At 39.1% G+C, this 58,340-nt stretch overlaps 1 protein-coding gene across 3 annotated transcripts; it reads left to right on the forward strand.

Annotated features, from left to right (window-relative positions):
* The first annotated feature begins 17,343 nt into the window (after positions 1–17,343).
* On the forward strand, positions 17,344–46,132 carry LOC121036239 (cell surface glycoprotein CD200 receptor 1-like). Of its 3 annotated transcripts, none has more exons than XM_040484512.1 (7): positions 17,344–17,441; positions 29,674–29,757; positions 34,600–34,659; positions 37,632–37,952; positions 38,071–38,319; positions 42,923–43,046; positions 43,906–46,132. In XM_040484512.1, the coding sequence occupies exons 1-7, from the start codon at positions 17,396–17,398 to the stop codon at positions 43,910–43,912; spliced, it is 891 nt and encodes a 296-aa protein (XP_040340446.1). In that variant the 5' UTR covers positions 17,344–17,395; the 3' UTR covers positions 43,913–46,132. The 3 variants fall into 3 exon arrangements, with proteins under 3 accessions (XP_040340446.1, XP_040340443.1, XP_040340445.1); XM_040484509.1 differs by lacking the exon at positions 43,906–46,132 and adding an exon at positions 43,172–43,343; XM_040484511.1 differs by lacking the exons at positions 17,344–17,441; positions 43,906–46,132 and adding exons at positions 20,600–20,933; positions 43,172–43,343.
* The last annotated feature ends 12,208 nt before the right edge of the window (positions 46,133–58,340 follow it).

Here is a 58,340-nt window from a genome sequence, read left to right on the forward strand (position 1 = left end):
CAGAATTCTGTTAGTAATTTCAGTTTTTGTATGAGGTTTTCATTATATCAGAGAAGCTATGGAAGAATGAAAAAGGAGTGTATGGAGAATTTCACTCAAGGATAATCTCCCCAGCCTCTCTTTTATGTCCTTCTCCACCATTATGAATTATGTCCAGAAGACTAATGCAGAATTTGGTTTAAGAAGCCATATTTTAAATGATGTTTACTTTTTAATAATTATAATAAACATGATTTAATAATTTAAGTGTACACTTCTATACAAGCAGTAAGCTGGCTTGAGTAGTGTACTTTTAAATTAATTCTTATGGTTTTAGGAGAAGGATAAAGTATATATATATATATATATATATATTAATTTTTTCATGTTTATTTTTGAGAGAGAGAGAAAGACAGAGTGCAAGCAGGGGAGGGGCAGAGAGAGAGAGAGAGAGAGAGAGAGACAGAATCCAAAGCAGCTCCCAGGCTCTGACCTGTCACCACAGAACCTGATGCGGGGCTCGAACTCACTAACTGTGAGATCATGACCTGAGATGAAGTCAGATGCTTAACCGACTGAGCCACCCAGGTGCCCCAAGAAATGTTTAAAATAAAGTCACAGAAGTGAATTTCATGAGCTATGAGATATCCTTAAACCACACACACACACACACACACACACACACACACACACACACATATACACACACACACACAGATACATGATTTTATACTTTTATGTATATATCTATACTTATTTTCAATAAAGTTTAGTTTTTAGAGCAGTTTAGGTTTACAGCAAAATGAGTAGAAATTCCAGAATTCCCAACAACCCCTGCCCTACTACAGACACCCCCTCCTCCCCTGCCTCCATCACTTATGCCACCCAGGTACACCTGGGATAGTCGATGAGCCAATGGTAATACAACATTATCACTCAAAGTACATAGTTTAATTAAGGGTCATTCTAGGTGTACATTCTGTGAGTTTTGGTAACTGTGCAGATGGCAGGGATCTCCCATTGCAGTTTCGCACAGAGTAGTTTCATTGTCCCGAAAGTCCTCCAGGCTTCACCTATTCCTCCCTCCCTCCACCCTAACCTCTAACAACCCCTGATCTTTTCACTGTCCCCATAGTTTTACCTTTTGTGGAATGTCATGTACTTGGAATCAGATAGAACTTGGCATTCTTGGAGCGCCTGGGTGGCTCAGTTAGTTAAGTGTCTGAATTTGGCTCAGGTCATGATCTCACGACTCATGAGTTTGAGCCCCATGTCGGGCTCTGTACTGACATCTTGGAGCCTGGAGCCTCCTTCAGATACTGTATCTCTGTCTCTCTCTGCCTCTCCCCTGCTCAAGTTTCGTCTCTCTTAAATCTCTCTCACAAAAATAAACACTAAGAAAAAATAATGTAGCATTTTTAGACTGGCTTCTTTCACTTAGTAATATCCATTTAATTTCTTCTGTGTCTTTTCATGGCTTGGCAGCTCATTTCTTATTAGTGCTAAATAATATTCCACTGTCCAGATGGACTATAGTTAAACCATATGTTTTTTGTGTCTATATTTACAGACCAGTCACCACTAAACTTAAATATTGTGTATATCACCTTCTCTGTTTTTATTATCTTGGTCATTGTGGGATCCATTTGCCTTTTGAAAATTTGCAGGTATTGACTGTTTTTTTTCTCCCTCACCTTTATTGGGCCAGAAGGAGTCAGAAAAGGGGAACTGACAGATGAAATTAATATGCTAACATCAACTTCCCATAATCAAGAAGCACATCCTAAATGTGTTAGATTTAGACTACTCCAAATGACAAGAGGGACTTGCTTGGTTACTTAGGCATGCAAGCACAGTGAATTATGCCACTTAGGACAGGATCTTGGGAGAGATTGTGTATGCTAAATTTCTATACCCGGAAAGAAGTACAATAATTTATTTTGTGTTACATGTGTAACATATATTAGGCTTCTGTTTCATAATTCCACTTCCTTTTCCAAAATCTGGAATTATCTTGTCTATGTGTATTAACCACAAGCATCATTCTTATTTCTGGTAGTTCAGTTCTGATTTACTATGGATTCTATAAAAAATGAACCACACTTGTCAATGGTATACTATTTTGTTTTCCCATTTTTACCTAAATACTGATGTTTCCTTCATTCACTCCAGCTTATTTTTATATTTTGCAGAAAATGCTAGTTAAAAAAAAAGAAGCAACTTTAGTTGTTGAGGAGGTAAGATAACATTAAAAAGAATACTTGCAAAAATTTAAGCTGTAAAGTCAAAATATAGCTATATTTTTAATTTGCCTCATATTAGTATTTTAATTAGAAAGTAAAAATTCTAATTTTATAATGCTAATATTCAGGTGTACTTATTTTGTTAATTATCGACCATGTACTCTTTATACATACCCTAAACCATATTTTCATTTTAAGAACTATATCTTACAAAACACAGAATGTTTGCCTCATTTAGACTATAATCTTTAGAGAAACTGAATTGGTCTTTCCTTCCTCATGAAACCATCTCTAATTCTTGACTTTCCTTTTTTAATACCATCATCATTTTCCTCTTATGTGGTCTTTATTTATATTTATAATTATTTATTTATTTCTTCTTATTTATTTCTTCTTTATTTATTTGTATGTTTATAATACTGTATTTATATTTATCCTGATTTTTCTGTGCTTATATTCCGCCCCCCCCATCTTTTTAGATGTTAGGGAGCTTTGAAAGTTCCATTTTTATTGTACTAGAAATTATACACTACATTTCTATTCTTTTGAGATTTCACTCCAAAGTTTATGCTTTGGACCATCACCTGCAAAGAATGAAATTTGATCTTTACCTGACACCATATTAAAAAACTAACCCCAACTGTATCAAAGTCTTAAGTATGATTGCTAAAATGATCAAAATCTAAGAAGTGTAAGGTATTAACTCTATCTTTAGATTTGACAATGATTTTTAGATATGGCATCAAAAGTCCAAGGATCCGAAGAAAACATAGAGAAATTACAGTTTATTGAAATTAACAGTTCTTGTCTACAAAGTTTTGTGTATCAGAATACATATCAAGAATGAAAAACAGCCCATAGAATGTGAAAAAATAATTGCAAATAATAAATCTGATAAGATTTAAGCATTCCAGAATATATCAAAAAAATTTTACTGCTCAAATCAAACAACCTAATTAAACACTGGCTGAAGACCTTTAATAGGCTTTTTTCCAAGGAACATTTACAAATAGTCAGTGATAGTTGGCTAATAACACATGATAACATCGTCAGTGTTATTCATTACTAGGGAAAGGCAAATGAAAACTACAGTGAGATCACTTCACACCAAATAGGATGGCTAATCATTCTGAAAATAACAAGTGTAGGCAAGGATTGGAGGAATTGGAATTCTCATGTATTGTTAGTAGAAAAGTTCCATGGTGTTACTATGATGAACAACAATTTGGTGAGTGTGTAATAACTGAAACATAGAATTACACATGGTTTAGCAATTCCACTTGTAGGTACATAGCCAAGAGAGTTGAAAACAGGTGTTCAAACAAAAACTTGTATGCTAATGTTCATAGGAGCACCGTTCACAATAGTCAAAGTAGGAATCAATCCAAATCTCATCAGTTGTTGGATGTATACACAAAGGTGGTATATCCATAGAAGGGAATGTTATTAAGTTATGGAAAGAAAAGAAGTACTGATACATGCCACAACATGGATAAACCTTTAAAATACTATGCTACATGAAAGAAGCCAGACATAAAATACCAAATATCGTATGATGCCATTTATCTGAAATATCTAGAATAGGCAAATCCATTGAGACAGAAAGCAGATTAATGATTGCCAGGGTGTGTGGGGTGAATATTTATGACAGCAGAGTTTCTTTTTAGGATGATGAAAATCCTCTGGAACTTTGTAGTGGTGATGATTTCTTTAAATTGGGAATTACTAAATAGCACTGAATTGTACACTTTCAAATGGATAAAATGGTAAAATTTGAGTTATGCATAATTGCCACAATAAAAAAAAGTTTGTTTTAGTTACTTGTAACACTCAAGGGGAAATTATTTAGGCATAATTATGAAAGAGAGAATGGAATTTTCTTTTAATTTTTATTTTTTAAATTCAATTTTTATTTTGAGATGATTGCAGATTCACAAGTAGTTGTAAGAAATAATCTAGAGGAATCCTGTGTGCCTTTAACCCAGTTTCCTCCAGTAGTAGCATTTTGCAAACTATAGTACAAAAACAACTAGGATTTTGACATTGATCAAGATACAAAACAGTTCCATCACATCATCTTCAAATAGGAACAGATTTCTTTTTTTTTCTCATCTGTATGCCCTGTATTTAGTTTTACTGCTTTATTACACTAGCTAGAACTTTCAAAATTATATTGAATAAGAATTATAAGAGCAGGCATCCTTGCCTCATTCTCTCTTTTAGGTGGAAAACATTCAATTTTCCACAATTAATTAATATGTGAGCTGTAGGTTTTTATAGATGCTCTTCATCAAAATGGGGAAGTTTCCTTTATTCCTTTTTCTTTGAGAGGTTTTATCATCAATTTGTGTTATGGTAATAGATATGTTGAAGCCCTAATGCCCAGTGTGAGGGTATTAGGATGTAGGGCCTTTAATGAGGTCATCAGGGTGGGGCCCTAATCTAATGTAACTATTAGTTTTCAAGAAAGAAGAGACACCAGAGGTGTCTCTCATGAAGCACCTAGGCAGGAGAAAGCCATCTGAAAACAATACAAGAAAGAAGCTGTCTCTTAGAAAGAGAAAACTTACCAGAATCTTGCTGGTACCTTGATTTTAGACATCTATCTTCCAGAGCCGTGAGATAATAAATTTCTCTGAAGTCACTAAGTTTGTGATATTTCGCCACAGCATCCAGAGTGGACTTATACAACTGGTTGTGGAATTTTGTTAAGTGCTTTTTCCGTGATTGATAAATGGGCTTTAGTTACCTGTCACATGGAAGAGAAAAAAAAAAGAAACTTTAAGGAAACTTACAGAGAATGGAATTTTCTTTTTTCGTTTTTTGGTTTTGTTCTTGTTCTTGTTCTCCTTCCTCTTCCCCTTCTTCCCCTTCTCCTTATTTTCCTCTTCCTCCTCCTCCCCTCCCCCTTCTTTTCCTTCTTCCCTTTCTTCCCTTTTTCCTCTTCTTCTTCCTCTTCTTCTTCTTGTTCCTATGTTGTTACCCAAATCATGCATTTAAATTCTACTGCAAAATTTGAGTAAACAATTCCAGAAGAATTCAAAGTTTATGTATATTTTGATGGCTGTATTATAAACTGTATCTCTACCATTTAAAATTGTATGTTGAAGAATAGTTCAGAATAATTTTTGACAATATTCTCACATTCTGTGAAAGGATTAAATATATTTGTTCTTTTAAGAAATAATGTTATCCAGAAAAGTTTTGAGCATCATAAGGACCATAAAAACAAATAATGCTCTAGAATATCACATTCAATATCTTATTTGTCAGCCACAAGGGCTGGTGACTACTTGAAATGTGACCGATCTCAGTTGAAATGTAAGATGCGACAAGCTGTCTTGGGAGATGTGCTAAGGACATGTGCAACTGGCCATCTGCAATGGTAGGAATGAAAAATGGCACTATTAGTTTGGAAGAGTATTAGTTTTCTAGGGCTGCCTCAATCAATTACCACAAACAAAGTGGCTGAAACATCAGAAATGATCATGTCATAGCTCTGAAGGCTAGAATTCCAAGATCACGGTGTCAGCAGGGTGGGTTTTTTCTAAGCGCTATTTGAGAGTTTTCCCAGTGCTGTTTTTGTTCATTTTTGAGGCCCTGGCTAGAGGCAGTTAGTTCCCCTTGTTGAGCACTTAAGTCCACATCTCAACCACCTCCTTATGGTGGCTCCTACTCTGGGTCAACATGTACCTACCCTGATTGCCCCAGGACCCAACACCAGATAACTAGAGATAGCACTTGTGCCCTGGATCCCATGAAATCATTCAAATTAGCTAATGCATGGGAAATCAGGAAACCTAGTAAACTCTGCTCTACGTAAGCTTCTCCCTACAGTTCTCACTGTCACCCTGAACCTGGTTCATCCCTGCATGGCCAAGCATGGCAGGTGTCTTTCATTTGGAATTATCATAGACAGTTTGCCTTTCATCTATCTGAGTGTCATTGTGTTGTGTCCCATCATCAAAAAAAATCTTTGATCTTATAAAACATTGGCACTGTGAGCAAGATTGCATGGCCACAACTGCTTACTCCTGCATAACTTCTTAGGGGTCTGCTTTTGCCTTACTGATTTATTCCAAACCACCAGGAGAACAGCTTGGGAAGGAAGTGTTGTCTGTTGGTAAAGCTTGTGCTTTGCAGCTTGCTGCTGTGTCTGCTGGTGGTTTCCATGTGTCTCCTTAGCCATATTTTCTTGGTGTTGGAAGATTAAGAAAAAACAAACAACAGTCCTAAATGGCTAGACTCCACTTCCTGGATACTGTCACCTAAGGGCAATGGGACCAATAGGAAACACGGGCCACACTTTCCAGGGTGCAGCCATAAGTTGTGTTTTCAGTCTGCTATAGACTGCATATTTGTGTCTCCCTCACCCTGATTTTTGTATTGAAACCTATTTTTCTGATGTGATGGCATTTGGAAGCAGGGACTTTGGGAGCTAATTAGGTCATAAGGACATAGCCTTCATGAGTGGGATGAGTGCCCAGAGAGACCGCAGAGAGCTAGCTCATCCTTTATACCATGTGAGGACACAGTGAAAAATTGGTCTATGAACTAGAAATCAGCTTCTCAGCAGATACCAGATTTGCTGGTGCCTTGTGCTTGAACCTCCCAGCCCCCAGAACTGTAAGAAATAAATTTCTGCTGTTTATAAGTCACCTCGTCTGCAGTGTTTTGTTGTAGTAGCCTGAAAAGACTAAAATAGTAGGCATACACACTCTGTCTGACACAATAAGTAATCAACTAAAATTAAATTAATAAATACATAAATATACACATTATTTCATAAAACTGATAAAATCAGAACCCTGAGCTTCAGGTAAAATAGTTAATATGGCTCAGTGTAAGTTAAAACAGGTCCCTTAATGATTGAAACATTCTATAGGACCTAATCAATAAAAAGGTCATTATTCCCACTGACTCCCCGTTTGACAGCTCAGTTTGGCCTGTTCTTAAATCCACAAAGAATGAATGGTACCTCATGCTAGATTATTCCAATCTTGATGACATTGCTGCCCCCCTTACAGCTCAATATCAAACATTATTGAAAATAGTAACATCATCTAATATGTTTTATTCAGTGTTTATTTCAACAGCTTCTCAGTTTGTCGTCAGCTCCAAAGGAACACAATATACCTTTACTGGACTGCCCATGGAGTACCTCAGCAGCTCTGCCATTACACACAGGTTTTGCAGGCAGGACTCTTTAAATAATTTATTTACTTAAATTCAAGTTAGTTAACATATGGTGTAGTATCGGTTTCAGGAGTAGAACTGAGTGATTCATCACTTACATATAACACCCAATGGTCATCTCAACAAGTGCCCTTAATGCCCATCATCCATTTAGCCCGCATCTCCTACCCCTCTGATTACCCTCAGTTTGTTTTCTGTATTTAAGAGTCTCTTACAGTTTACCTCCCTCTCCTTTTTCCTTCTCTTCCCCTATGTTCATTTGTTTTGTTTCTTAAGTCCACATATGAGTGAAATCATATGATATTTGTCTTTCTCTGACTTAGTACAGCCAGTCTGGAAAACAGGGTGGAGGTTCCTCAAGAAATTAAAAATAGAGCTATTCTACGACCCAGCAATTGCACTACTAGGTACTTATTCAGGCAGAATTTTAACTGTATCCACCTTTCTTCATGAACACAAGTACATTACATTAATAACATTCTCATCCAAGGAGTTTTGTTTAACATAATCAGTAAGGACATATAAATCCAATGTCTTTTAATACCTTTTGGGTTCTGGAGGCAAGACATTCCTCATTTACTAATTTCACTTAATCTCCCTGAAGCTGCTACCTATAAATGAGGTCATGTTAAGTGACATCCAGCCCCAACAAAAGGTTCTACCATACATCTGAATTAAAATCAAAAGGCCCTCCCAAGAGTAGTCTCAGAGACTCATACACTGTACGGTCTTTAGCTGCCTCTTTTCATACCTCCTGGAATCTTTGGACTGTGGCCATAAATAGCCCACAAGTTTCTGACACAAAAACCTGCCCCTCCCCATTTGTTTAGTTCATAATCCTAATATACAATCTGTTCTCTGGCAAAATGTTCATCCTTACACTCCCATGTCTAAGGAAAATCTGGGAGAGGTTATTACCATCTCTGTCACTCTAAAAAGTTAATGGATGTTGTTTCTTTCCCCAGGAAACAACTGCCTTATACGGATCCATTCCTACCACCCCCGCACCCCCTCCCCCCCCAGCTGTGGGGGGAGAGGCAGCCACTCCCTGGTGCCTTCTCCTGCTTCCCACCTCTAGTTTGTCATCATAGCCTCCCACCTTGCATCTCCTCTTGGTTACAACTTGCCCTTCCTCTTGGTTACAAATGTCACTAATCATTATATGCTCCTTACAGAACTATATATAGTTCATATCCTCCAGCAACATATCTGCTGGACTTGCCACCTTGAACCAAGTAACTCACCAAAATATTATCATCGTAAAATGTATAACTCAGGGAGCAAGGGCCAAGATGGCGGAACAGCATGGAAGTTTTTTTTGTTTTTTTTTTTTTCGTCTCTTGTTGCTGAAATGCAGCCAGAGCAACACTAAACCCTCTTGCACACCTAGAAAACTGCTCTGAATTAATACAACAACCTGCACAACCTGAACCATAGAACTTGGCAGATACACAGTGCAGAGAGGTGAAGTTGGGGAGAGAGAAGCCACAGAGGGCAGGGAGCTGTTTTTGCTTGAGGAGAGAGGACGGAGACAGGGGGAGAGTATGGGAAAAGCACCCACCCCCCCCCCCCCCATAATCAGCTGGAGAGAAAGTAGAAACAGCCACAGGGACTAAACAAAAAAAGGGAGAAAGGAGAAAAGAGAGGTTTTAAATTCCATCAAGACTCATAAACAGGGGGAGCACAGAGTCTGAGGCTCTGCAGCTTGATACCTGGTGGTGTTCTGGTGGGAAGGATGAATTCCCAGGAGCAGAGAGTGAGGTCCAAGGGGTCCATGGCCACACAGGGAATGGTGGTTCCACTGCGAGGAGGACATTTAGTAGAGGCTGTGTGGCCACCCCAGGGGCAAAGGTTCCAATGGACCTCAGAGAACAACCACATTCTCTGACATTGGAACAAGGATGTTAAGGGTGAAGCCTGGTGCTGGATGTGTGTTGTGATTTTCCATAAACCCGGAAACACTGCTTTTACAAGATTGTGTGAACTTTTTCTGGGGTAGGCTGGCACCCAGCCGCAGTCTCTTCACACAAGCAGCAGCACAGTCTCATGAACGTTCCTGGGGATGGGCCATACTGGCCATTGCTCAGTGAGACCCTCCCCCAGAGAATCTGAGCAGGTCAAAGCCACAGTTCCTCAGAAGTGGGGTGGGGGGGTGGTGGAGGGAGGGACCAACATGGTGGAGAAGTAGGGAGATCTGAAGTTCCCTCCTCTCTCAAACAAAGCCATCTTGAGGCCAAAGGACTTTGAACCCCAAGACTACTGAAGGAAAAGAGGCAGAGTGGCTTCCAGGGACCCACTGGGACAACCTGATGAGCCATAGGTGGGGTGGCTTCAGGGAACAGATCAAGGGCCCACAGTGGAGGTGGGACATGCCTATACCAAACCACACCCCTCTGCACCTTGTAACTGTGTATCTATGGGAGCCGGATTGACACTGATGAACCAGACAGCTCTCCTCCAGACCAAGGTTGTTGCATTGCCTGGTTTAATTCTCAGACAATTCTTATTGTCTGAGAGTTTGTTTGCTTGTGTGTTTTTGTTTTCTGTTTATTTTTTGTTTGTATGTTTGTTTTCCTTTCCAGGACTACTTCAAGGAACATATCAAAGCACACCTGGTGGAGGGTCCAAAACATCACTACGAGTAGGGAGATAAAGTAATCAAAGTCACAACAACAGAGAGCAAGTAACACTCTCCAAAAAACACCTCCTGAAGGGCCAGGCCCTAGACAGTATATGACCCCTTTTCAATATAGTAGTGCTCTCAGGAGCAAGGCACACAACGAGCTATTAAAATTATAAGGGACAGAAAACTAGCAAAATGATTAAATGGAAGAATTCTCCTCAAAGAAATTCCAGGAAGAAATGACAGCTAAATAATTGCTCAAAACAGATATAAACAATATAACTGAACAAGAATTTAGAATAATAGTCATAAGATTAATTGTTGGGCTTGAAAAAAGCAAAGGAGACAGCAGAGAATCTATTGTTGCAGAGATCAAGGAACTAAAAAATAGTCATGATGAATTAAAAATGTTGTAAATCGGGGCGCCTGGGTGGTGCAGTCGGCTATGCGTCCGACTTCAGCCAGGTCACGATCTCGCGGTCCGTGAGTTCGAGCCCCGCATCGGGCTCTGGGCTGATGCTCAGAGCCTGGAGCCTGTTTCCGATTCTGTGTCTCCCTCTCTCTCTGCCCCTCGCCCGTTCATGCTCTGTCTCTCTCTGTCCCAAAAATAAATAAACGTTGAAAAAAAAATTAAAAAAAAAATAAAAATGTTGTAAATGAGGTGCAAAATAAACTGCAGGCAGTGACAGCAAGAATTGAAGAGGCAGAAGGAGGAATAGGTGAAATAGAAGACAAAATTATGGAAAAAGAAGAAGTTAAGAAAAAGAGAGATAAAAAAAATTCTGGGTCATGAAGGGAGAATTAGAGACCTAAGTGATTCAATGGAATGGAATAATATCCATATCATAGGAGTTCCAGAAGAAGAAGAGACAGAGAAAGGGGCCAAAGCTGTACTTGAACAAATCAGAGCTGAGAGCTTCCCTGATCTGGGGAAGGAAACAGACATTGAAATCCAGAAGGCACAGAGAACTCCCTTCACAGATAACTTGAATCCATCTTCTACATGACATACCACAGCAAAACTGACAAAATACAAAGGTAAAGAGAGAATTCTGAATGCAGCTAGGTATAAATGGGAGTTAACCTACATGGGTAGACACATAAGGGTAGTAGCAGACTTATCTACTGAAACTTGGCAGGCCAGAAAGGAGTGGCATGAAATTTCAATGTGATGAACAGAAAAAATATGCAGCCGAGAATCCTTTATCCAGCAAACTTGTCATTCAGAATAGAAGGAGAGATAAAGGTTTTCCCAAACAAAAACTGAAGGAATTCACCACCACTAAACCAGCCCTATAAGAGATCCTAAGGGGGACTCTGTGAGTGAAATGTTGCAAGAACCACAAAATACCAGAGACATCACTACAAGCATGACACCTACAGATAACATAATGACTCTAAACCCATATCTTTCAATACTAACACTGAATGTAAATGGACTCCAATCAAAAGACGTAGGATATCACAATGGATAAAAAAAAATAAGACCCATCTATTTGCTGTCTACAAGAGACTCATTTTAGACCTGAGGACACCTTCAGATTGAAAGTGAGGGGATGGAGAACTATCTATCATGCTACTGGCAGTCAAAAGAAAGCTGGAGTAGCCATGCTTATATCAGACAAACTAGATTTTAAACTAAAGTCTGTAGCAAGAAATGAAGAAGGACATTATAGCATAATTATGGGGTCTATCCATCAAGAAGATCTAACAATTATAAATGTTCATGTCTACGCACCAAATTCAGAAGCACCAAAATATATAAAACAATTAATCACAAACAAAGGAATCTTATTGGTAAGAATGTGGTAATTGCAGGGGACTTTAATACTCCACTTACAACAATGGATAGATCATCTAGACAACAAATCAATAAAGAAACAATGGCCCTGAATGATACACTGGACCAGATGGACTTGACAGATATATTTAGAACTTTTCATTCTAAAGCAGCAGAATATACATTCTTTTCAAGTGCACATGGAACATTCTCCATGATAGATTACATACTGGGTCACAAAACAGCCCTCAATAAATATGAAAGAATTGAGATCATACCATTCACAATTTCAGATTACAATGCTATAAAACTTGAATTCAACCACAGGAAAAAGTTTGGAAAACCTCCAAATGCATGGTTAAAGAACATCTTACTAAAGAACTAATGTGTCAAGGGGCGCCTGGGTGGCGCAGTCGGTTAAGCGTCCGACTTCAGCCAGGTCACGATCTCGCGGTCCGTGAGTTCGAGCCCCGCGTCGGGCTCTGGCCTGATGGCTCGGAGCCTGGAGCCTGTTTCCGATTCTGTGTCTCCCTCTCTCTCTGCCCCTCCCCCGTTCATGCTCTGTCTCTCTCTGTCCCAAAAATAAATAAACGTTGAAAATAATAATAATAATAAATAAATAAATAAATAAATAAATAAAAAGAACTAATGTGTCAACCAGGCAATTAAAGAAGAAATTAAAAAATATATGGAAACAAATGAAAATGAAACAAAACAATCCAAAACCTTTGGGATGCAATGAAGGCAGTCCTAAGAGGAAACTTGCAATCCAGGTCTATCTCAAGAAACGAGAAAATCCCAAATCCAAAACCTAACAGCACACCTAAAGGAACTAGTTCCTAAAGGAACTAGAAGCAGAACAACAAAGAAACCCCAAAGCCAGCAAAAGAAGAGAAATAATAAAGATTGGAGCAGAAATAAACAATATAGAATTAAAAAAAAAAAACAGTAGAACAGATCAATGAAAAGAAAAGTTGGTTTTTTGAAAAAAAAATTGATAACCCTCTAGCCAGACTTCACACAAAGAGAAGAGAGAGGACCCAAATAGATAAAATCACGAATGAAAATGTATTTATCACAACCAATCCCTCAGAAATACAAGCAATTATCAGAGAATACTATGAAAAAATATATGCTAACAAACTGGATAACCTGGAAGAAATGGAAAAATTCCTAGACACCCACACACTACCAAAACTCAAATGGGAAGAAATGGAAAATTTGAACAGAGCCATAACTAGTGAAGAAATTGAATCAGTTATCAAAAATCTCCCAACAAATAAGAGTCCTGGGACAGATGGCTTCCCTAGGGAAATCTACCAGACATTTAAAGCAGAAGTAATACCTATCTTTCTCAAGCTATTCCAAAAAATAGAAATGGAAGGAAAATGAAGCCAGCATTACCTTGATTCCAAAACCAGACAGAGACCCCACTAAAAGAGAATTACAGGCCAATATCCCTGATGGACCTGGATGCAAAAATTCTCAACAAGATACTAGCAAATTGAATTCAACAGCATATAAAAAGAATTATTCACCATGATCAAGTGGGATTCATTCCTGGGCTGCAGGGCTTGTTCAATATTCACAAAAAATCAATGTAATACATCACATTAATAAAAGAAAGGAAGAACCATATGATCCTCTTAATAGATGCAGAAAAAACATTTGACAAAATACAGCATCCTTTCTTAATAAAAACTCTCAAAAACTCGGGATAGAAGGAACATACCTTAACATCATAAAAGCCATATATGAAAAGCCCACAGCTAATATCATCCTCAGTGGGGAAAACTGAGAGCTTTCCCCTTGAGATCAGGAACATGATAGGGATGTCCACTCTCACCACTATTGTTTAACATAGTGTTGGAAGTCCTAGCATTAGCAATCAGAAAACAAAATGAAATAAAAGGCATCAAAATAGGCAAGGAAAAAGTCAAACTTTCACTTTTTGCAGACGACATGATACTCTACATGAAAAACCCAAAAGACTTCATCAAAAGACTGCTAGAACTAGGTACAAAATCAGTGTACACACATCTGTTGCTTTTTTATACACCAATAATGAAGCAACAGAAAGATAATTAAAGAAACTGATCCCATTTACAATTGCACCAAGTATCATACAATACCTAGGAATAAACCTAACAAAAGATGTAAAGATCTGTATGTTGAAAATTATAGAAAGCTTATGAAGGAAAATGAAGAAGACACAAAAAAAATGGAAAAACATTCCATGCTCATGGATTGGAAGAATAAATATTGTTAAAATATCAATATTACCCAAAGCAATCTACACATTCAATGCAATTGAACAAACAATCCTAAAATTTGTATGGAACCACAAAAGACCCTGAATAGCCAAAGTAATACTGAAGAAGAAAACCAAAGCAGGAGGCATCACAATCCCAGACTTTAGCCTGTACCCCAAAGCTGTAATCATCAAGACAGTATGGTACTGGCACAAAACAGACACAAAGACCAATCGAATACAATAGAGAACCCAGAATTGGACCCACAAATGTATGGCCAACTAATCTTTGACAAAGCAGGAAAGAGCATCCAATGGAAAAAAGACAGTCTCTTTAGCAAAGCTGCTAGGAGAACTGGACAGCAACATGCAGATGATTGAAACTGGACCACTTTCTTACACCATACACAAAAGTAAACTCAAAATGGATGAAAAACCTAAATGTGAGACAGGAAACCATAAAAACCTTAGAGGAGAAGGCAGGCAACAACGACTTTGACCTCAGCTGCTGCAATTTCTTGCTCAATACATCTACAAAGGCAAGGGAACTAAAAGCAAAAATAAACAATTGGGACCTCATCAAGATTAAAAGCTTCTACCCTGCAAAGGAAACAATCAACAAAACTAAAAGGCAACTGATGAAATCGGAAAAGATATTTGCAAATGACATATCAGATAAAGGGTTAGTATCCAAAATCTATAAAGAATTTACCAAACTCAACACCCGAAAAACAAATAATCCAGTGAAGAAATGGGCAGAAGACATGAATACATACTTTTCAAAGAAGACATCCAGATGGCCAACAGACACATGAAAAGATGCTCAACGTCACTCATCAGGGAAATACAAATCAAAACCCACACTGAGATACCACCTCACATCAATAGGAGTGGCTAAAATTAGTAACTGAGTTAGAGTGGCTACAACGAACAAATCAAGAAATTACAGATGCTGGCAAGGATGTGAAGAAACGGGAACACTCTTGCACTGTTGGTGGGAATGAAAACCGGTGCAGTCCCTCTAGAAAACAGTGAGCAGGTTCCTCAAACAATTAAAAATAGAACTACCCTGCGACCCAGCAATAGTACTACTAGGAATGTATCTAAGGGATACAGGAGTGCTAATGCATAGGGGCACATGTACCCCAATGTTTATAGCAGCACTTTCAACAATAGCCAAATTATAGGAAAAGCCTAAATATCATCAACCGATACATGGATAAAGAAGATGTCATTTATATATACAATGGAATACTACTTGGCAATGAGAAGGAATGAAATCATGCCATTTGCAGCAACGTGGATGGAACTGGAAGGTATTATGCTGCGTGAAATAAGTCAGTCAGGGAAGGACAGATATCATATGTTTTCACTCATATGTGGATCTTAAGAAACTTAGAAGACCATGGGGGAGGAGAAGGGGAAAAAAATAGTTACAAACTGAGAGGGAGGGAGGCAAACCACAAGAGACTCTTAAATACAGAGAACAAATTGAGGGTGGATGGGGGGAGGGGTGGGGGAGAGAGAAAATGGGTGATGGTCATTGAGGAGGACACTTGTTGGGATGAGCACTGGGTGTTTTTGTAAGCCAATTTGACAGTAAATTATATTATGAATGAATGAATGAATGAATGAACATGTACAACTCATGATTTTAACATAATTTACAACTCAACCAGGGTATTGTTAGGGATCCTGAAAATTCCAGATCTGTTATCAAGGCTAATGCCATATAATGGTGACCTTGGCTATGGACTCGCCTACAAGGACTATACTTGTTTTCCTCTCCTAATAGAATGGTTTGTATTCTGTTTAGGGCAACTTATGTATTCAAATACCCCAAGTGAACAAACTGAAAACTGATGTGAAGATCAATGAGTCAATTTTATTATAGTTCTTAATTTTCAAAAAATGCTGTCCTGGTCCATTTTTGAGGTTTTGTCTAGAGGATGGTCAGTTCCCCTCTTGAGCACCTGATTAAATCCATACCCCACTACTTTTCTTATCCAGGCTTTCACATTCCAGGCCCCAGGGCCAAGTATCAGACAACTAGGAACAGGCTCATAGACAACTATGCCCATGAGCCTGGGAAATTATTCAAGTTAGCCTGTCTTGGAGCCCTTCAAACCTAACCTGATCTCACCTGCCATATATCCACTTCATTCTATAATTTCAGCTTGGTTTTAGCCTGTGAGTTAGGGCAAGGCCTATGTGGCCCTCCATGGCAACTTTCTCATTTTTGGAAAGACAAGTAACAAACAGATATGCTTCTCATTTATTAAAATGTCTTTGTGTTGTGTCCTACCATCAAAAGAATCTTGAAACTATAAAGCAAGAAAAAATAATCTATTCCTTGCTTCTTTTCTAGCTTCTGGTGGTGTGCTGGAAATCTTGGGAGTTCATCGGCTTGTGGGGGGTGTGCCTTGATCTCTGCCTTTATCTCTACATGGCATTCTCCATTGTGTGTATCTGTGTCCCATTTCCCTCTTTTTATATGACACCAGTTATTGGACTACAGCCCAACCTATTCCAGTGCGGTCTCATCATAACTAAGTACATCTGCAATGACCCTGATCAAAATAAGGTCACATTTGAGGAACTGAGGGTTAGAATTTCAACATATGAATTTTGATAGAACACAATTCAACTCATAATAGAAAGTCTTTATTAAAGCCACACATTATGTCTATCCTATGGCCATCAATTTTAATATTTTGGTATATACCCAAGATATTAAATGCCTAAGTAAACCAAAAGATATGTACAAAACACAAATGTTCATAGAAGCTTTATTTATGTTATTCCTGAAATGGAAAATCCAAGTACACAACAAAATGGATGAATAAATTATGGCATGATCAAACCAAAAAACCTCTTCACAGTGTTACAAAACTGAACTATGTAAAGATTTTCATTCATATGGAGTTCAAAAACTAGCAAAATGGGATAGAAGTCAGAGGAGTGTTTCTTTCTGGGGAAGGGATATCGACAGAGAAGGAGCAGAAATGAAACTTCTTGAAGGGTGGAAATGGTCTTACCTTGGTTTTGGAGGTGACTATCTGGGTGCATACACATGTAAAAATTCATGAAGCTATCCACTAAAGATTTGTGCATTTTACCCTGAGTAATTTATGTTTCCAAAAATGCTACTTTCTAAATGAATTGCTACATAATTTATTTCGTCACTTCAGTACTGTGGGAGAACCAATGAATTGTAGGTATTGGCTTTTTTTTTTTTGCTTTATCACTGAACAAAACTCAGCGACATTTCCCATCCGTGGCTAGTCCGTGGCTAACCGCTCCAAAGACATACTCTGGGGAGAATGTCAGCTTTGAGGGTACTGATCTCCATCAATGTTATAGTGTCTGGTAAGTATGATTTTTCAGAAAAAAAGTAAAGATATTTTCTGTGGTGACAAGGAGGCCCTTGATCCATTCATAAAATGTTTTATAATTTGTCCTAGCAGCAGTGATAAATTTGTTTATTTGCAAACCTTCTGATTTTCTTATGTCAATGGTGCACTGACTAGTTGTCTGGCTGAGTCCAGGGTAATATGGGGGCCCTGGAATGGAGTGAAACTGAACTTGTGTGACAAGGAAAAAGGTAGTGTTTCCTCCAGTATTTTGGTTTATATTTTTCTTGTCTCTTGCAATTCTTATATCTTGGACCTTATGTGTATTCATGTGTGACTATTGTTTTTCCTTTGATATTTCTAATATTTTTAGCTCACAGGCTAACAAAGAAACCCTAAATTTCTACTTGGGGTTTTTAAATTTTAAAATAGAGGCAAAAAGTATTTGGGGAAAATTTGTTTCAGAAAACAAGGATCAGAGAACATAAGAATATAGTAATGATTATCTATTCAAAGTGTCTGATTTCAACCTCACACCAGAACAAATGGAATGTTATCCCAAAGCATGAACAGTAGAACGAATGAGTGGAGGAGCTAAAATTAGAGCAGACTTAGGCAGGTGGAAACAAAACCTTGAATCCATCCCGTCTTTCCTTATAATCATCCCAAAGAAATTCTAAAACATTCTGAGCAACACTGGCTTCCACATTTCCATATATGTCTGGTAAAGGGAGAGGAGAACCAGTTCTTAAGAGAAAAAAAGATGGGAAACGAGGGCCGTAAAAAGTTGAAAGAAATTGGGAAGAAGGTAGAAAAATTGGGGAAGAACTCAGAAGACAGTGAATAGCAGATTTGACTCATGAAAGCACTAGAGGAATATTTAGATGTGGCAGGAAACAGATGGCGACAAAAAGATGTAATCGAAAAGAGTGATTAAACCTGTTCATGTAATTGACTCCATTAATTTTTGAAGGGGAAAAACTGTAAGATTGCAATATGTATTTGATAAAATTAAATATCCACTTAGTATATAAAGATTTTGTTTTGTTTTGTTTTGCTTTTTGTGTTTTAAGACTTAATTTTTTTCAGTGCAGTTTTAAGTTTACAGCAAAATTGAGAGGAAGAGGCAGAGATTTCCCATATACCTCACCTCCTAATCCCACCTAGGCACAGCTTCTATTTCATTATCAACATCCCCTCCAGAGTGTTACATTTGTTACAAGTGATGAACCTACCCTGACACATAATCATCACCCCAAGGCCATAGTTTACATAGGGTTCATTCTCAGTCTTGTGCATTCTGTAAGTTTGAACAAACGTACAATGGCATGTATCCATTACTATAGTATCATACAGAGTAGTTTCACTGCCCTAAAAGTCCTCTGTGTCCCCTGTATTTATCCTCCCTCCCCTCTAAACCATGGCAACTGCTCATCTTTTTAGAGTCTCCACAGTTTCTGCCTTTTTCTGAATATTTTATAGTTGGAACTATATGGTATGTAGCCTTTTCATAGGCTTTTTTTCACTTAGCAATAGGTATTTCAGTTTCCTCTTTGTTTTTTCATGGCTCTGTAGGTCATTCTTTTTAGCACTGAACAATATTCCGTTGTCTGCATGTATCCCCATTTATTCAGCCATTTACCTACTGAAGGGCATCTTGGTTGCTTCCAAGAGTTGGCAATTCTGAGTATAGTTGTTATTTTCTGACTTTCATATTTCCTTCTCCCTGAAGAACTTTTAACATTTCTTACAAGGCAGTTCCCCTGAAAACATTTTCCCTCAATTTTTGTTTGTTTGAGAAAGTCTTTTATGTATCCTTCACTTGTGAAGGGTAACTTTGTAGGATACATAGTTCTAGGGTGGTGGGTTGTTATTCTATTAACATTTTAAATATTTTACTTCGTTCTTTTTTTCCCTTGTATGGCTTCTTAAGAGAAGTTGTATATAATTCTCATCTTTGTTTCTCTATACGGTGTTTTATTTCTCTGGCATTTTTCAGAACTTTTTATCTTTGATTTTTCTATAGTTTTCATATGATATGCCAGGTCTAGGTTTTTTTCTTTGGCATTTTTCCTGCTTGGTGCTCTCCAAGTTTCCTAAATCTTTGGCTTGGTATGGAGTGAACTTGGGGAAATTCTCAGTCATTATTTCAAAAATTTCCTCTGTTCTTTTCTCTCATCCTCCTCTTCTGATTTTTCCATTACACGTGTTTTACACATTTTGGGAGTTGTCCCACAGTCCTTTGATACCCTGTTCTGTTTTTTTTTTTTTAAGTGTTTGTTTTCTTTGTTTTTCAGTTTTGGAGGTTTCTATTGATATATTCTCTAGCTTAGATAATCTTTCTTCAGCTATATCCAGCCTATTAATAAGGTCATCAAGGCCTTCCTCATTTCTGTTATAGTGTTTTTGATTTAATTTTGTCAATTTTGCCTCCTGTATTTTGAAGTTCTTACTAGGTATACAAGCATATCTTGTTTCGTTGTGTGTCACTTTATTGTACTTTGCATATATTGTGGTTTCTACTAATTGAAGGTTTGTGGCAAGTGTGCATCGAGTAACTCTATCAGCACCATTTTTCCAATAGCATCTGCTCACTTTGCGTCTCTGTGTCACATTTTGGTAATTCTTGAAATATTTGAAGCTTTGTGATTACATTATATTTTTTGTGGTGATCTGTGATCAGTGATCTCTGATGTTACTACGCAATTGTTTTGCAGTGTCACTATGTCCACATGAGATGGTGAATGTAAGTGGAACGTGTGTGTGTGTGTGTGTGTGTGTGTGTGTGTGTGTGTTGGCTATTTCCCCATCTCCATCTCCCTCTCTCCAGACCTCCCTTTTCCCTGAGACACAACAATATTGAATTTAAGCCAATTAATCACCTCCCAATGGCCTTTAAGTACTCAAGTGAAAGGAGGAGTTGCATATTTCTCACTTGAAATCAAAACTTAGAAATGATTCATAAGCTTAGCGAGGAAGGCATGTTGAAAGCTGGGACAGGTCAAAAGCTAGGCCTCTTGTACCCCCAGTTAGCCAGGTTATGAATGTGAAGGAAAAGTTCCTGAAGGAAACGAAAGTGCTACTCTAGTGAACACACTAATGATAAGGAAGTGAAACAGCCTTATTGCTGATAAGGAGAAAGTTTCAGTGATCTGGAAAGAAGACCCACACAGCTACAGCATTTCCTGAAGTCAAAGCCTAGTGCAGAGTAAGGCCCTAACGCTCCTTGATTCTATGGAGGCTGAAGGAGGTGAGGAAGCTGTGAAAGAAAAGTTGGAAGCTAGCAGAGGTTGGTTCATGATGTTTAAGGAAAGAAACTGTCTTCATAGTAAAAATGCAAAGTGAGGGGGAGGAGTCAATATGGAGGAAAAGTAGGGGGATCAGAATTTCCCTCCTCCCTTAAACACAGCAGTATTGCGGTCAGAACACTTGGAATACCCAGGAAATCAATCTGTGGAGTGGCAGAAGGATTTCCACAGGTGGAAAGAGACAGCTTGGTGTGACAGAGGTATGTATTTGCAAATTGGGAGAGTTAAACTGTCAGTGTAGGCATGGAGAGGAGGAGAGCCCTTCTATGCAGAGACAAAAGGAAGTGAAGAGACGCTATAGAACTGTGGGATTGTATTTAGACAAGGGAAAAACCTCTCTGGACCACGGATGAGGAACAAAAAATACAGAGAGAGCCAGTTTCTAGTTTACAAACAACCTTAGGAGTAACTATTAGGGTTTTCATGGTTGCACGACTTTCTCTGGACTGAAGCCTGCTGTGTGCATGCACCTGCTGCAGGGGGAGCCAGCCCCGGGCTTGGTGACTATCTTGGGGGTGCACTGGAAGTGAAGACTCCCCTTCCTTGGAGTACTGTGGGAAGAGGGCTTATTGCCACCCCTTCAGATGCCAGCCAAAGGCTTTTTATCAGCAGGGCTGGGTCCATGTGGTGCAGGATGCTTTACAACCTTGGATTTTGGATCCCAGAGGAATGCCTAGGAGGCCCAGGAGATTGTGAAGCAGAACAGGCCACCAGTGCCACTCTGTGAGGGGTGCCTGAACAGTATGGTTCAAGACACCTGTCTGGGGAGGAGAGATTAGGGTGTCACCATTTTCTCTCCAACGCCAACTGGGTGGGGCATCAAGGAACAGGACAGCGGGCCTAAGTGGAGGTGGGATCTGTCTACATCAAATCCTGCCCCTCATGCCTGGTAACTGCTTATCTACTGGGATGGAACTGACACTGAGTGAACCAGAGGGACTGTCCTCCAGACCAGCACAGCCACCGGTCCCAGGCACCAACAGACAACTGTCCTGTGGGTTTTGTATGTTAGTCTGGCTTTTAAAAGTTGTTTTTTTCTTTTATTATTTTTTTCTCTTTTCTTTACTTCTCTTTTCCCTTCTTTCTCCTTCTATGGGCGGCCCCGGGGGGGGGGGGGGGGGGTCGGTGGGGGTCGGGGTCATAGTTCCTGATTTGATTTTTGGTCTATTCTTACTATATGTATATGTATATGTATATGTATATGTATATGTATGTATATGTATATGTATATATGTATATATGTATATGTATATATATATATTTACTATACTCTATTTACTATACTGTACTATATACTATACTTACTATGTTTCCCTTTCTTTGTTCTGGTTGTTTGTTTAATCAGGCATTTTCACTCTATTCTTTTTATACTTATTCTGTATCTCCTTCGTTATTTTCCTCTCTCTTTCTCTCTGGATTAAGCCTTATTAAACCTTAAGTTTGATTCTCTGCCTGGTCTTTTATCTGCCTCCCGCCTCATTTCTCTCTTTGTATGGGATAAGGCTTCCCCCCCACCTGCCCATTTTCCTTTTTTCCAGGGTTACTTCAATGAACAAATCAAAGCACATCTGGTGGAAGGTCTAATCCACTACTATGAGCAGTGAGATAAAGCAAGCAAAGATGCAATAACAGAGTACACACAACACACTCCAAAAACACTTCCTGAAGTGTCAGATTTGGGACAGTGTATGGCCTCTTTCTAATATAGTACTGCTTGCAGGTGTGGGACACATAACAAAGTATAAAAGCATGTAAAAGACAGAAACCAGCCAAAGTGATGAAATGGAAGAAATCTCCTCAAAGGAAATTCCAGGAAGAAATGACAGTCAGAGAATTGCTCAAAACAGATATAAACAATATATCCAAACAATAATTTAGAATAATAGTCATAAGACTAAGAGCTGGGCTTGAAAAAAAAGCATAGAAGACACCAGAGAATCTATTGCTGCAGAGATCAGGGACTGAGAAATAGTTATGATGAATTAAGAAATGTTGTAAATGAGATGCAAAATAAACTAGATAGAGTGATAGCAAGGATGGGAGAAGCAGAGGAGAAAATAGGTGAAATGGAAGATAAAATTATGGAAAAAAATGAATCTGAGAAAAAGAGAGAAAGGACATTACTTGATTACGAGGGGAGAATAAGAGACCTAAGTGAGTTAATGAGATGAAACAATATCTGTTGCATAAGAATTCCAGAAGAAGAAGACAGAGAGAGGGGAAGAAGGTTTATTTGAACAAATTATGGCTGAGAACTTTCCTAACCTGGGGAAGGATGCAAACATCCAACTCCAGGAGTCACAGATAACTCTGTTCAAAATCAACCAAAACACGTCAACATCATGACATACCATAGTAAAACTGGCAAAATAGAAAGATAAAAGAGTTCTGAAAGCATCTAGGGACAAATGGGCCTTAACCTACAAGGGTAGATACAAAAGGGTAATAACAGATTTATGCACTGAAACTTGGCAGGCCAGAAGGGAGTGGCAGGAAATATTCAATATGCTAAATAGGAAAAATATGCAGCCAAGAATCCTTTATCTAGCAAGGCTGTCATTCGGAATAGACGGATAGATAAAGTCTTTCCCAGACAAATAAAACTAAAGGAGTTTATGACCACAAAATCAGCCTGGCAGGAGATTGTAAGGAGGACTCTGTGAGTGGAAAGCAACAAAGACTACAAAGGACCAGAGACAAAACCACAAGCATGAGTCCTCAATATAACACAATGAGACTAAATCCATATCTTTCAATAATCACTCCGAATGTAAATGGATTAAATGCCCCAATCAAAAGACAAAGGGTATCAGAATGGATAAAAAACAAGGCCCATTTATATTCTTCCTACAACAGACTCATTTTAGACCTGAGGGCACCTGCAGATTGAAAGTGAGGGGTTGGAGAACCATTTATCATGCTACTGGGTGTCAAGAGAAAGCCAGAGTAGCCATATTTATATCAGACAAACTAGATTTTAAAACAGACTCTACCAAGAGATGAAGAAGGGCATTATATCATAATTATGGGATCCTATCCATCAAGAAGAGCTAACAATTATAAATCTTCATTCCCAAACATGGAAGAATACAATATATAAATCAGTTAATCACAAACATAAATAAATGTATAGATAACAATAATGTGATTGTAGGGGACTTTAACACTCCACTTACAACAATAGAGAGATGATCTAGGCAGAAAATCAGTAAGGAAACAATGGCTCTGAATGAAACATTGGACCAGATGGACATAACAGATATATTCAGAATTTGTCATCCAAAAGGAACAGAATACATATTCTCAAGTGCACATGGAACATTCTCCAAAATAGATCACATATTGGGTCACAAAACACCCCTTAACAAATATAAAAGGATTTATATCATACCATGCATATATTCAGATCACAATGCTATGAAACTTGAAATCATCTAAAAGAAAAAAATTGGAAAGCCTCCAAACACATGGAGGGTAAACAACATTCTACCAAAGAATGAATGGGTCAACCAAGAAATTAAAGAAGAAATTAAAAATATATGGAAGCAAATGAAAATGAAAACACAACAGTCCAAACCCTTTGGGATGCAGCAAATGCAGTCCTAAGAGGAAAATACATTGCAATCCAGGTCTATCTCAAGAAGCAAGAAAGGTTTCAAATACAGAACCTATCCTCACACCTAAAGGAACTAGAAATACTGCAGCAAAGAAAGCTCAAAACCAGCAGAAGAAGAGAAATGATAAAGATTAGAGCAGAAATAAACAATATAGAATCCAAAAATACAGTAGAAAGTTTAATGAATCTAAGAGCTGGTTTTTTGAAAGAATAAACAAAATTGATAAACCCCTAGCCAGACTTCTGAAAGTGAGAGAGAGAGTGAGAGAGAGAGAGAGAGAGAGAGAGAAAACCCAAATAGATAAAATCTCAAACGAAAGAGGAGAGATCAAAACCAAAACCACAGAAATAAAAAAAATTATTAGTGAATACTATGAAAAGTTATATAAGAACAAACTGCAAAATCTGGAAGAAATGGACCCACACACTACCAAAACTCAAACAGGAATAAATAGAAAATTTGAACAGACCCATAACCAGAAAAAGTTGAATCAGTTATCAAAACTCTCCCAACAAATAAGAGTCCTGGGTCAGATGGCTTCCCAGGGGAATTCTAGAAGCCGTTTAAAGCAGAGTTAATATTTATTCTTCTCAAGCTGTTCCAAAAAATATAAATGGAAGGAAAGACTCCAGACTCATTTTATGAAGTCAGCATTACCTTGATTTCCAAATCAGATAAAGACTCCACTAAAAAGGAGAATTACATGCCAATATCCCTAATGAACAGGAATGCAAAAATTCTCAACAAGACACTAGCAAGTTGAGTTCAACAGTATATTAAAAGAATTATTCACCATGATCAAGTGGGATTCATTCCTGGGCTGCAGGGCTGGTTCAATATTCACAAATCAATCAACGTGATACATCATATTAATAGAAGAAAGGATAAGAACTATATGATCCTGTCAATAGATGCAGAAAAAGAATTTGACAAAATACAGCATCCTTTCTTTATAAAAGCCTTCAAGAGAGTCAGGATAGAAGGAACATACCTTAACATCATAAAAGCCATATATGAAAAGCCCACAGGTAATATCAGCCTCAATGGGGAAAAACTAAGAGCTCTCCCCCTGAGATCAGGAACACAACAGAAATGTCCACTCTCACCACTGTTGTTTAACATAGTGTTGGAAGTCCTAGCCTCAGCAACCAGACAATAAAATGAAATAAAAGTCATCCAAATTGGCAAAGAAGAAGTCAAACCTTCACTTTTGCAGATAATATGATAGTCCACATGGAAAACCTGAAAGACTCCATCAAGAAACTGCTAGAACTGATACATGCTATCAGCAGTCACAGGATATAAAATCAGTGCACAGACATCAGCTGCATTTCTATACACCAATAATGAAGCAACAGAAAAAGGCATCAAGGAATCGATCCCATTTACAGCTGCACCAGGAACTATAAAATACATAGAAATAAATCTAGCCTAAAAGGTAAATTATCTGTATGCTGAAAACTATAGAAAGCTTATGAACAAAACTGAAGAAGACACAAAGAAATGGAAAAATCTTCCATACTCATTGATTGGAAGAACAAATATTATTAAAATGTTGATGCTACCCAATACTACCCAATGCAGTCTACACATTCAATGCAATCTCAATTAAAATAGCACCAGAATTCTTCACAGAGCTATAAAAAACAATCCTAAAATTTATTTGGAACTATAACCGACCCTGAATAGTGAAAGTAATATTGAAAAAGAAAACCAAAGCTGGAGACATCACAGGCCTGGACTTTAGCCTGTACCCCAAAGCTGTAATCATCAAAACAGTATGGTATTGGCACAAAAACAGACACATAGTCCAGCGGAATAGAATAGAGAACCCAGAAATAGACCCACAAATGTATGACCAACTAATCTTTGACAAAGCAGAAAAGAGTATCCAATGGAAAAAAAGTCTCTTTAGCAAATGGTGCTGGGAAAACTGGACAGCAACATGCAGAAGAATGAAACTGGACCACTTTCTTACACCATACACAAAAATAAACTCAAAATGGACGAAAGACCTAAATGTAAGACAGGGAGCCATCAAAATCCTAGAGGAGAAAGCAGGCAAAAACCTCTTTGACCTCGGCCACAGCAATTTCTTACTTGACATGTCTCTGAAAGCAAGGGAAATAAAAGCAAAAATGAACTACTGGGACCTTATCAAGATAAAAATACTTCTGCACAGCAAAGTAAGCAATCAACAAAACTAAAAGGCAACCAACAGAATGAGATAAGCTATTTGCAAATGACATATCAGATAAAGGGTTAGGATCCAAAATCTATAAAGAACTTATCAAACTCCACACCTAAAAAACAAATAATCTCTTAAAGAAACAGGCAGAAGACATGAATGGATACTTTTCCAAAGAAGACATCCAGATGGCCAACAGACACATGAAAAGATGCTCAACATCACTTATCACTAGGGAAATACAAATCAAAACCACATTGAGATACCACCTCACACCAGTAGGAGTGACTAAAATTAGTAACTAAGGAAACAATGGATGTTGGTGAGGATGTGGAGAAAGGGGAACCCTTTTGCAATGTTGATGGGAATTAAAATTGGAGCAGACACCCTGGACAACAGTGTGGAGAAATTTTCCTCAGTAATTAAAAATAGAATTACCCTATGACCTAGTAATAGCACTACTAGAAATTTATCCAAAGGTTACAGAAGTGCTGATTTGTAGGGGCCCGTGTACCCCACTGTTTATAGCAGCACTATGAACAATAGTCAAATTATGGAAAGAGCCCAAATGTCCATCAACTGATGAATGGATAAAGAAGATGTGGTTTATATATTCAATGGAATACCACTTTGCAATGAAAAAGAATGAAATCATGCCATTTGCGGCAACACGCATGGAACTGGAAGGTATTATGCCAAGTGAAGTAAGTCAGTCACAAAAAGAGAAATATATGTTTTCACTCATATGTGGAATTTGAAAAACTTAACAGAAGACCACAGGGGAAGGGAAGGCAAAATAAGTTACAAACAGAGAGGGAGGCAAAACATAAGAGACTCTGAAATATAGAGAACAAACTGAAAGTTGATGGGGATTGGGGGCTGGGGGGGGCGGGGAAAATGGGTGATGGGCACCGAGGAGGGCATTTGTTGGGATGAGCAATGGGTGTTGTATGTAAGTGATGAATCACTGGAATCTACTCCTGAAGCCAAGAAGACTACGTAGTATATGAGCTAACTTGACAATAAATTATTAAAAAAAAAAAAGTGCAAGCTGAAGCAGCAAATGCTAATGTTGAAGCTTCAGTAAGTTATCCAAGAGATCTAGCTAAGATAATGCATGAAAGTGACTACACTAAAGAATAGATTTTTAACATGACAAAACTGTCTTATATTGGAAGAAGATGTCATTTAGGACTTTCTGATATTCTCCCTTTTTTGTATTCTGTACATTTGTGTTTTTCACCATAGTTTTCCAGGTTGAGTAAGTAGAGAATCAATGAGTAAATTGAATTCTGTTGTATTCTCCTGATCTGCCTACTTACTTTCTGGGGAGTCAAGTATAGGGGAAGCACATATTTCTTCTTCTTTTTTTTAATTTTCTTTTTATTTCTTTAAACATCCTCAACACATTTATTTTTATACCCTATGTTTCATAATTCTAATATATGAGATTCTGAATCTTATTCTCTCTAAGAATAACAGACGGCAGCTAATGAAAATAATATTATCTGACTTTATGGTTCCTTGATTCTTCCTGCGTTTTGTAATTTTGAAATGTGAGCTCATAATTGTGTGGCTTTGAGTCTGAAAACTGGTTTGAATACAAAAACCTGGTGAAGTACCATGATTTTCCATTATGGCAAATAACCTGAGTCTTTACTCACTGCTATGGACTGAATGTGTCCTCCAAAACTCCTATGTCAAAACCCAATCTCCAATGGGATGCCATTTGGAGACGGAGGCTTTGAGAAGTAACTTTGTCATGAGGATGGAGCTCTCAGATTAGTACCTTTATAAGAAGAGACCCAAGAGAGCCTGCTTTTTCTTTTTCTCTCTCTCTCTCTGCCACTACGTGTGTGAATACAGTGAGAAGAAAGCTATCTACAAGCCAGGAAGTGGGTTTTCACTGGACACCATGCCTGCTAGCGCTTTATCTTAGACTTCTACCTTCTAGAACTGTGAGATAAAGTGTTTGTTATTTAAACAACTCTACTTTTTGTTGTAGGAGGCAACACTGATGTAAGACACTCATTTATCCTTCATCTGGTCATATAGGCCAAACCATACCGTCTTTGGCTTCCCTTTTATTTTACCCCTAAGAACATTAAGATTTAGTTAGCTTTTGCCACAAATTCTTCAGGTCAGAGCCTCTTGGTTGTCATTATGGCCGTGATACTGTTTATGATTATCTATATTGTCCCTGACTACTAAGTGCTATCAACTTGTCTTGGCATTACAAAATCCTATCACCCTCTCTGTGGCCTGCACCATACTTTCCCACAAATGATGGGAACCTCTGTAAATAGTGTGCATGGATGTCAGCAGTCACTTGATTCTGCTGGATTGGGAGAAACACTTCCCCAAAACACTTCAGGCCACTTCTCTCGTAAATAAATAAGAGGGTTTCAGAATTCTGTCTGGTTTTGTGGGATGGAGAGAAGATACAGAATCCTAAGACTTCTACCTCAAGAATGAGCCTGGGGAATGGAGAAGGTGCTTTCTTAGGAAAGGACTGAGAGACATCCCAGAATCTCTAGCTTGGTTGACAGGTGGATATCTTTTTCTGAAGAAGCCAGTCAGTAAAGACTGGGGGAGGTGATAGCTTCTTCAAGTGTGAAGACACTAGTAATGCAAAACTTTCAAAAAAATCAAGGAAGGGTGCCTGGGTAGCTCAGTCGGTTGAGCATTTGACTTCAGCTCAGATCATGATCTCATGGTTCATGAGTTCGAGCCCCACATCAGGCTCTGTGCTGACAGCTTGGAGCCTGGAGCCTGCTTCGGATTCTGTGTCTCCCTCTCTCTCTGCCCCTCCCCTGTTCTCTCCCTGTCTCTCTCAGAAAGTAAAATAAACATTAAACAAAATAAAAAAAAAATTCTTTGACTTAAATGTAAACACAGGAGGGTGCAGACACTCTGGATCTAAAGTAGGGGTATGCCAAACAGGTAGGAAGTTCAGGTCAAAAATTCATCCTGGAGCAAATCGTTCTGAGACTGGCTTGCCTGTCATAATTTATGTTTTTATTGGTAACTGCAATCCAAACATGGCCTAAAGAAAGTGAAAAAAAGGTGTGATTTTAGGTAGAAGTCAGAAATACTAATGTGTATTCCGCTGATCACCCCATCTTGTCTTTTCAGAATGCATAAATACAGAAATGAGAACTCTGGTTACACCAAGCAACGGATTAAGGCCAAAAATGAGCAAGGACAATGATAGTGCAGGTAATGGTCATCTTTTAATGACAATTCTACTAGACATGAGCTTGATGCTGGCAAAATTTTCATGTTTTAGGATCTTGAATTGTCTTATAGGTATTTATAGACTGTATTGTCTAAAATTGTCTAAATAAATATTTATTTTATTATTTAAGAGTGCTCCTAAATTTTTCATTCTAAAATTATTTCTTTGCTTCTTTAATACAGAATATGCTTTATTAGTCAAGAATGTGATCCCTAAGTGGACCAATGGCATATCAAAAATTTTTTCATTTAATTTTTAAAACATAAGTTATTATGTTTCAAACATGGCTTTAAAAAATTAGGTCTTAGCAGATATTAGTAATTCATTTTCTGTGTTCCTCACCCAGGTCTACTGTCTCCCAAAGTTGCCATTACATTTAGTTTTTTATTTTTACTTTAAAATTTTATTTTTTTTATGTATCTTACTTCATTGAAAAATGCATTCCTGGACTTATAAATATACTTTCTAATTTCATTCAGTTACTCACTCTCTAGAAAAATTCAGTTTCAGGTCAACTACAGAGTAAAATAAGAAAAATAATTTAAAAATTTTTTTTCCAACGTTTTTCATTTATTTTTGGGACAGAGAGAAACAGAGCATGAACGGGGGAGGGGCAGAGAGAGAGGGAGACACAGAATTGGAAACAGGCTCCAGGCTCCGAGCCATCAGCCCAGAGCCCGATGCGGGGCTCGAACTCACGGACCGCGAGATCGTGACCTGGCTGAAGTCGGACGCTTACCCGACTGCGCCACCCAGGCGCCCCAAGAAAAATAATTTTATAAACTATAAATCTAAGGGTTGGGGACAATGCATAGATGGTGCCCCCTCCCCAAAATGATAGGTTGAATGGCGTCCCTCTTCCCCCAAAGAAATATCCAGTTAGCACCTGTGAGTATGGCTGTATTTGGAAAAAGGGTCTTTGAAGATGTTATTAAGCTAAAGCTCTTGAGATGAGATCACCCTGGATGAGAGTTGGGCCCTAAAGCCATGACAAGAGTCCTCAGAAGGGAAGAGAAAAGACATAGGAAGAAGGCAGTGTGAAGAAGGAGGAAGAGATTGAAATGATTCATCTACAAGCCAACAAACACCAAGGATTGCTAGCAGCCCCCGAAAGCTGGAAGAAGCAAGAAAGGATGCTTCCCTAGAGCTGTTGGAAGAAACACAGCTCTGCTGACACCTTGAATCAGACTTCTGGCTTCCAGAAATATAAGGGGGAACATTTCTATTGTATGATGTGACCACATTGGTTATTATATGTTAAGGCAGCCTGAAGGGACTAACATAATGAGTAATTAAGTTACTTTTGTACTATAGATATATTTAAAAGAACACAATTCACATTTCTCTCTCTCTTCACACACACACACACACATACCACATTGTGAAAGAGTTAAGTTGGACTTCTGACATTAACAATGTGAATTTATAATCTTTTTTTAATGTATATTTATTTTTGAGACATAGAGAGACAGAGCATGAGGAGGGGGAGGGGCAGAGAGAGAGGCAGACACATCATCTGAAGCAAGTTCCAGGCTCTGCAAGTACCCCTTCAGCACCTTTCCCTCTCTCTTCCTCCTCTGGGATACCAATTATGCGTATATTATTTCTTTTTAGTGTATCACTTAGTTCTCTAATTTTCCCCTCATACTCCTGGATTTTTTTTATCTTTCTTTCTCTCAGCTTCCTCTTTTTCCATAACTTTATCTTCTAGTTCACCTATTCTCTCCTCTGCCTCTTCAATCCAAGCTGTCGTCATTTCCATTTTGTTTTGCATTTCGTTTAAAGCGTTTTTCAGCTCCTCATGACTGTTCCTTAGTCCCTTGATCTCTGTAGCAAGAGATTCTCTGCTGTCCTCTATACTGTTTTCAAGCCCAGCGATTAATTTTATGACTATTATTCTAAATTCACTTTCTGTTATATTATTTAAATCCTTTTTGATAAGTTCATTAGCTGTTGTTATTTCCTGGAGATTCTTCTGAGGGGAATTCTTCCGCTTGGTCATTTTGGATAGTCCCTGGAGTGGTGAGGACCTGCAGGGCACTTCCCCTGTGCTGTGGTGTATAACTGGAGTTGGTGGGCGGAGCCGCAGTCAGACCTGATGTCGGCCCCCAGCCCACCACTGTGTCCACAGTCAGACTGGTGTGTGCCTTCTCTTCCCCTCTCCTAGGGGCGGGATTCACTGTGGGGTGGGGTGACCTGTCTGGGCTACTTGCACACTGCCAGGCTTGTGATGCTGGGGATCTGGCGTCTTAGCTGGGGTGGGTAGGCAAGGTGCACGGGGGCACGAGGGGCAGGCTTAGCTCGCTTCTCCTTAGGTGATCCACTTCAGGAGGGGCCCTGTGGCAGCGGGAGGGAGTCAGATCCACTGCCTGAGTTTTGGCTCTGCAGAAGCACAGAGTTGGGTGTTTGTGCGGAGCACACAAGTTCCCTGGCAGGAACTGGTTCCCTTTGGGATTTTGGCTGGGGGATGGGTGGGGGAGATGGCGATGGCGAGCGCCTTTGTTCCCCACCAAACTGAGCTCTGTCATCTGGGGGCTCAGCAGCTCTCCCTCCCTTTGTCCTCCAGCCTTCCCGCTTTCTGAGCAGAGCTGTTAAGTTATGACCTCCCAGATGCTAAGTCGCGCTTGCTGTGGGAACACAGTCCGTCAGGCCCCTCTGCTTTTGCCAGCCAGATTCGGGGGCTCTGCTTGGCCGGCGAGCCGCGCCTCCGCCCCGGCTCCCTCCCGCCAGTCCGTGGAGCGCGCACCGCCTCTCCGCCCTTCCTACCCTCTTCCATGGGCCTCTCGTCTGCGCTTGGCTCCGGAGACTCCATTCTGCTAATACTCTGGCGGTTTTCTGGGTTATTTAGGCAGGCGTAGGTGGAATCTAAGTGATCAGCAGGACGCGCGGTGAGCCCAGTGTCCTCCTACGCCGCCATCTTCCCTCCAGTCCAAGTTCCAGGCTCTGAGCTGTCAGCATAGAGCCTGATGTGGGGCTCCAATGCATGAACTGTGAGATCATGACCTGAGCCAAAGTTGGACACTTAACCAATTGAGCCACCCGGGTGCTCCGAAAACTATAACCTTTCTGAACTTCCAGGAAAAATTTGGTTTCAGATAAAGAAATTAAAGAAAGAAATCACAGGACTATTCATTGATCAGAAGTTTGACACATTTATTTTGCTACTTTGATGTATACAGAGCTTCAAGGAAGACTGCGTAAGAATGGTTTCTATTTTCAGTGAAGATGTGATACTTGATATGAAATCAGCCTTCTATGGCAACTAGCTGCCAGTCGAGATAATAAAACTAAAGGATTGTATATCAACAATTAATGAAACTTAAAAAGTATTTCCAACATCATAAAAATAATCAGGAATATTTGTGAAAACAAGTATTTTTTTCCCTCTACTGAAAATAATTATTTTGCACACTTAAGAGTACCTTAGAACTTGTGGGTTTTATCTTTGGTATGAGAAGCTTCAGGGGTAATTGACTGGTATTTCTTCTCAGGGCATTCTTTGGGAGGAGGCATATTTTGCTCAATTGTAGGAGGATTTGGTATCTGATTCTAGAGGCAGATTTCTCAACGCACCTCCACTCACTGGAATACCTTTATTAACCAGAAGGTCTCTTTCTTTCTTGTTTTTCTTTTAATTTACTTTAAGTTTTTTATTTATTTTGAGAGAAAGAGGCAGAGAGAGAGATGCAAGGAGGGACAGAGAGAGAGGGAGAAAGAGAATGCCAAGCAGCCTCCACACTGTCAGTGCAGAGCCAGCTGTGGGGCTCAAACTCATGAACCGTGAGATCATGACCTGAGCTGAAATGGAGAGTCAGATGCTCAACTGACTGAGCCACCCAGGCGCCCCAGCAGAGGTCTCTTTCACACTCCAGCCTACTGGGAGATCATTCAACACAATGCTTGAAAACTTCTCTCAAATCAGTTATGAAAACATCACTTAATGCAAGACCAGGCTCTTCTAATAGAATCCCATACGATCCAGACATGGATTTAGTTATATCTGCTAAGAACTAACTTGCTAATATTCCCATCCAAGATGGCTAAAATGAGAAGCCACTGAAATGGTAAAAAGTTAACAGTTTATAGCATGAACATTATGCACTTTATCACTAAAAGTAACAATGTCTACAGGGCATATGAAGTAAAATCCAAAGAATAGAAGAAAACCCTTTAAAGGTATCGATCACGACTAAATTCTTTGAACTTTCCATAGACAACAGCCTGTATCTTTAAAATAGGAGCAGTTCTCAGGGCTGTAGAGGCCAAAACGCCCATGAGAGAAATCCCTCATATACTGAACTAACCTTGGCCGGTCATGGTGGCCTCCCTTAATCCCCAGACAGTTCCCTTAGCTAGGGATGGAGGCGGGGGAGGGGGGGGGCGCTCACTGCAGTTTTCTTATTCCTATTTCTTATTTCTTATTCTTATCAGTCCTATTAGTTGCCCTCAATACTTGTCACACTTCACTTAAGGCAAGGAAAAAGGAAGGAAAGAAGGAAAGGATGAGAAGGAAGGAAAGAAGGAATGATGGGAAGGAAGGCAAGAGGGAAAGAAGGAAAGAGTTACCATTTATGGTAAAAATAAAATGGGAAATTTACTTCACTTGAGGCAGAACTTGGAGTTGTCAGTGGAGATTTGGTTTATTTTTTACACATAATGATGGGAAAACTTCTAATTTCTTCTTTGTAAAGCTTTTTGTGGAATTAGGTTACAGTTAACTAATTTTCTGTCATGTTGTATCTATGATGTGGATAAACAGTGGCTTGCACTCCATTCAAGTCTCTAAAATTGCTTTCATGTACTTTTCTCTCAACATTTTCTAGCTTCAACAAACAGTTCACTTATGGACAGACAACAGAGGAGTTTCATACTTCCTGTGGAAGGTAATATGATTTTTAATTTTTTTCTACAGGCCAGTACTAAAGGGAAAAAGTGTTGAACTTCCTTAGAAACAGGTTGATGGGCTGGTCAGGGGGCCGTCCTGAGCCCGGTTGAGGAGTATGATGGTCTGAGTGCTGAGGTGTGAGGGACCCTGAATGATCCCGGGCCTCCTCCCCCCAGGCAGTGCACATTCCATCTGAGGATTATGGAGCCCTCCCTGTCAGGCACTGTGCTAGGCCATGTGGGGAACACGTGGACAAACAAAAGTAGCTAGAGCACCAGAACTCCCTAAGGGGCTCATTTTGTGGGGGAGCCCAGATGTCAGCACAGATGGCATTTGACAGAGGAGATGAGCAATCACATCAAGTGTGCTGGGAGTGTAGAGGAGAAGGTGAAGCAGCAAGGCTCTGAGAAGGCTTCACGGCAGGGGCAGCATGTGAAATGGCTCTTAGGGGAAGAGGAGCGTTTTCGTGGACAAAGAGTGGTCTGTAGGCCACCTCAATCTGCAGGAACGATGTGAGAGGAAAGACCCAGATATGCAGCGGTGCTTGGTGTTTTCATTGCGAAGTGTGGGGGCGACTGAGGCGTGATAAGATGGCAAAGGTGAGTCCATCTGCAAAAGAGGGCTTTCAAAGGCAACACAAGGACATGTAAGTGCTGTCTTCAGGCAGGGAGAGGTCTCTGAGGGGTGTTAGATGGAGGGGATCACACCCGTGTCCCAGAATCCTGGACCTGCTGCAAGGTCAGGTGTGAACCGAAGAGGGGAGAGATTTGAGACGGACACAGACATCAGGAGACTTCTGCAGGAATCCAGGTGTGTGGTGATGGGGTGGTAATCTAATATCTGGCAGTGAGGACAGAAGGGCAAAGCCCCAAATCTCATAGGGATTGGTCTGTGTGCAGAAGGGCTGGAGGAGCCTGGAGGAGAGTCATAGACACAGGATGCAGAGAAGCTGGAAGGTGATTGCTGGTTCTGGAGCCAATAGGAGAATCCACATGCTATCCCTCTGTGACCAGGAGGTGAAATCATGGTAGTTGATCACAGGGCTGTGAGGAGATTATATTTGTTAGACAGGTGCCAACCCCACTGAGTGTGGGGGACTGACTGGTCACTGGCAAATTATCGCAACAGGTGTGAATAGAGAAAGAGGAGGACAAAGAAAGTGTGACTAACAGGAATCACAGAAGTCCCATCACAGGTGAAGGGGGATTGCTGGAGGGTCCTAGAGCAGAGGAAGGTGAAAGAACAGAGATTGTCCATGGTGCTTGGGATGCTCACCCTGGGAGCTACTTCTCTGGAGACAGCGCCCCTGTTAAAATGCGTATGATTATTTGATTATCTAGTAATTTCCTTTAAAAGAATAGAGTCTGATCTTGAGGCTCAATAGCGGGCAAAATATTAAAACCTTAGACTGTTCACAAGCAGAAGTGCAAACCCCTGAGAACACAAAAGAAAATTCACAACGTGTTCTTCAGCCTTTTCCCTTTGTGGTTTCATCTTCGACATCCTGCCCTTGAGCAACTGAATGTTCACCCACACCCACCTCTAGCTGCTCTCCAAGCAGCCATCTTCGTGCTTATTTATAACCTTGGCGAAGGTGCATTTTCCCTGTGCTTGCGGGTTGCCACTTAAGTCATGGATTTAACTGCTCTCTTAGATCTGCTTTCAAATCCTCCCCCTTGCTTCACATAGTTATGGGATTGTGATTTGTTTGTGAAATGCAAGGGCGTGAGTCCATCACGCAAGAAGCAAGAGACACCAGAAGAGGAGAGGAGAGATTTCAACTGCAGGGGTTAGCACTCACAAGCGCCATCTGGATAGCTTTGCCCTCTCACAACTGGTTTTGCTCATGTGAGAGTGATGAGCTCCCTGCCACTCACTTGCGTCACTGGTGCGTCCCAAGCGATGCCCCCAATCTGCTCTCAGCAAACCCCTCCCAGCCACGGACACATTATGTAGGTTTGTGGGAGAGCCAGAGCATATATATTGCAGAATACTTGTAGGTTGCAGGGCTTAATTTATACTTCAAAAGATGGACAGAAGGAGAGTACTTCTCCATTTATTCTTCATAATTAGGTAGAAAGTCAGACACAGAATCTGTGAGCTAAGTTCACAGGCGAACTGTTTGGTGGGATACATGTGATTCAAAGGGAAGGAAGGATGGAAGATCTTGTTGATTTTATGACTGTGTGATTCTCCAAATAAAAACAACTCAAAAACTGTGCAGCTTGGTCAACCGGAATACCATGCTATTTATAATGAAAGTACCACATGCTTCTTATATTTATGTTTGTCTGAATTCCCACCTTTGGGGATAGGCATTTCATTCTGATATTAAGTGATTTATTGTCTCGCACTGAAACGTAGGAAAGAAAATTTCTCTCTTGGGTCAACTTTTCCACTTTTTATCCCGAGAAGCTTGAGTTATTAGAGAAACCTAATAGTCTCTATGGCCGAAATATTAGATATAATGATTTTGTCCATTAATTTTATATTGTGTTTTTTGTTTGTTTCATACATATCAAAACTTCTGAATCAAATTTAAGCCCTTAAAAATTTCTTTAATTTTTTTTACGTTTATTTATTTGGAGACAGACCAGGGAAGGGGCAGAGAGAGAGGGAGAGAGAATCCCAAACAGGCTCTGTGCTGTGAGTGCAGAGCCTGATGTGGGGTGCAAACTCAGAAACTGTGAGCTCTTGACCTGATCTGAAATAGAGTCACTCAGCTGACTGAGCCACCAGGGGCCCCAGGCCTTAAAATATTTCTAACACATATAATAAATATAGATTATCTAAAAACACACAATATAGGAGAAAATGGGTTTATCTTTGGAATGCTTTTAATATGTTATATACATTTTGTGTGTAGCAAAATCATGTTCTAGTATACTTTATGGAATATGCTGTAGAAAACTTAACATGGATTTCTTTATCAACCTTTTCGTTCATCATTTGCTTTGTGTGTGTGTTCAGCTAACACTTCCCTGTCTAAACCTGTGGATACAAAGGCTGTGCTCTCTTGCCCTCCGATCACCCAGAAAGCTGTGCTGGTAACAATAAGATGGGAAATAATCCTCAGAGACAAGCCTTCCTGCACCAGAGCCTACAGGAGAGATACAAATGAGACCAGGGCCATAAACTGTAGTGACGAGACAATATCCTGGGACTCCAGACCTGATCGGAATCCCGCCCTTCAGATCCATCCAGTGGCCATCACTCATGATGGATATTACAGGTGTGAAGTGGTCACAACTCGTGGGCATTTCTATCATGGATATCACCTGACAGTGTTAGGTAAGGAGCATCGTATATTGTGGGATGTCAGATGACCAGATTTGGACTGATACAGATGTCACTCTCTATTCCATATCCGTGTGTTAAGACTGAAGCATTTTCCCCTGCATCTCTGCAGTGCCCCCCGAGGTGACGCTGTTTCAACTTGAGAATGGAGCTACCGTGTGTAGGGCAGCTGCACGGAAGCCAGCGGCGCAGATCTCCTGGACCCCAGGGGGAGATTGTCACACTGTGGAAGAGCCACTGGGCAATGACACAGTGACCGTCCAGAGTTCGTGCCGCTGGGAGGACCACCGGGTGTCTAATGTGTCCTGCTCTGTGTATCATCTGACTGGCAACAGGAGTCTGTCCATAGAATTGAATCAAGGTAATCACCTATTTTATTTAGAGTAATGAACTTGTTGCTCAGCATTTTCCTCTATTGATTATGAGTCACCAAGAAGAAAGTAAGAAAGCTTGTGTTCCTAATTTGAAGATATTCTCTAAAATGTAACTGAATAATGTGTTAGTATGCTAGGGAAATAGTTCCCATTTCTGTGTCAAATAGAAGGAATAAATTAAATAATTTCTTATCAATACATTCTCTAAATATCTTTCATTCTGGAATCCATAAAATTTTTTTTAACTTAGTATCTGTTGACTTGTACTTTGCGATTAATATTCACATAAAATAGCAAAACTTTTATATAATTTAAGAATACTTATTTAGTAGATAGATAAGAACAATAATTATCCCTTCCTTCTTTTTATTTCTTGTAATCACCACTTTTTGTTACTCTGAGTAAGAGAGAAGATTTCCTTCCTCCTCTTCCTTGTCATCTGAAACCTATACATCAATTCATTTGCCAAATATTTATTGAATGTTCTTATGTGTTTGAAGCTGTCATATAAAGATGAAAAGACAAGGTCCATGTCTTCATATTATTCTAGAAAGTATAACCTGGTTGTTAGAAGAAAAGCCTTTGGCACAATATGGCTTCTTGTTTACCAGCTGTGTGAGTTGAAACAATATTTAATTTCTCTGTCTCATGGCTTTTGAAAAAATGGAGATATAATTAACATATCACAGTAAATTAATTTCAGGTGTAGAGCATAATGGTTTGATATTTGTATGTATTACAAGATGTTCACACCAATTAGTTACATCTCATGTTTTCTTCATCTGCAGATGGGATGACAGAACCCACCTCACAGAGTTATGATAATTAAAAAGAATGATATATTTACCTGACCTGGTGCCTATCACATAGTTGGTACTCAATATATTTCAGCTAATGTATTTACCATACTAACACAATGTTAGCTCTTATGTTTATATTAGTAAGTGTTAGCCACTATATTGATTATATCAATACATCTTAGCTATTGTATTCATTATTATACTATTAAAAGCCATCACATACTCTTAATTATTCCTCATAACATCTCTTATTCATTATTTTTGCAGTAGTTTTATTGAGACCTAATTTATGTACCATACAATTGACCCATTTAAAGTGTACCATTCAGCGGTCTCTAGTGCATTCAGCTATGCAACCATCACCACAGTCAATTTTAGAACATACCCCTCACTCCAAAAAGAAACCTCTATCCTTTGGCTGTCACTCTCTAATTCTAGAAATCCTCCAGCTTTAGGCAACCACTAACCTACTTTCTATATCTATAGATTTTCCCATTTTGGACATTTCACATAAACAGGACCATATAATATGTGCCTTTTATTACTGGCTTCTTCCCCTTGGGATAATGTTTTCATGCACTAGCCATGCTGTGGCATCCTTATTTTCCTTTTTCAATCTCCCACCCACTCTAGGTTGTTATTTTATACTTCTTATCTCTAGGTGTATGCATTTATCTGCAGTCCCGTCTGACTTTCTCTGCCATAGAGCAAATATTTAACCTATACTCTATACTCATTTTTCCCTTCCAAGTCCTGAGAGACTCTGCTTCAGTAATTATCCTTGCTCTCTTTTGTTCAGTCTTTTTTGTTCCACAAATCCTTTCCTTAAGGTTGATTATATGAACTTTCCTGTTTTCCTCTCATGTTTAAAAGTAGATGCTATGGGGGCGCCTGGGTGGCTCAGTCGGTTGAGCGTCCGACTTCGGCTCAGGTCATGATCTCACGGTCCGTGAGTTCGAGCCCCGCATCGGGCTCTGTGCTGACAGCTCGGAGCCTGGAACCTGCTTCAGATTCTGTGTCTCCCTCTCTCTCTCTGACCCTCCCCTGTTCGTGCTCTGTGTCTGTCTCAAAAATAAATTAACATTAAAAAAAAAAAAGTATATGCTATGACTTCCCCAAACTCTTAGCTCTTGCCTTTCACTCATATCCAAGATTTTTTAAAAGAGGCATCTATATTCACTGTCTCTTCTAAATTACCTCACATCTACTCCTTAACTCTCCTGGAATCTCTCTGCACAGGAAATGTTCTAACAAAAAGCCAAAGATCTCTCAGATGTCAAACGAAATATAAAATTTTAACTCTAAGTTATTAATTAGCTTCTCTGTGATATTTGATATGGCCTTTCCTCTCTTCTCACCTATTTTCTTCCCATAATTACTTGGTTCTTTAGTCAACTTCTTAATTTTCTTAATAGATTGATTTCCATCTACTCATTCCATGAAGGAAGGCATTTCTAAGAGTTACATCATTGACTGTATTCTCTTTTCACCTTTACCCCTATTCCTTGAAGGATCTCATCCATACATGTGGCTCCAACTACCACCTGATTCTTGACTGTCAAATATATATATTTAGCCCAGATTTAACTCCTTGGCTATATGAACAAAACCAATTTCCAATTGAATGTCTTCAAATGGTGCATCAAGGGCACTTCAATTTGCATATTCCTGAAAAGGAATCCCTCTTCTGTATTCCTTCATAAGCTCCATACTTATATTTTGTCTTGATAAATGACTCAAGCCAGAAAATTAAAGATATCCTACAATATCGCTCTTCCTTATTTCCCATATTCAAAATCAGTCACTATGTTATGCTGATTTTATCTTAAATTTTTTTTTTTTCTTAAATCTAGACCTTTTTCTTTTTCTCCTTTGCTTGGGTGAGCACATGATCATCCCTCACCAGAATTATTACAATATCCTTGTAACAGGTCTTTTGACCCCTAGCTTACCTCCCTCCAATTTATCACCTACAGTGTTGCCAGAGTGATTTTTCTGAAATGAAAAACATTTTAGCCCCAGTGGCCTCTCTTTGTCTCTTGGAAAGCTAAACCCCTTTGATCTGCCACTCTCCTTAGCCTCCTGTCTTGCTAATCTTCGGTCTGTACCCATGCATGTGGGGCTGTTTGGGCCCCTCAATTGTACGTCATACATGCAATTGCTACTTCTCCACAATGCATTTCTTTCCTCATACTCTCTTCTTTCATTTCATTTGTTCAATTTCTATTGAGGTTTTAAAACTTAGTTTGATATAGTTTCTCTGGGATAATTGTCTTTTGCCCTGCAGTTTGGTTAGCTGTTCCTACTCTGTGCTCATGTAATGCCCCATGTATGCCTCTGAGTACTTCATAGTCCTGTAATTGATGGTCTGCTTCTCTGATTCCCAGTGCATCATAAACTCCTAGAGAGTAGGAACCATAGTCTTCATTTTTGTATCCACAGGGTCTGGCACAGTGCCTGACACATACAAATAACTACAGAATTAGGTTCAGACCATCCCAGACTTCATCTCTATGTACCCCGCTCTCTGCTCCATTATATTTGAATTAAGATAATGAATTCTTCAAGTCTTTGTTTAAATTATTTCTTTCCCTTTACAAGTTCTTCCTTCTTTTCTTAACCTATTTAATCCTGTTATTGGCAAGGCTCAGTTCAAATTCCACTTCGCTCTGACCTCCCAGGTGGAGTTGATACAGTTTTCTTATTCCTTAGATGATTTATGATCTGTAATGCTCACTTAGCACTGTTTGCCCTCTTATAAGTGATCTTTTCATTTGTATGGATCGGACTTCTCTAATTGGATTGTGAGCTTTTTGAGGGCTGAGACTGTGTCTTCCTCTTCTCTGAAAGTGCCAAAGAAGGAGACTGTCTGACATTCTTCTGGTTTAGTATATGAGCAGGTTATTTAACAGGATGACATCACTTTTGGAGCCAAGAGTCAGAATAATTTACTTTGGTTGCCATTTTCACAGAAGAAAAACTTCAGAATGATAGTCCTAATTAGTTTCATTTTATCTTTTCATTTATTTATAATTTATTCATAATTATAATTTATTCATAATTCTGGGGGCCATTTTATAGATAAATAAATGAAAGTAGGAAGACATAAAATATCCTACTAAATAAAGGGGTTCCAGCAACTCAGTGACAAAATTTCTCCTCCGTGTGAAAAGTATTATCAGATAGTGCTCAAAATGTTAATACCCCCAAAGACTAACATTTACACAGAAATTAGAAAGTATATTTCCTTTTTTCTTATAAAATTGCAAAGTACTAACGATACTCACTGTACATTTATTCATTCAGAAAATATTTATTGGAAGTCGACTGTATATAAAATATAGACACAGTTCCTAAACTCTGTCATGAAAGAATATCTTAGCAGCGTTTGAATTGTAGTCTAGAAAATGTTTTTGATTATGACAGTCTGTGAACTTTTAAGTATATTTTAGAAGTCTCTTTTAAACAATTGACCCTGGGGACGCCTGGGTGGCGCAGTCGGTTAAGCGTCCGACTTCAGCCAGGTCACGATCTCGCGGTCCGTGAGTTCAAGCCCCGCATTGGCTCTGGGCTGATGGCTCAGAGCCTGGAGCCTGTTTCCGATTCTGTGTCTCCCTCTCTCTCTGCCCCTCCCCCGTTCATGCTCTGTCTCTCTCTGTCCCCCCCCAAAAAAATAAATAAAAAAACGTTGAAAAAAAAATAAAAAAAAAATAAACAATTGACCCTATTTTGTTCATTAGAGGAATCTTGAAATGACTCTTTACCCCACCTGTGTTGCCTGTATTTAAAGGTGTCATAGTCCTGGGATTTCCACCATCAACCTTACTGATCGTTCTCTATGTGAAATTTTCTCTATTCCTGGTTATCCTCGTCATTGTGGGATTCATCTACTTCCAGAGAATAAAAGATTGCAGGTAGGAAATAAAGACTAAAAAAATATATAGACTCATTAGAAAGATGACATCATTGTAAGACTTTGAGTCTACAATGTTCTGGGAAAAGCTGGACATATTTTTTGGCATACTGTCTGTTCCCTTAGCCCCTTCTTTGATGTACAAGCTTTATTAACACCTGAGAGCCCAGGAAGAGATGCCTGCAGCCCTGGACAAAATCTTCTGATTCATTACACTGCCTACTGAGAGATAACCTGACCCAGGCCACCCTTCAAGAATTCTCTGGGAGGGAAATAAAGTTCAACTGGAGTTTCTTAAGTGTTTACTCTTTCATTTCTATGCCTCTGAAGGCTTGTATTCATTTCTACTTAATTATATATTTTTATTTTATTTTTACTTAAAAAATTTTTTTAATGTTTATTTATTTTTGAGAGAGAGAGACAGAGTGTGAGCAAGAGAGTGACAGAGAGAGAGAGAGAGAAAGAGAGAGAGAATCGGAAACAGACTCCAGGCTCTGAGTTGTCAGCACAGGTCCCGATGCAGGGCTCAAACTCATGAACCACGAGATCATGACCTGAGCTGAAGTTGAACACTTAACCGACTGAGCCACCCAGGCACCCAGACCCTATGTTTACTTTCTATTTAAGGTTATGTATTTATTTTGAGAGAGAGAGAGAGCATGTGTGAGAGGGTCAGATTGAAGGAGAGAGAATCTCAAGCAGGCTCCGCACTGTCAGCGCAGAGCCCAATGCAGGGCTTGAACTCACAAAATGTGAGATCGTGATCTGAGCCGAAATCAAGAGTCAGAGGCTTAACTGACTGAGCCATCCAGGCCCCCCATGCTTAATTATATATTTTATGTTTTTTTTTCCTTTCATAGAGCATGAAAATTGAAGAATCTGGAAGTCGATTTAGATTTGATGAGACATCACAAAAAAGCAGCCAGTTATGATCAGTCTTCGGTTTCAACGTCAAACTCAACCGCTCTTGTCACTATTTGATATCTTTGTGTTTATGAGAATCCATGTGATAGTTGGCAAATTCTGTTTCAAACTCTTAGCATATGTGTATTTACACACATGTGAAAGCTTGCTGCCTGCCATCACAAATGCCTAGGATGACTAATCTACTTTCCCCTTTGCCCTACTGAGTCCTTACTTGCAAACAAGAAACAGCCCTGCTTCTCAGCCTAAGAGGAAGATGAGTCAGCAAAAGGCAAATAACAATGCAGGGCTGTTTTTCTACACCCCTTGCGTTCTTTGGCTAGTGCTTTCATCCTAGCTTCCCCTTTCCTCTGCCCTCTTAATATGCTAATTTTGCAATGTCAGGAGCCACTACAAACATTGCCTTCAAGTCGACCGGTAGCTGACCTCTCATCCTTTTCTTGCTTGCTAGTAAGTAGTGGGACAGATGTATTGCATGTTTGGCTTGATCATTGAATAAATGGCCAGGAGTCATTTTTAGCACCGCCTTTATTTTTGAAGAAATTATAAGTTGATTCCAAATAAGGAGTTGTTAGAGTCACTGGAGACAGTGCTGAATATCACCTCACCTTTTGGAGCTCCATTGTCTCAATTCTCTCTCTTGTCAGCAATCCAGGTTGGAATGGATTAATGGTGGAAGAATAAGGGTTCTTGGGGAAACCCCAACCTATGCTAGGGCCACTGTAAACAGGAACCCTATCTTCACTGATATATATGGTAATCTTATAGTAAAAAGTGTCCTTTCATTTAATAGAAGAATTTCTTTTGTAAGGTGGCAGGTGATTCAGGCTATTACTTTTATTTTTAGCAAGGCTGGAAGAGAGAAAATGAATGCATACTACTATCTGGAAGATAATATATGAGTAGGATAGTCTGATTGTTGAAACAAACAACCTCCCAATCTCAGTGTATTCATACCACAAAGGTTTAATTCTCACTCACTTAATATCCCGGGGCAGGTTGGTGACTCTAGGGCAGGGAACAGGAGTGGTTCTGCTCTAAGCTAACATTTTATCCTATGGTTCTGCCCTTGTCAGAGTACCCTCCATTCATCCAGTGAATGGGAAAGAGAGAGAGAATGGGGGATTCATGTGGGAGGTTTTTATGAACCAGGCCTGGAGTAGTAATGACTTCTGCTCACATTCTATTGGCTAGTACTTGTCACGTGGCCACCCTAATTTCTAAGTTGATAAATGTAGCATAGTAGCCTTGGCAGAAATAAAGTCAGGTTTTGGGTACATTTGGCCAGTCTCTGTCTACCGTGGAGGATAGGATGAGTGCTAAGATTAATACCTACTCTATTAGTAACCGAACATGAGCCAAGAAATAGATAAGTAAATAATTTCACGTACAACATATATTAGCTCTTTTCTCTCTTTGCTTTTATTATAATTCCCTCATATTTACAACAGGACATAGAATGGGGAAAAGTCTAGTACCATAAATCTTTCACAGACTCAAAAACACTGTGGCACAGACTGCTAGTTGCCTAATCCAATACCCATCTTCCCTTTCTCTTTGGGGCAGATTGTATTCATGATTTTTAATCTTTGCCCCTCCCTCTAGCCATGTAATTTGTCAGTGACTTTAAAGTTGGAAACATAAAGTGCATGTTTCCCTAACCCATATCATTTGCTTTAAGCCAATCAAATCAGGGCAGAAATGTCAGTGTACTGGTGTTGAGCCTAGGTCTCAAGAGGTTCTGTGTGTTTCTATTGCTAGTCCATAAGAACATGCCTGGGGTAATCTGCTGGAGTATGAGAAACATGTAGAGCAGAGCTGGTTCATGCTAGTCCCATTCCCCACCTCGGTTGAGGCCAGTCTAGGTAATCCGATATTTAATCATCTCTTAGGCAAGGGAGAAGCTCATTCAAAATCAGAAGAGCTGCCTACCTGACCCTCAGATAATCCTAGACATTTAAGCAATTGTTGTCACAGAGGTTTTGTGATTGTTGCACAGCATTATTGTGATATTATTGTGGTATCGCTGGTACATTGTTTAATAACATAACTCCAATTTTATTTAGTATGGAGACACACTTAAATAAAAGACATTTTTCAGTTTCCCTTGCAACTGTGTATGACTACCCATTAAAATTTTCACAAATGAGGTGTAAACATAAATCTTGTGTGATATTTTTTGGAAAGCTCTTTAGAAAGAAAGAAGAGATCCTCTTTTGTTCTTCCCCCTTATCTCCTGGACTACACCACTGATATAATGATGGGAGGCCCAGCAGCCAACTTGGGCCTTGACATTGGATGGATGACATTGAGGATGGAAGCCACTCACTAAGAGAGTGGAAAAGAAAGACAGAAAGATCCTGGGCCCTAATGACCATGGAGTTGCCTATCAACCCTAGACTACCTACCATAAAATTCTTTTGTGTGAGAGAAAATATACTATTTTGTTCATGCCACTATTATTTTGAGTTTTACTCCATACACAGTTGAACTTAATCCTGGTTAATGCAAATACCTAATTTGCCAATTTCAAGGTTTGTGGTCAGTCTTGCAATAGGTTATACTCTATTCACGCACATTTTTCATGGTCTATTTTCATTCTTCCCGTAGAGATTATGCAACAGATGTAACTTCAGAAGATAGTAATGATAGGTATGAGAGCCATCTCTATAACAGTTCCAGAAGAATTGCTGGTTATGTAAACCTGAAGGATGTTATGGGCGTTTGATAGGAAAGGGCTTGGGAATCTGGAGATGTGCAAAGATCATCTAATAGTCAGCCCATCCCTAGACATGTGAGGACATGTCTGCATTACAGGATTGGGAAGATAAAGACACTGTCTTGGACTCAGGGAGATGTGATCAGGAGAAACAGAGGAACTGAAATCTATGGGGCTTTATTGTGTTAATCCCTTTCCTGCCATTTTTGAAATGAAAAGACTCCATTATTCATGGAAGGGACTTATCTGAATTCACGCTTCTTCACTGCCATGGTTTTCTATGCGATATCAGACTGGAAGAGTGAAAAGCTATAACTACTGTCTCAAACTCTTTATCCACCCTTGCATAAAGATAAAAAACATTTTTTTTTCTTTTCTAAGCACATATATGCGTATACATGCCCAATAAATTGTCATCTGAAATTGAGGGAAATTGGGAGCAAGCTTTAGCAAAACACAGTGGAGAGCCACTAGATGGTGCTTCAACTTAATTCTTTTAACATTTTGAAGCAAGCTAAAATCTAAATTCAGACAGTAATCCTTTCTTTAATTTTTCCAGACAACTGCCTGTCCATTTACGAATTCTTTACGTCTACTTGGGTAATTTGGGGACAATTACAGAAGGAAGGAAAAATTGTTAAAATTAAGGAGAAAAAAATTTTGGGGTTCTAAAACTTGAATTGCACTACTCTTGCCGCTTAATTTTAGTAGAAACATTTTTTTTTTAATTAAATGAGATAAGGGTGGATATTAACAGTCTTATTTCAGGAAAAAGGACATGAGAGAATCTCTTGGTGGTTAAACCAAGATTAGTACTTACTTATTTCTTAAATGGGGTCTTGAACCTTGATCACTAAAGAGCAAACAGCTGCTTGTTAGCGTTAATAGCAGCAGATGGCTGGGACTACAAATAAAATTAGCTGGCCTTTTCTACTTCTTGTGTCCAACCCCATGTCTCATGTCCCATGACTTTTTAGAGGCCTATGTGGTATTCTAAAGCTGGAAGGAAGCTACAGATAAGTAGGCTGACTTCCTTGTTTTACAAAACAGGAAACTAAGGCACTCAGAGTTAAGTAACTGTTGAGTGTCACTAAGAAGCCAGCTGGAGTGTGAACTTGATTTGCTTGCTGATGAGAGCGCCCATAATGTGGACTTTATACTTTGTTTTATTTGGAGTGAGAGTTGGGGTTCAAGAGGGAATTTATGGGAGTATTAAAAAAGATGACAAAATGAAAAAGTGAAATAACACATGAAATACTCATGAGATTAATTGTTATCTTCAAGGAAGGACTGGATGCTACTATTAAAAATTGAGTGTCACCACATGCCAAGGATATCTATCACATCTGCACTTTGAGAATACAAGCACAATGGATAAAATTTTTAAAATTGCTTGTTTAAATCGCACTTCAGTCCTTTCTATAATCTGGAAGCAAGAGAAGAGGCAGAAGAGGAAATTGTGGTTTTTTTTGTTCAGAGAAAATCTTGTTTAGGGAAATACACCAACAGTTTGAGAAGGAAAGGTAAAGCTCAGCTTGTGGAATGCATTGGGGATACCAAAATAACGGGAACTAAAATGATCAGCATAATTTTTTTAAAAGTGTTTTGGGGCTCTAGTGATTGGAATTTGGAGAGGCCCTTGAGGAATCAGGTAAATGAAGAAGTAGACTAGGTCTTAGATACAAAAAGAGAGTTGGTTGGTCATAAATTTTCCATGATAAGGTAGATAAAGAATTTTAGAATGAAGGATGCCACTCTGTTAACATTTAAAGTCTGTTATAAACAACAGCCTTTATGTGATTAATGGTGATTTAGAAGTGAAGGAAGAAGGAACTCTACCCACATCCTGGGGAAAACAGTATGTAGAAGGCAGCAGTTGGCAGGACTGGTGATGAGAAACCAAGGGTGACCAAGAAACTGGTCTGGGATTTAAAATTTAAAGTGAGAGATGACAAGAAGCCAGCAAGGAAAGGCAGATCATTAAAGTCCAGTACTGATGCTGTAATAGAGGTATGTACCCAGTGCCATGGCAATCAAAGGAAGGAATACTCAATTCTGACTGAATGTGTGGGCTGTAGGTCAGGAAAAGCATTGGGTGAATTAGGAGGCTTTCAGCTGCAATAAACAGAAAGCAGTATTCTGACTTAATCAAAAAAGACCTTTATTATTTTATAGAAGAAGGCATCCAGGAGTAGAACCAACTTCAAGCCTAGTTGTTTCAATAGTTGTATGAAATCTTGAAAGGCCTAGATTTAATGCTCATCTTTGCTCTGCCATCATCAGTGTTTGCTTCATCCTCAGGCTGGAAGTGAGAAGATGGCAGCCACCCCAAGACCATACATCATGTCCAGAGGAAGAGGGCTGACCTCCTCTTCCTCAAATCCCATCTTACTCCTGAGGATGAACAGCCTTCCCCAGGCCCCACCCCCACTTGTTTCCTCTCTTGTCTGATTGGCCAAGACCACAGGACAATTCTTTATCCAATCTCTGGCAAAGAGACTGAGATCATGCTTATGATGATTAGGTCTTTTGTGCAGCTGGGCTAAAGTCAGCACCTTTCACGTGGCACATATTTTAGTCAGAGAGGAATGAATAGAGACCTGAACAAAACCTGGAACTTTAGTAAGGAAGCAGAACTGGAGAATGCCTGGAAAGCCTTAGTGAAGAAGATGGTAACAGTCAAGCTGAGTTCTAAAAGATGCACAGGAATGCTGTAGGTGGACAAGGGCAGAGAAGAAAGTCATGGTAGGAGAGAAGACAACATGGATGAAGGCAGGGGGCTGTGACAGAGCATGTCTCAGGGCAATGGGGAGACTGTATCATCCCATATAAGTCCTACATATCAGAAAGTCATCTGGGGACACAAGAATGCTATTCTATTGAGAATGCCAGGAGCGTTTTGCAGATCAAGCAAATCTTGATGAATTTATAACATTTTCTGAACAGAATGTCCAAATCTTCTGACTGATTCACCCAACACTGATTTTAAGATCAAATAAGGAGCCAAGAACATTGGCTTATACACAGTAGAGAACCAAAGAGAGGCAGGGGAGCTCAGCCTAGAGAGGCAGTGGGTTGGCGGGATGATGTCACTCATCTCCAAAGGGCGGGACTCAGCTTCTAAGCAGGGTAAAGCCTGAAAAGTTGAGCTACTTCTCCTTATTTTGGTTTCCTCTAATTAAATAAGGAAATAATTCTTGCTCTTAACCCAGCTGAAGAGGGTTTTGAGAATAGTCTTTATAAATTTATGAACGTCCTTGGGGAAAATGCTATAGAAACACAAAGCCTTGTTATTCATCCCTGTTTTCAAATGTCTTTTATACACACATAGAAATGTTAAAAAAAAAAAAAGTTCACAGTGTGTTCTGCCCTAAAACATCTCTCCTACCTAAAATACAAAAACCCCACACACAGACAGCCACAGACATAGATTTCCTTTTCCAGTTATGTCCTCTACCTTGAAGTTCCCATACATTGAGGAGAGAGCTCCGTAGAGTATGGCAATCACTAGAGAGGGGGGAAGTGATCATCTCTGCACAGGTAGTGGGGAGGCCATGGGACTAATCAAGACAATTTGAAAATTTAACAAGAGGGCAAGAAAAAAATGTACACAGTCTCCAAATCAGAAGAAATTAATTTAAACAAGATACACTAAAACAAAAAGATTTGTGAAGGCCCACCAAATGTTAAGATTCTTTAGGAGCAGAGAAATGAATCGCTTTCCAAATTGCTGTTGTGATTTGCCTGTTAATAAGAATGTGATCCTCCTGGGAAAATGAGGTTATTTATGACATTAATTATTTACTCTTGTGCCTTAACATGGTGAAAATGCTTGAGTACATCACATCTTGTTAGTTTCTTTTTTTATAATTTTTAATAATTTTTAAAAATGTTTTTATTTTATTTTTGAGACAGAGAGACCAGAGCACAAATGGTGGAGGGACAGAGAGAGAGGGAGACACAGAGTCCAAAGCAGGCTCCTAGCTCTAAGCTGTCAACACAGAACCCAACATGGGGCTCAAACCCATGAACCATGAGATCATGACCTGAGCTGAAGTTGGACACTTAACCAACTGAGCTTGCCCCCTTGCTAGTTTCTCCTGTATCTCATTACCTTTATGAAACACGTTATCTTTATGAAAAGAGAGAGCAACAGACCTATTGAGCAGGGTGGTTTGTAGCTAACACACAAGTTTTACTATGTTTCTGAAGGGCATGTTGTCTACTCTGCTGCTTTCTGAGGCTCCATAGGGACCTCAGAACCTGAAGACAAAGCAGTTCTCCTTTATGGTTAGTGTGAAAATAGATCATGCAATTGCGAAGATTATTTTGTGTATTGCTAGCGATCATTGAAATGGACATAAGCATCTCTGTACACCTGGCTGAAGCCCTAGAGGCCAGACCAGGTTATGTATTTCATGTCTGACGACAGCAGCTTACAGTTTATTTACAGTTTATGCACTCCCAATTTGAGGCTTTTGGCCTGAGGACACCATCTACGACATAATACCTTAAAAGCAAAACAACAACAACAACAAAAACACCCAAAACGCTCTCCCACGGACTTTCCCGTATTCCATATTATGGAAAATCCCAACACAACACCATTTACAAGACATTTGCAAACGAAGGCGTGGCTCAAGATGTCTGCTCCAAGAAACTACAGTAAATGTCTTGGGACTAGAAAGAAAGATGAAACAACTAACATTCCAGCAAGAAGCATCTGTCTTTTGTAATTCTCTCCGAAGCAACATAAAATGTGCAGAGAAAGGCAGCCATTTCAATGGGGGCAAAGGAGGTCGGCTTTTTGTAACATTTTCCACCATTCCCTTGCAACTAAAACCCAAGTCCCATTACCTTCCAACTGCCTATCAAAGGAGGGTGTTTGCTGATGCAGCCCAAGGAGTCCTAATCACTATCCATGGCAGCCCCCGTGTACTGGAGGATGATTAAATGGCGAAGCCTAGGGAGGAGCTGGATGTGAAACCTTATCTCTAAGCCAAACTCGCCTTGGGTATTTCAAATTTTTATTTTTATTTTATTTTATTTTTTTACTTTTTTTCAGATTCCTATCCAAAACATGCTTTCTTTGGCAGCCTCCCCAGAGGACTGTGAAGTCATAGCACATAAACTATCCAACTCCTACCTCTGCAGGATGGTGAAACAGACTCGAGACTTGCCAAGTGCAGCTGTTCTTAGGCAAGGGCTCTCTTTGGCCAGCAGAAACCAGCAGATACACAGGCAGTGCGCACGCACGCACCTGGAGGACCACAGAGTGTCCATCTTCATGCTGTTGTCAAGCTTTCGGGAGACACCATCCATGTTCTCCCAGTCACTCCAGATCTTTAGTTAACTTCTCATAGTCAGCATTGTTCTTTACAAGGAGATTGAATTTATTACTGCATTTTTTAAATGTATGGATACCGGATTAAGATAGTTCCACCCTACCTTTTGAATCTGATCTTCCACTGACTTGACTCCTCTTATTCCTATGTACATTGCCACTATCCAGCTTTTCCAGAAATTTGAAATTTCTCCTCATCCTTCATGGCTGCATTCTCTGCCTGGCTTGTGTTGTTCTTCCTGTGATGAAGACGTTTACCTCTCCCTGCCTTTAGAAAGACCGCTGTCTCTTCAATGCTACTGCATCTGTGAAACGTTACCATAGGTCATGTTCTGAACTAGACATTGCCCCACCATAGTACTTTTTTTTATAGTACTTTGTGGATTTTTAAGACCCTTGGCTTTACACATATTTGGGTACATGTGTCCCCACCACTGAAGTATGAGATCCATGAGGGCAGATGTCCAGTCTCAACTATTTTTATATTTTCCAAAGGACCTAGCACATCGTCTTTTACAGAGTGAGTACTCAATAAATGTATGCTGAATTTGAATTTAAAAATTCAAAATAATAGGGGGAGGAGCCAAGATGGCGGGACAGCATGGAAGCTTTTTGTGTGTGTCTGGCCTCCATGAAATACAGTCAGACCAACACTAAAACATCCTACACACCTAGAAAACTGATTGGAAGATTAACACAACAATCTGCACAACCTGAGCCACAGAATTCAGCAGGTATGCGACACAAAGAGTTGAACTTGGGGAGCAAGAAGCCGTGAAAGGTAGGGAACCCCTTTTGCAGGCAGAGAGAGGACAGACACTGGGGAGGTGGGGAGCATATGGGAAAAGCACTCCTCCCCAAAAGCAGTTGGAGAGAAAGTGGAAAATTGGAAACAGCCACAGGGACTAAACTAAAAAGGGAGAAAGGAGAAAGGAGAGGTTTTAAATTCCATTAAGACTGTAAACAAGGGGAGTGCAAAGTCTGCAACTCTGCAGCTCGATACCTGGCAGTGCTCTGGTGGGAAAGGTGAATCCCCAGGAACAGAGTGGGATCCAGGAGGTTCTTTGGCCACACAGGGAAAAGTGGTTCCACTGCTGGAAGGACATTTGGTAGAGCCTGTTGAAGCCACCTGGTCCCAGCAGACCCCGGAAGGCAGCCACATTCACTGGTGCTGAAGCAAGGTCATTGAGGGTGAAGCTTGGTGCCAGATGTGTGTTGTGATTTTCCATAATCCCTGAAACGCTGATGCTACACTGTCTTGCAATCTTTTTTGGGGGCGGGCTGGCACCTGGCTGCAGTCTCAGGGCACCAGCAACAGCTGGGTCCAGCAGGCGTTCCTGGGTGCAGCTGACATTTGGCCATTGCTCATTTGGCCATTGCTCAGTGAGACTCTCCCTCAGAAGATCTGAACGGGTCAAAGCTGCAGTCCTTCGGAAGAGGCCAGGGAAAACAGCCACATCTGAGACAAAAGTTGGGAGAGCGGTACAGCCTGGGGCCTGGTCATGGAGAGTGGAAAAGCGGGGAGTGGATGAGAGCTGAAGACGGAGGACCGGTGTGCAATTGCTGATCCAGGAGAACACACTGGGTAGCTGGGTGGCGCCATTTTCACCGCTGCCGCGCATGCGTATGCGCACCTACAAGCACTGCAACAATCCACCCCAGTAGGCTAGCAGCGCCATCTAGTGGAGAGCAGAGCTGTTACACCGAGCCCCGCCCAACTGGACCAACTTCACTCTTCAAGAACACAAATGTCACCCCCAGCTTAATTTATAGACTGTAAAGAGGTACATGGACTGACCTCTAGGGGAAAATGAAACAATTTCAGTCCTACTTCAAACTGTTAGCAGGTTTGTCTATTCAATTTTTTTTCTCTTTTTCCTTTTTCTCTTTTACAATTCTTTTCTTTTTCTTAAATACAGAAAGAAAAAAAACCTCATTTTTATTTTCAATTCTTGTTAAAAATATCTGTCTTTAATTTTTATTACTATATTTTTAAATTTTGTGTAAATTTTTTCAAATTCTACTTTACTTCCATCATATTATTTTAGTCTACTTCAGTGTACTCACCTTTTTAAATTTTCAAACAATTTCCTTTTTTTCTTTCTTTTTCTTTTTTTCTCTTTTTCATTTCTTTTCTGTTTCTTGAATGCAGAAAGAGAAAAACTTCATTTTTACTTTCAGTTTCTTTAAAAATATTTTTATTTAATTTTTATTACTATATTTTCTGCTTTTATGTCAATTTTTTCAAAGTCTATCTTACTCCCATCATTTTATTTCAGTCTACTACAGTGTATCCACTTTTTCAAATTTTCAAACGATTTCTTTTTTCTTTTCTTTTTTTATCTTTTTTCTCTTTTTTGTTTCTTTTCTTTTTTCTTAAATACAGAAAATTTAAAAAATCATATTTCTTTTTAATTTTTATTAAAATATTTTTCTTTAATTTTTTCTACTATATTCTCTACTTTTGTGTATATTTTTTCAAATTCTATTTTACCCACATCATCTCATTTTAGTCTACTGTAATGTATTCATTTTTTCAATTTCTAAAATGATTTCCTTTTTTTTCCTTTTTTCTCCCTTCCACTTTTTTTTTTTTCATTTCTCTAATCTGACAAGCCACTTTCAACACCCAGACCAAAACACAGCTAGGATCTAGCATCATCTACTCAATTTGTGTGTGTGTGTGTGTGTGTGTGTGTGTGTGTGTGTTTAATTTTTAATTTTAATATTTTTTTAATTTTAATTTTTTTAATTTCAATTTTTCTACCTCATTAATGCCCTTTCTCCCTTCAAAATGACAAAATGAAAGAATTCACCCAAAAGAAAGAGCACGAAGAAATGACAGCCAGGGATTTAACAAACACAGATACAAACAAGACGTCTGAACCAGAATTTAGAATCACAATAATAAGAATACTAGCTCGAGTCAAAATAGATTAGAACACCCTTCTACAGAGATAAAAGAAGTAAAAAATAGCCAGAATGAAATTAAAAATGTTATAACTGAGCTGCAATCATGGATGGATGCAGCGGCGGCAAGGATGGACGAGACAAAGCAGATAATCAGTGATATAGAGGACAGACTTATGGAGAATAATGAAGCAGAAAAAAAAGAGGGAGATTAAGGCAAAAGAGCACGATTTAAGAATTAGAGAAATCAGTGACTCATTAAAAAGGAACAACATCAGAATCATAGGGGTCCCAGAGGAGGAAGAGAGAGAAATAGGGGTAGGAGGGTTATGTGATCAAATCATAGCGGAAAACTCCTAACCAGGGGAAAGACACAGACAACAAAATCCAGGAAGCACAGAGGACTCCCTTTAGATTCAACAAAAACTGACCATCAACAAGGCATATCATAGTCAAATTCACAAAATACTCAGGCAAGGAGAGAATCATGAAAGCATCAGGGGAAAAAAACTCCCTAACCTACAAAGGAAGACAGATCAGGTTTGCAGCAGACCTATCCACAGAAACTTGGCAGGCCAGAAAGGAGTGGCAGGATATATTCAGTGTGCTGAATCAGAAAAATATGCAGCCAAGAATTCTTTATCCAGCAAGGCTGTCATGCAAAATAGAAGGAGAGATAAAAAGTTTCCCAGACAAACAAAAATTAAGGAGTTTGTGACCACTAAACCAGCCTTGCAAGAAATTTTAAGGGGGACTCTGAGGGGAGAAAAGATTAAAATAAATATAAATATACATATAAATATAAATATACATATAAATATATTTATATTTATATGTATATTTATATTATATATATATATACACACACACACATATTATATATATATATATATATATATATATATATATATATATAAGCAAAAAAAGATTGGAAAGGACCAGAGAACACCACCAGAAACTCCATCTCTATAAACATCATAATGGCAATAAATTCATATCTTTCAGTACTTACTCTAAACATCAATGGACTCAATGCTCCAATCAAAAGACATAGGGTAACAGAATGGATAAGGAAATAAGATCCGTCTATATGCTGTTTACAAGAGACCCACTTTAGACCTAAAGACACCTACAGATTGAAAATAAAGGAATGGAGAACCATCTCTCATGCTAATGGTCAACAAAAGAAAGCCAGAGTAGCCATACTTATATCAAACAATCTAGACTTCAAAATAAAGTCTGTATCAAGAGATGCAGAATGGCATTATATCATAATCAAGGGGTTGATAGACCAAGAAGACCTAACAGTTGTAAACATCTATGCACCAAATTTGAGAGCACGCAAATATATAAATCAATTAATCACAAACATAAAGAAACTCATTGATAGTAATACCATAATAGTAGGAGACTTCAACACCCCACACAGCAATGGACGTATCATCTAATCAAAAAATCAACAAGGAAACAATGGCTTTGAATGACACATTGGACCAGATGGACTTAACAGATATATTCAGAACATTTCATCCTAAAACAACAGAATATACGTTCTTCTCTAGTGTACATGGAACGTTCTTCATAATAGACCATATACTAGGACACAAATCAGCACTAAGTAAGTACAAAAAGATCGAGATCATACCGTGCATATTTTCAGACCACAATGCTATGAAACTCGAAATCAACCACAAGAAAAAATTTGGAAAGGTAACAAATACTTAGAGACCAAAGAACATCCTACTAAAGAATGAATGGGCTAACCAAGCAGTTAAAGGGGAAATTAAAAAGTATACGGAAGTCAATGAAAATGATAGTACCACAACCCAAAACCTCTGGGATGCAGCAAAGGCAGTCATAAGAGGAAAGTATATAGCAATCCAGGCCTTCCTAAAGAAGGAAGAAAGATCTCAGATACACAACCTAAACTTACGCCTTAAGGAGCTGGAAAAAGAACAGCAAATAAAACCCAAAACCAGAAGAAGACAGGAAATAATAAAGGTTAGAGCAGAAATTAATGCTATCAAAACCAAAAAAAAAACAAAAACAAAAACAAAAAAAACAAGAAACAAAAAACAGTAGAACAGATCAATGAAACCAGAAGCTGGTTCTTTGAAAGAATTAATAAAATTGATAAACCACTAGCCAGTTCAATCAAAAAGAGAAAGGAAAGGACCCAAATAAATCAAATCAAGAATGAAAGAGGAGAGATCACAACCAACACAGCAGGAACAAAAACAATAATAAGAGAATATTACGAGTAATTATATGCCAATAAAATGGGCAATCGGGAAGACATGAACAAATTCCTAGAAACATATACACTACCAAACTGAAACAGGAAGAGATAGAACATTTGAACAGACCCATAACCAGTAAATAAATCAAATTACTAATCAAAAATCTGCCAAAACACAAGAGTCAAGGGCCAGATGGCTTTCCAGGGGAATTCTAACAAACATTTAAGGAAGAGTTAACACCCATTCTCTTGAAGCTGTTCCAAAAAATAGAACTGGAAGGAAAACTTCCAAACTCATCCTATGAAACCAGCATCACCTTGATTCCAAAACCAAATAGAGACTCCACTAAAAAGGAGAACTATAGACCAATTTCCCTGATGAACATGGATGCAAAATCCTCAACAAGATATTAGCCAACCGGATCCAACAATACATTAAAAAAATTATTCACCACGACCAAGTGGGATTTATACCTGGGATGAAGGGCTGGTTCAATATCTGCAAAACAATTAATGTGACTTATCACATCAATAAAAGAAAGGACAAGAACTATCTGATCCCCCCAATAGATGCAGAGAAAGCACTTGACAAAATACAGCATCCTTTCTTGGTAAAAACCCTCAAGAAAGTAGGGATAGAAGGAGCATATCTCGAGCTCATAAAAGCCATATATGAATGACCCAACGCTAATATCATCCTCAATGGGGAAAAACTGAGAGCTTCTTCCCCAAGGTCAGGAACAAGACAGGGATGTCCACTCTCACCACTGTTATTCAACATAGTATTGGAAATCAGCCTCTGCAATCACACAACACAAAGAAATAAAAGGCATCCAAATTGGCCAGGAGGAGGTCAAACTTTCACTCTTCGCAGATGACATGATTCTCTATATGGAAAACCCAAAAGATTCCACCAAAAACTGCTAGAACTGATCCATGAATTAAGCAAACTTGCAGGATATAAAATCAACACACAGAAATAGGTTGCATTTCTATCCACCAGCAATGAAGCGACAGAAAGAGAAATCAAGGAATCGATCCCATTTACATTTGCACCAAAACCCATAAAATACCTAGGAATAAACCTAACCAAAGAGGTAAAAAATCTATACACTGAAAACTATAGAAAGCTTATGAAAGAAATTGAAGAAGACACAAA

This window comes from Herpailurus yagouaroundi, unplaced genomic scaffold (genome assembly GCF_014898765.1).
Source record: "Herpailurus yagouaroundi ecotype Mexico unplaced genomic scaffold, PumYag 162, whole genome shotgun sequence".
Classification (NCBI taxonomy): Eukaryota; Metazoa; Chordata; class Mammalia; order Carnivora; family Felidae; genus Herpailurus; species Herpailurus yagouaroundi.

Bases quoted from the DNA above. Each gene is read 5' to 3' on its own strand.
- LOC121036239 (XM_040484509.1), top strand. From the start codon at position 17,396: ATGTCAGCTTTGAGGGTACTGATCTCCATCAATGTTATAGTGTCTG. The intron at 37,953-38,070 runs GTAAGGAGCATC...GCATCTCTGCAG, and splicing joins ATATCACCTGACAGTGTTAG to TGCCCCCCGAGGTGACGCTG. The intron at 43,047-43,171 runs GTAGGAAATAAA...CTGTTCCCTTAG, and splicing joins CAGAGAATAAAAGATTGCAG to CCCCTTCTTTGATGTACAAG.